Source organism: Pinus tabuliformis, chromosome 9 (genome assembly GCF_031772625.1).
Source record: "Pinus tabuliformis cultivar Carrire ecotype Pingquan chromosome 9, CPIR1, whole genome shotgun sequence".
In the NCBI taxonomy this organism is placed as follows: domain Eukaryota; kingdom Viridiplantae; phylum Streptophyta; class Pinopsida; order Pinales; family Pinaceae; genus Pinus; species Pinus tabuliformis.
Window position 1 is genome coordinate 2,014,145,331 of NC_142307.1, and position 72,089 is coordinate 2,014,217,419.

General features: G+C 39.3%; 1 long non-coding RNA gene across 1 annotated transcript; it reads left to right on the plus strand.

Moving 5' to 3' along the window:
* The first annotated feature begins 17,700 nt into the window (after window positions 1–17,700).
* On the plus strand, window positions 17,701–20,045 carry LOC149157145 (uncharacterized). Its single transcript, XR_016263625.1, has 2 exons — window positions 17,701–18,128; window positions 19,682–20,045. It is a non-coding gene; the product is annotated as an uncharacterized LOC149157145 (long non-coding RNA).
* Window positions 20,046–72,089: the final 52,044 nt, after the last annotated feature.

Genomic DNA, 72,089 nt, shown 5'->3' on the forward strand with positions numbered 1-72,089 from the left:
TGTGTCAGTACCAACTTTAGCATGAGGCTTTTGAATTCTTAGGCCTAGACGATTCTTCTATCCAGGGTAGGTGACATGTTCATGCTTCATTTGCTTCTGAGAAACAATGAGCAGGCTCCATGTTTAGTTTGAGGATTACGCTGCCCATAAATGGAGGCATGCATCCATGCTAGTTGACAGTCTTTGCTTAGCACCCACCACCTCAAATCTAAACAGAAGTAAGTCGCAGGTCCTTACAACAATCACCAACATAAAAAAAATGACTCAACCGTGTCCTTGATAATTCAAAATAGAGGCCTCGTGAACCTTGTGGGCAACAAATATTCTTGCATTGAAGTAGCTACTCCCCGGACCATATGAACAACTAACAGTCTCACTCCCAGACCATTCGAATCAGCAAATAAGTATGCTTAGACCCCCCAAAAAATGTAGCAAGGAATTTCAACTTGCCTCACTAGTTATTTCGTCCCTTCAGTGCAGAGATTTGACCCAGGTAACTGATTGTCCGCTCAACAACAAGTGTAAGGAGAAATCAGACCCAACTTCTCGAGGAAACTTGTGCTTGCTATGGCCACTGCTAGTATAATGCCTGGGGTTTAATCAATGCGAACAAATGGCTTAAGGAAGCATTATGCCAAAGTGGTTAGGCGGTTAGGCCAGCCATAATGGAAGATTTGATGAGTAGATGGACTAGGGATGTTTTCTAATCTAGTGAAAATAGATGCGAGAGACAGGGATAGAGAAAAACCACGTGAAACAGTTGGCACAAAGGAATGAATATTATGTCAGGCCATAATTATCTCTACTCGATTTTATACCAAACACAATTATGATATCTCAGAGAAAAAAATTGTAGACAGGTATGAGGAATGACAAACTTGAGGGCATGCAGGTTTGATGGGCTTAGCTTTGAGACACACAATAAAATAAATGGTCCTGTCATTTACTGACAACAACAAACAAATCAATTACCACATAACAAGGGTGAGTAGCATAAACGTTCATTTTGACAGGCAGAGCACGAGTAAAACAACGAATTGTAGTGAGGTCGTAGGTGTACCAAAACACTTTGGATTATTCATGAAAATCGCACAGCAAAGATGGAATCACAGCTTGTATGGAAATTGTTCAAAACACAGTGGCACATACCATTCAATATCATAGTCAGTGCTTCTCCAAATGCATGACAGGCTTTCGATCAGCACAACTTGATTTGAATAAGTGTTTCAATGCTGCAAGTAAGTCACAATTTCAACTAGCGAAAGTGAGGAATATGACCCCTTCATAAGCTCTATTTTAACAAACGTTCCAAATGGCATAAAATCCACAAGGAGGAGAGCATTGGCTTACAAAGGCCACACATCATAGCTCAGATACCATGTTATATTTAACAAAAACATCTTCCTGAGAAACATAATTGTTAAATAAATCACGGTATAATGAATAATGGGTACTACAAGATGAAATAAAATGAAATACATCTCGTGAATAATTAACCTTCAAATCTGATTTAAATTTTCCTTCTCTAATAGTTAGTTGATCAACATCCATTATATGCTCTTCTAATAAATTTGAACAAGAAGCGTTATTTAAAACATCATCATGTTCATTATAAAAAAATGAAAGAAAGTGCATATTATTAGATATATCAAGATGAGAAGATTCAATATCTTTTTCTAACGAAATATAATTGATGATAGAATTTTGTGGGAATCGATCATGAATCTAATAAGTTAAACTATGAGAGGGTTGTTCTATGTTATGAACATGGATTTATGAGTTAAATTCTTCCATGACTAAGCAAAACGTATTAATTTCAGGAATTAGACAACTTTCTTCATCACTATTCAAAACTTTTTGATTACTTGAAACCTTGGTTTTTTTTTATCGGTAAAACTAGCTACTTATATATTAATATGTACAGCAAAATAATTTACATCTTGATATGCTGGCTGCCCATGGCCACAGGCGTAACCATGGGTGACATTGACCGTTTCATGGAATTGCCGCGCAGGGCAATGTTGACAAAAGAAACAAAATACTTGACCCTGAGAGCTATTCTAAAAACACTTTGATGGCCTGCCCAGGGGCATCTAACACCATAATTATAGCCCGAGACACACTGTGACAGAAATTGACAAAGACTCGAAACATTACCACGCGCCTGCTGCGTTAGTGGAAACCGCCCGCAGGACTTGGCTCCTAGACACAAGATTAACATAACAGAAACATGAGATTGAAAATTAACCTGACACCCGAACCCAGCATGAAAGGACTCGACCTGAGCAAAGAAGACAAGAACAGGAGAGCGATGGTGTGATTTAATCCTCGGTCTCTTCCTCCATACTTCTGCTGCCTCCGTCTCCTTCAGCCTCGCTATCTCCCGTGGCTGGTGTGCTTTGCGAAGGGGATGACAGAATGTGATATGGAGATTGGGGGTGAGGCGGCAGATAAGCACCTCCAGAAGTGCCCACAGCAGTGGATGACTCCCCCAACACAGCTTTTCCTTTACCCTTCTCCGAGGGGGCTCCCATCGTTGACGACTCCCCCAGAGGGAGTTTCCCCTTCTCCTGCCCTGCGACTTCCCCCATAAGAACCAGCGAAGACCCATCATCATCCACCTCAGGAGAATTGGTGAAAAGCACAGAGATGTGTGCGTTGACCCCTGCAGAGCCCTCAGAGCTGCCCAGCGAAAACACAACCGAACCAAAAGCTGGAAGACTGGGTGCCATCTCAACAGAATTACCAACTTCCAGAATTTGCCTTGCAGGAATTGGGTTGGCACCCCCCCGGCGATGGCAATAAACACAACAGCAGTGATGGTGTAAGTTTGCTGCGGGTGGGCGGGGGAATTGGCCATTCCCACTTCCCCTCCTGCACGGCATTCTTTCCCGAACCATCGTGACTCCGGCTCCCCTAAACAGTAGGCGAACACCCTCCGTCTCTTGCCACTTCCTCGATACAGCCAGACAGAGCTCCGGAGAGCGTATACACAGGCAAAGGTGCTCAGGGGGGGACCTGTTTTCACCCCTGCACTTCGCCACTCTAATGAAACATGAACAATAGACACTCCCTGAACCACAATGCAATTCCTTTGCCGGCCAGCATTCATATTTATTCTCTTGCCCATCTCTTGATAAGATAACCACATTGAATGCCTTACGCAGGCCTGCCATCGTCCTCAGCTGCTCCATTAAGGATGCTCTGGGGCGGCTCGCTTGAACCAGAAATCCGCCGGCTTGAGTATTTAATACCCCCGTCCTCTTCACGTGGCATAGAGTGCTTGTCATGTGGCACCATGCCGTCAACCTTCAAGGCACCCGCATCCGGGAAAATTAACAATTTTTTTTTTTTAATACTATCTAAGCACCCACGAGGGATTTGAACCGGTGACCTATCGCAAGGAGCGCCTTAACAATACACCTATTCACCGTCAATCCAAAGCCCTGTGGGCTACTTGAAACCTTGTTGTCTGTACAATGTTGTTCATTTATAATTTCCATGTTTTTAGAATCTAAACCATTATATGGATGAGAATCAAAATATGATTTAAATTTATTATAAATTATTTTCTCATGATTATTGAGGAGATAAATAAGATGTTCAAAACATTCACTAATAGAAGGCATGTCATCGTAAGGAAATCTATATCAAAGATGAATTAATCTTGTGCAAAAAAATTCTAAATATTCATAAGGTTCTACCTTAATATTATTAATTTCTTCACATAATCTATCATAATCATAATAATATAAAAACAAACAAAAAATCATTTAGAAACTGTTCCAAAGAATGAATAGATTCGATCGACAACGTTTCACACCAAATCTTCATGCGACCTTCGAAAGTAAGGGTGAGAATCCTGCACATGGTACCTTGATGAATCATGTTATGAGAAACGCAATTTTGAAAGAATTGATTAAGCTGTTGATATGCAATTATTTTACCCTCACCATCAAATTTATTTTTTTGACAAGACTTTTACTATCTTTAATGGAGTGTTGCAAGATACTCGTCCAAAGACGTAACTCTAAATAGGGATCTGGGAAAGAGCCATTAAAAATAAAGAACAAAATGTGCAAAGTGTTATCATAATTTTAGTCAGTAAATTTTAAAGTGCTGACAACGGGAGTGTCAGTGCTAATTTGTAATAAACAACATTAAAGCGTTGACAACGAGAGTGTCATCGTTATTTTATGTTTGAAACTTTTAAAAATTGTTGATATATTTAAGGTATGGTCACTGAATATAACTAACTTCCTTAAATTATCAAAATGACTTTTTGACCCTGGTCCCTAAGTCAAAATTAGCCGTTGGAGGCTCTGCTTAGACTATATAACATGCAATTGTTGGATCTGTTTCTTCAACTTGTCCTGATGATGAACCACACTGGTTGGTTCGAAACGCGTCGACAAAGGTCTTTCTATATGTGATTTACGCCGAAGTTCTACTTATAACTTTTAAAAATGCTCTGACATTCAGGGTATCAGTGCCAAAAGGAGAAATTCAATTTTTTGTCTTATAATGTGCTGACATTATACGGGTTAGCAAATGAATAATCATTATCAAACAAGTGTTGATGAGTCGGATGGTGAGGTCACATGATCCATTGTTGAATTTTGCCGCTGAGAGGTAATGTGGGTTAAAAAATCATGATTGTGTGTTAAGATTTTTTAAATTAGTTGTCAGTTCATTATAATGATGTACTGCTTGACACATCCTGGAGTAATTTACCTCATATAGTAAGACCCATATAACCAATGATTGAGTTGTTGTATTTATTATGCTAAATGAGGACATGTTGTTAAGTTTCCCCGGAAACCTAGGATCGAATCACCATCCCACTTTCGGTGCTTTTGCTTGATGATGAGAAACATGGGAAGGAGTGACAAACTAAACAGAGGTGAGCCTAAGGCACCCGACCTGCTTGAAGTCTATATGGAGATTCAAAAACATTTTCGGGAAGCAAGTTGGGAACAATTTTTCTCTCGTTCTACAGGTTGTCACGATGGAGTTGCTAGATCATTTGCATAAAGCTTTGATGGTCAGCAGGTGACTGTTCGAGGGATTCCATTTAAGGTCACAGAGGAATTAATCATTGAGGTCACAGGTTTACTTGCAGATGGAGAGAGAGCTTTCACGAGCCATGTTTTGGCTGGCATTGATGTACATTTTTCTTAAAAGTTGAATTTAAGCAATTGAACTGGCATTCAGGAGTTTAGAGGTCCTAGTTAAAGGATGAGTGGCAATATCTCTTGTGGATCACTCAGTCATACTTCACCTACAAAGGACGCTACAATCGATTTAATCTTTATCATTTCCGCTTTTTAGCTCATATAGCAGGTTAGTTGAGAATCAATACTCCCAATTTTCTGTTGGAAATATTGAAACATATGTCTGCTAGAGTTAGAGCAAGACTAGATGCATCTTCACACTTCATATATGATAAGGGTCTGATAAATTTGTTAATTGAAATATAGTTGGGAAGGGATGGAAGGATATGGGAACTTTTTTTCATTTTGTGGTGGGTTTGAAATTCAAACTGCAAGACCTAAAAGGGGTAGGAAGAAGGGTAGGAAAAACAAAATCAAACAACCACAACATCCTAAACATGGGACCTCATCTGTACTAACTAGGAGCCAACAAAAGGTGGAACCAAATCCTCCTTTGGTTCCTAAATTACCAGGGTTTATACCAGGAGAATTGATAGGCTAAGAGAAACAAAGGATTGATCCAGGTGGATATTGGTGGCCACCTGCCTATTCCACTTGGACCCACACCATTGTTTCTTTGGGTTTTTTCAGTTTCCTTATTTATAGCACAATTTACTATTTTTGGGAGTTTTTCGGGTCCTGAACTTCCAGAGCCATTTTGAGGCCCTAAACGATGTTTTTTTGGGAAAACTGGGACCAACATGGAGTATGGATTGTTGTTGGTCATAGTCCTCGGATATATCTTTCTAACGAGGTATTGTGCTCGTAAAACGAAGATCGTATGCCAAACTTACGACCCCGGGAATTTGATGTATCAATTTACCCGAACGGGGCCCATAGTTTAGCACTTCATCTCCCAGGGTTAGGTTTTTGGATGTTTAGGGTTTTCCATTGTTTCTCAAATACTGAAATATGCTTACAAACAGAATGGAAATAAGACTAATTTTGACGATGGTAGCTTATCTCTGAGAAGAGATGAGGCAGTTTTTTGGGTCCTGAACTTCCAGAGCCATTTTGAGGCCCTAAACAACGTTTTTAGGGAAAACTGGGATCAACATTGGTTGGGTCGTAGACCAATGTTGGTCATTCAAAAATAGTAAATTGTGTTACAAATAAGGGAACTGAAAAAACTGAAAGAAACAATGGTGGGGGTCCAAGTGAAATAGACAGGTAGCCACCAATATCCACTTGGATCAAGGATGCCCCTCCTATCATTGTCCCCTACCTGCCGAAAAAGAAGTTAGCAAGCAAACACAGAAATCTAAGGGAAAAATGATTGAGCCCGACGCAGAGCACATACTAGTAGATAAGGAACCCACCTTGGCATAGATGTTTAAAGGTGGAAAAAGACCCTGAACCATGCCATGGAATAAGCTGAGACTGAATATCAAGTTTAAATAGAATCCTGGGTTAACAAAGGATGTTATAAATGTAGCTAAAACTCCTTAAAAGGACTTGATCATAAACCAAGAGAAAGCCACAATCTGAAAGAGATAAAAGAAAACCAAATATTCAAAGAAAGGGGTTACTATCGAGGTTCAGAGGAGTAAGAGATAGAGGAGGACAAATGCCGACATCTCAGTGGAGGCAACTAGCACAATTAGCTTGTTGATTGTTGACCACACAATTTTGGTTTCCCATTGTCAAGGTGGAATTTTGTCCGCAGGATGATAACCCGTTTATCAATGTTTCACACTGTTAAAAGTGAAAGAGTGGTGACATTTTCATTTTTAGTGCATTTTTGGCAATCAGTTCTATAAAAGTGCTAACAACCAGCCCGTCAGTGATATTGTTTATGTTCCAGCCTCAAAAGGATAACAATGAGATTGTCAACGCTATCAGATCAGGCTACTCAAAGGGAGGAGTTGCACAATAGAAGATATTTTTAGAAGTATGACGAGGCACGAGTTCTAGCAAATTAGGCAGAGGATCAGTGACTGCTTTTGACACAGTTTTATAGCCATTTTTATAGCACGATGTTATGTTTAGATACAGATAGGCTTGGAAAAATGTATTATGTGCATGTATTTGACATATACATTTTTATTTTTAGAATATTGTAGTTAAGTAGATACTAGAAACTTGTTGTAAGTTGTAATCTTTTCTATAAAGACAATCTCTGTAGAATGAAGAAGGGTTCAGAATTTTTTGAAAATTAGACCTGGTGTATATTATTTTTTATATTAATAGAACTCATTACAAGCAATACTACAGAATTTCAGATATTCATGTGTTGAAGGTTTCCAGTTAGTTTCCTATTGTGTTTGTCCTCTTTCTTAATAAAAACATGAATCCATTGATCTTCAGTAATTTGAATAAAGGTTATGAAACATAATTTTGTGTAAATGATCTATTTAAGGTTATTCAGATTTATTATGTGTTTTTTCAACTTAAATGTCAATTGTAGAATTCACATGGTTGCTTTGTTTTTTATGTTTACTTCTATTGTCTCCTACTATATCTCGTTAATGATTTATCTAAGAAATCTACAACTATATTGCCTCTGTTAGACTGATTTGTACGACCTATAGCTAGTATCTTTGTATCAGAATCCATGCCCAATGGTTTTACCTTTCCTTTCCAAACCAATTTTATATGATCCAATCAGATCTAGCCATTGTTCAAAGTACATGATGAGTCAGATTTGACTGAGTTATAGAAGGGACCCCCCTTCGGATTGAAACGGTTAACTTTCAATTCAAGAGATTGGTTAGAGGTTACCTTAGAGTTTTTCCATTACAACCATAGTTTTTTCTAAGTGATAACACAAAGCTCCATAGGCTAGCTTGTCATTTTTCCCTCCTTCTAGCGCCAAATTGTTAACAGACAGAAGAATTCCTCCTCGAACAAGTGAGTATTGGCTTGATCAAGGTCCTAATTAGATCCCTTTTCATTTGGTGTGGTTATATACTCTTTGGAACAAAGGTGTGGTTGCCTATATTAATCTAACTTCAAAATAGATACATAAAAACCAATTAAAAATAAAACTAATCCAATCTAATCATTCTAAATACTTACAAGTAAATCTAAACAAATATACAAATTGTTGTGTACGAGTGGATCTATTTGAATAATATTAACAACATGGGATGGGGAAACCACCCAAATGTAGCACTTAAAGAAAATACTAAATATGTTTCAATTAGTGAAACCCTCACTGGAATATGGGTATAATCAACCACTTAAATAGATTTATGAGCTCTTCTTTAAAGTGCTTATGAAAAACTGATTATATATATATATATATATATATATATATATAGATATAGATATATATGGGTATAATCAGCCACTTAAATAGATTTATGAGCTCTTCTTTAAAGTGCTTATGAAAAACTGATAATAATAATAATAATAATAATAATATTTATTTGCATATATTGAAATTAATCTAAATGACATAAAATAAATCTATCTTGACAACGAGGGAAAGATTAATAAACTATCTTTTTGAATATTGAAAATGAATGTCGATTAATTTAAAATAAACTGAGAAAAATCTGAGTTAATTAAAACAATTCGACAATACAATATACTTTACCATTTCAAAAGAAATGACAGATGAACATTCCAACATTCAACAAGTATCAATATAAAGAAAAACAATAGACGGAAATACTATCAATGTCTTTTAAATAATGAAAATATCATACAGTATTCAAATCAGATCATTAAATAAACATCAATGCTTGATTGGTCTTAAAAAATTGAATGTAAAATAATGATTATAAAACCAGAGTCTTAAAGTACAACAATTTCCAACTGTCTTGGTACTGTGATTTGAGAAGAAAGATCTCACAATAATATCAGTGCTTTCTGCTTTGGTTCAGCCTCATCCAACTCTTCTATAGATCCTCTATTTATAGCCAAAGAGTTCAATTTAAAAATAAAATAAAATAAAATAAAAGTTTGTTTCTTGATGGCTTCAGGAAAATTTGTTTGCTGATTTCTTGGGATTTGAATAATCCTTTCTTTCGTATCTGCAAGCTCAATCAAAGAATCTTGAAGTTCCATGTGGTAACAATCTTCTACAAATTCTGCAAAAAATATTCACAAAATTAACCATTACAAATATATTAGAACTATCCAAAACAATCAAAATTAAAAGAAAAAATGGACTCTTGTAAATTAGCAACAAATCCCAAAATCTAAGCCAAATCATTTTGTGTTGCTGCAATTTTGGTAGATAAATAATGAATCGAAATCAGAGCAACATAAAGTTTCACCATCCAGTTCTATTCTCAAAAAATAACCCATAAATTTAGATTTAATTAAAAAATGTAGCTCTTTTTTCTGCTGAATCTCTGGATAGTTTAAAATGTATATTTATTAAAATAAATGATTTCATATTGTTTTTCTCAATTTCCTCTTTCCAACGAGCTATCTTGGGCTTGATTCTGTGCCTTGTAGCTCAAGATAATACCTTTGGAAGTTGAAGTCTTGTAGCAATTCACACACAAATTGTAGAATCGTTTATGCGTTTTGTCAAACCATTAACAAAAATCCCACATGCATGGGAACAAATCAACTTTTTGTTTGTATAATGTTGAGTGGATTCAAGATTATTTGAATGGAATGAAAGGTATAGAGGTATGAGAGAAAGGTTTATCAATGTAAAATGGGAAAGATTAAAAACTCTTTTGTTTTTTCAAAATGTGAAAGAAAAAAACTAAAAATCAAAATCAAATAACATAAAATTAAAATCAAATAAAATATATAATTAAAAACAAATAAAATATATAATTAAAAACAAAGGTGGGTCCCTCATCTCCACCCCCTAAATTAATTAATAAAATAAAATTACATAAATTAATTAATAAAATAAAATTACATAAACCATCTCGATCCTTGATTAATATAAAAATTAAATTAAATAATAAAATAATTTGAAATTTTTTATATCATTGAAAACATCTCGACGAGATGAAGGTGATGGAAATCTCAAAAGTGAAAAAATAATAAATCTAAAAATCACTAAAAATAGGAATCCAAATGAAAAGCAAAGTAATACTTCCAAAATTTTACATGAGGGACCCTTCATTTTTCTAGAAAAATAAAGGGGGGTTGTTGGGGCTGATGAGCCCCAAAAATGGATAATTATTTGGGCTCATTCAACCTCCTAATTTGACTTAATCCACCATTCTCATTAGTTTATTGCATGTTTTTGATTATATTTATGCTAATAGAGTGAATTTGGTTAGTCATTATGCCAACAAGTCTAATGGGTGCTTTGTGTAGCCTTTTTGGTCAATTTGGAGACAAAATTGAAGGTTTTAATGAGCACTTGGTAGCCAAATTCGTGGGAGAACAAGGGAGAGGATTTGTAGGAAGGTGTCCCCTTCATTTATGGGCCCTTACCTCGAATTCTCCACTATCAGCTCGGAGTTCAAGGGCCACCAAATCAATTAGCACAAGGGCAGCCAAGCAAGTCAAGTAGGACTACTGTTAACTACAAGTTTTGGGCAGCCGAGTCCCTAAAGTTTAGGAGGACTGTTGGGGTCCTCAATTTGTATAAATAAGAAGGCTTAGGGCCTCATTTTGGTTAGCTAGTAGTTAGTCATTTTGGTTAGCCAATAGTTAGTCACTTTATAGTCATTTTGTAGTCATTTTGTAGTTCGATTTTTAGGCAGTAGATTAGCTTTGCTTTCTGCACATTTTCAAGTTCTCCTTGTGGACAGTTTTTGGAGTGTAACATTTATTGATTAATAAAGATGAATCCAGCTTTGTACCAGCTCTAAATATCTCTTAGGAGGCTGCAGCTCTTGGGGTTGGGCTCATCTCAAGCGCCCGCTACCTCCTTTGTTTACTTTCATGTGTCTTTGCTGCATTCTTAGAATAAAATCTGCTATTTCGATTTAAATCTTGTTTTGTTATTTAGGTTGTTTTAAATGAGTAAAATAGATTTTCATGCTCAGATTTCATTGATAGGTTGTTAACAGAAAAATCTTCAAGAAAAGGGCCATCAAACATCCGGGGTTTCACCTCTCCCTCAGTGGGATCAGGAGCTGTGACTATGATGACTTTACTGCCCACAAAAACACTGATTTTGCTTTGCCATGCAATCACTAGTGTTTGATTTTCATGTGTAGAAGTTGGTTACAAGTTCAGAATTTCATTTGCTTAGTTGCATGAGTTAAAATACATGGTTTCATTGCAGGTCACACTTCTGTTCATTCTCTTTACTAACAGCTAGCAAATTAGGTCAATGTAACTAGGTCTTTGAATTTACAAGTCTTTGTTGGTTCAGATTGGAAAAAAGACTTGCAGAGCACCTGTACCACTCCTTCATCTGCTTATTCTCCATCAGCACCATCTACTCCACCCTCTACTTAGAATCCTTGCCTCACGTTTTCCATTTGCTCCCAAAACCCTAGTTTTTATGCAACATTGCTTCAGTCTTCCTTGAACAAATCCCACCATCCTTGCCACTCCTCAACTCCATTCCCCAAGTCCTGGACCTCTTCACACCCCTATTTCACCTCCATACTCATTCCTCCATCTTTTTCCCTCCATCCATGCTCCAAAATCCCATTTCTGAACATCCTGTAGAAAAATTACAGAACATCCTGTAGAAATCCTAGAACATCCTGTAGAACCCCTGCAGACTTCCTGTAGAAGCTCACGAATGAGGTTTCTTGATAGCCAAACTCTGTGAAACTCTCTGGAAGGGTGTTAGGGACTCCTTAGACCCTCTCTGAACCTTCCCGACCTCTTCCAAGCATTTCTCCTCCTTGATCCACCTCTGCACATTCAAAAATAGTTAGAAGCACATGCATGATAATTCCAACAACTTAAACAAAAATACAAAAAGATGTTTCCTTTAGACAAAGGTAGTCTAGACACATGTATTTCACCTTCATAGAAGTAATGGCATCTCTCTCAGTAGTTTGCATGCTCCCCTTTGCATCAGTAGGACTAGCTGGTAGAATTAGGGTTTGCTAGGGTTTGCGTTTCTTTTTGGCTTTCAGTTTCTTTTCGCAATTAGATTAGCTTCCTTCGAGTTAGCTTTCATCCATCAATTAAAAAGCTTCTTCTAAGAGCTCATAGAAGTTGGCTTAAGCTCCTATCGGACTTGTGCCAGCTGACCAAGTGACAGCTGCGGCAAGAGCTAGTACTTGTGCATACAACACCGTCGCTTCCAAGTTTGTTACGAACTACCGGGTTGATAAAATTAAAGAAGGGAGTTCCAGGAGTTGTAGCATTATTGCTGCAATATTGGAGCCCACCAGGGGCCTCAATAATAAGATAAATTTTGTAAGAGTATTTGTCTCAAGATTTTCCCAAGTATTGAAACCACTTCAAGATCTTGTAAAGAAAATTGTTGTTTACAAATGGAATGAGCCAGAAAAACAAGCCTTCTGTACCATAAAGAAAACTATTTCTGAAGCCCCTATTGAGCCCTGTATTTTCCAAGGATTTTATATTGTATATTTTCCCTTCTGATTATGCCTATGTCTTTGTTCTTACACAAAAAATAAGAAAAAACCTTATGTTGAAATTCCCATTGCATTTATGAGTTTTGCCTTCAAGGGAGTTGAACTTAAATACCCAACGGTAAATAAATAAGCATTTGTAGTCTTTAAAGTTGTAAAACACTTTAGATCTTACTTGCTTAAATCTAAAACAAAAGTAATAGTTCCTTATGCAATAGTGAGAAATCTACTTGTGCAAAAAGTGTTGGAAGAGAAAAGAGCCCATTGGATGACAACGCTCCAAGAATATGACTTGGATATTAAGCCTGTGCAAATAGTGAGAATCCAAGGTCTTTGTAAGCTTGTTGTTGAGTCTATAAACCCTTCTAATCAAGATTCTTGTTCTGATGATGAAGTTTCTTTGCTGCAAAATGAAGCTTGTTGTATTTTTATAATCCTAATTCTTGGTATACTGACATCAATTTTTATTTGCAGAATGGTACAACACTGTCACATCTCCCGCCCAAGAAGAAAAGAGCATTAAGGTTGTAATTCACCCCTTACCAATTGATTAATAATGTTATGTTTCGTAAAAAATATGATGGTGTTTTACTTCGTTGCCATGAACAAGATCATGCCCAACGCGTCCTTCAAGAGTTACATTCATGTCTCATTGATGGTCATTTTGGTGGAGATACCACCACTCATGAAGTGCTAAGGCCTGGAAATTATTGGCCCACATCGTTTAAGGATGATCACACCCTAGTGTGAAAATGTGAAGCTTGCCAAAAGATCGTTGGGAGGGCTACGGAACCAAATTTTCCCCTTCAACCCATTATTGTTGAAGCTCTGTTTCAACAATGGTGTCTTGACACTATTAGTCCCATGAACCCTCTATCCTCCAAACAAGATAAATACATTTTAATAGCTACAAATTACTTTACCTGATGGGTGGATGCAATACCCTTGCGAGTAGTAAATACAAAACATGAAATAGATTTTCTTGATTCTCACATTGTTACTCGTTTTGGACTTTTGGAATCAATAATGTTTGACACTGCCTCTTACTTTACTTCTTAGGATTAGATTATTATGCTTTTGATAAAGGAATTAACATTAAATACTCAACAAACTATTACACCCAAGGGAATTGCATTGTTGAGTCATCTAATAAGGATTTAATCAAAATATTTAAAAGAACCATTTCTAAGCACCATAAGAATCGACATACTACCATTTTTAATGCAATTAGGGGTAATAGGTGTTGGAAATAATACTGAGAGGGGGGGTGAATCAGTATTATCAGATCAGATAAAACTTTTCAATTTCATACTCAGAAACATATACGCGACTTCAATTAAGTGAACCCGCGTGTACACGCGACTGTGTCTAAAGCAACTAGCGTATATGCAGAGATCTTATGATTCAGTTAATCTTATCTTCAGTAAATGCATCAAGATATTATTAAGCATATTAACAGTAAACAGATGCAGTATAACAGAATAGATCATCACACAAAAGCCACACACATGAACACCATGATATAAGGTGGAAACCCAATGTGGGTGAAAACCACCTGCTGCAATTTGTCTCTTTCTTCTTTAATGAGAAACTTCTTTTACAATGTACTGGTGCAGTCCTTTACCAGCACGCAGGCTACAACCTGCAGAGGGCTACAACCCTCTCTCGTTTTCCAACTACTTTTGGAAGGGAGCTACAACCCCCTCAGCTCTTGTACTAGCTGATCCATTTACTAGTACGTAGGTGCCAACCCTACGATCTTCCCGGGACCACGTTTCATACATTTTCATACTGGATCCATGAAACACTCATCATTGTAGAACAACCTGCATCATCAATCACTGAAACACCCAATTCTGAATCACTGTAACCCTGTCAACAACAACCAGACAACATAACAACAACCAGATCCAACTTCATCTTCAAATATCATACTTCACATTGTATACGCTACTTGGATGAACCCAACCTGCGTGTATACGCTCTTTTACCAAATCCAACCCGCGTACAGATCTGCAAATTCTAACTTATAACTCTGCAGCTATATCAGACATCAAAACATACCCAGATCATAATAATAAACATGCGTCAGTAGATCTGATCTATCCACAGGCAAACCATATGAAGATAATCATTCCAAGCCTTGAGATCTCGTTCCATCATTCATCATCCTCCACATGAGTGAAACCTTGGTTCAGATCACCAACCCATAACCAGCACTTGGATCACACACTTTCTCAGATCTTCATCACTCACACTTACACTCTTTGGCCTAGTGATCTTCTCCTTATATAGCCTTAGGCCTTGCTCAATACCAAGAGCCAAAACCATAGTAACACAATACCATCAACCTCGAAACTAGGGATCGACACGTCCGTCGAGACACCATGGTCCAAAACCATAGGCACAACTTCCAAGGACTAACTGCCACTGACCAAAGGTACGTTTTCACATGTACGCGCTTTTACTGAAGCCAACCTGCGTGTACACGCTGATTCTCCTTGCTGAACCTGCGTACATCTCTTTCTTGTCCTGCTGTACTGAGATCTGTCCACTAGTTAAGTTGCCATCACCTGTACCAGTCTCTGAGCACCTGTACCAACCTCTGAGTGAGTTGCCATCAAGGACAACACTTGAATCAGACAACACTTGAATCATAATGCCAACAATAGGGTCACCCCTATTGCTGACATTGATAACTCCCCTTTCTTCCTTGTTTATGGAAGAGAAACCATCCTACCTCCTAATATTTTCCTTCCTTCTCTACAACTATCTCAGAAAGTCTAAGAAGTCAAGTCTTCTGCCATGCAGAATAGAATATATGCTTTACTAAAATTAGAAGAAGTAAGAGAACAATCTAGACATAAAATACACCAACACCAACCACTTGAGAAACATTGGTTCAATAATAAATCTTTTTCTAATAGAAACATAGAAGTAGGAGACTTGGTTTTGAAGTGGGATAAAGCCCATGAGGACAAAGGAGAACATTTTGAATTTCAAAGGTTATGGATCAGACCATTCACTGTTACAGAGAAGATTGGTCCTAGCACATTCTGTCTACGAAAGTTGGAAGGTTGAATAGAACCTCTTTTGGTCAATGGCCAACTTTTAAAGAAGTACTTTTCATCAGTCCCTTTTGGGATTTTATATCTTTGTAAATACATGCCTAGAACTTATTGCAAGAAAATATTGGAACACGTGATTTTATTTATGCCCTTATTATCTAGTTTGTTTGTTGTGCCAATACCTGAAATTATTGTTCAAATATTTATGTTCAATTTAGCGCTACATAAATTGGTTTTACCATTAATTTTATGATGTTAAAAGAATCCATGACATTGCCAACAAATTTATTCAGTGTAATCATTCTAAAATTGGTGATTTTGAAAACTTTTCACACCATTAATTCTCTTAAGGATAATTTTACGCATGCTACCCTATTGGGTAGAAAATTATAGTTGGAATTGATATATTAATGCTATTGGTTTTAACTTCTCGTTGTTTGATGTGTTGGGATAAAAGAACTTAGGTAAACTGGTTAAAGGGCGACCCTGTCAAGGCTATGAACGCTTGCTAGCCGCAATGGCTACACCTGTGGCATCCGCGACTCCAAATCAACATTTTAATAAAATCATAAAAAAATATATATTTTAGAATCTACATGTCGTCCATGCCTGTAAGAGGCTTCTAGGTGTTCTTCCCCAACAGTTAATAACCAGAATGTCAAATCATGAAACTATAACTGGTCAAATGGGATACTAGCGTCTAAATACATATTAAAGGGTAACCTTGTCGAGACTATAGATACTTGCACGTAGAAGAGGTCATACCCATGCTATTAAAGTAAAAAAAAATCACAACGCCTACTGAAAATCCACTCAATCTTCTTTCTTTGTTGGTTAATGGATCTTTTATAAATTTTACTTTGGTTTTTTATTCAGTTTCTATGTGTTGTTTGTATAGAGATATATGAGCAATGAGTTTATATTTGAGGAAAGCTACAACAAACATTTCTAGATTATTTTGGTTGATTTATAATTCAATATTTGATATATTTTTTCTCTAATTTGTTTCAATATAGAGATAACTGGTTCCCGAGTCAGTTGAACATTGTTGGCAACCCAACCGACTGCCCTCTCATTTTGAAGATATGATATGGGCCCCTCCTCAATTTTACCTTTGACTTCTTATTTTTTAATTCTTGGCTTTGATTTTGTATGATAATAATGGTTTATATTACACAGTTATTCTTTTCTGAATGATTATATGACATGACCTTGATTGCTTTTACAAGTGTGCCCATTTTTGAATTGTTTTCGATGTTTTCTCGATGGATCCATCTTTTGTTTGGTGCTAGCATAAAAGGGAAAACCTTTTCTTTTATCTCATCTCCAATGAGTTATTCAAGGCCTATGACTCTACATTGCATATAATTGTTAGAGTGAATAAGGTTGCTACAAAATTTACATTTTGTAACAACATTATCTTATTTTAAAATTGCGTGTTTTTATGCCTCTCTAAAATTACACTTCCTATGTTTAACATAAAACATGCATTGACCATAATATCTACAATTAGATATGGTTTATCTATGGTTACCATTTTATGGAATGTTAAACCTTGTATTAAATATATATGTTCGATTGATTTTTCATTGGTTTATGTTCCATGTCTTACACCTACTATACTTCGGCCTATTATATTAGACTTGGTTTGATATATTAATCTGATAGTCGACTATGGGTTATGACTTTGTATTCCTATATTTGGAGATATTTTGGTTGAAACTTCTTGAGCTGCAATCATGAATTATGATGTTTTCAGATTTCAAGTTATGGTTTTGGTATTGGTATTAGAGTATGTGGGTTATTTTTCATGCCTATCAGGTATGATTACCCTGATCGACACCAACTGTAATGAATCTACCACCTATGATTGTTTGTATCTTTCACCCATTATTCCTCTTGTACCATTATCCTCGACTACCAATCTTTGAATTAATCTCTAGTGTTTTGAGCAAACTACCTCTCAGTTTTCTCATTCTCTTCTTTGCCTTTGTCACGAGCTAGGGTTTTTCGGACTTTGTTGGTCGCTGATTTACCATTTCTGTTTTGCCTTCGATTCTGGCTAAAATTTCCCCATAGTTTAGCTATGACTTGTGTTATTCCATTAGAAGCTATTGGGACTGAAATGGTTGAAGCTTATGATGAGCACACAAACCTATTTTTCCGTATTGGTTGGTGGGATTTTCTTCAGCCCTTTCAAGGGTACAGTCAAGTTGTTGTAGAAGCCTTTGTATCTTCATTTGATGGAGAGAAAGCTTAGGTTGGAGATAGGGATATTCCTGTGTATGTATATTTTAATGTCGAAGCCACACATCTTCCTATTGAATGAGAAAAGTGGTAAAATAATTGTGAAGTTCGTGATTTTCCCTAGAACAAGCTTTTGGCCAACAAGGACTGTGTGTATCATGTAAAAGGTATGCCCATAACTTTTCTGAAACCCAAATGGAAAAATCTGGTGTTGTTACTGCATCATTATGTAACATGTGAAGGATGTTATAGTTTGGTCTTTATTTACTATATAAGGCTATTAATGGTGTTCAGAATTTGTTAATTTTATATGACTGATACTATGCATCACATGTTTTTATATTTTAGCACATTTACATATTTATGGTCACTTTTTGCATGAACTATGAACTGATATATTTGATAGATGGCTTGGTCCGTCTCTAAAACACACATAACACTTTATGCAACTGATACAACATGTAATTTTGAATATTTTGATAATGGAAATGATGATTTTTTCCCTGCAAAAAAAGGCTATTAATGGTGTTTCTTGGCTATAAGCTCAATTTTCCCTTCTATTTATATTAGAGTCTAACTAAGATGTCTTGCACTTATCAATTACACCGTAAAAATTTTCAGTGCTCACTCTTCCACCACAGTCTTATTTGTATACTGGTGAAACACCAGCTGGCCAAACTTGGCGAACAATGTGATTCTTTTCTAAGCCGAAACTAGTTCAACAAACCCCAACTTCCTAGAGAAATTGAACCATCAGCTCCCTTTGTGTTTGACCCTTCTCTCATTGATTATGCCTGGTTTCCTTCTCATCATTCGTCACAAGATTAATTTAAAGAATCGTTTCAAGAGGTGAACCCTTGTATCTTAGAGGATAACAAAGTTGAAAACCCTAAATCTACTCCAGTTCATTTGGCCAGGAGTATTATCAAAGACAATGTTGAAAAACAAGGTAAGATAAGCCAAGAATTTTAAAAGAAAATTAAACTTTCAAGGGATAATCCTCCGCATGAGCCTATGTCTATAGAACTTGTATTCAAATAAAATATCATTGAAGCAAATAATGACTCTCAATCCCAAATTAAAATCAAGCAAATACAAAGAAAAATTGCTTGAGCTAGCAAGAACAAGCATTAAAACCCTCCAACAAAAGAGGCGTTTGTAGATTTGAAGCCTCCGCTTGAGCCTTTTGCTAAGAAGACTAAATGTCAGGTTGAATCGTTTATTGCTCATGGTAGTTTTGAATTCGAAAATTGTGATAGTGTCAAAAAAACTCCACACAATTTTTTTTTACAATGATCCTACTCTGTTAGATCAATTATGGCATCAAAAGTTCTTGTTTACCATTCCACACTTGAATGGTTGAATTAACGAGTTAATGAGGGAAAACGAATAGCTCAGGGCTTCCTATTGCCCTAGGGAAACACACTGAGAACAACAGTCTACTAGCTTAGACAACCAATCTCAAAATTTGGATACACACAAAATTGTGAAATCATCTCGAGTCAAAGTAATTATTGCTTCAGATCTTGAAAATCAACTTGATTCTAAATAAAGGTTCTATTTGATATGTGTGTCACAACCTTGGAGATCTCGAGGTATGATGTTTTTATGATTTTATTACTAAAATTAAAAAAGGTGTTACAGAATCACAAATTTTGTAACAACCCTCTCCTTCACAATTGAGTCAAATGGTAATATTGTTTTCCTTAAATTGCAACAGGTCCCCATGATTGTCGGAACATTTCCTTCTTGGAAAGGATCACTTTGGATACCCTCCAACTATTGCAAATGCTTCCAAAGGAATTATGTTAGTTCCTGTTTATTTCTTTGTTTGTCAAGATATGGTCGAAATACCAAACAAACAATTATTATTATTATTTTTGCAAAAATATAGTTTCAACTTTGAGTTTATTTTTGGTCATAGTTAGTGGAACAATGGATACATAAACCCCCTATTTTAAAATTAGAGGCGGGAATCCTTATGATTGTAGGGGAGACTCTAGAGAAGAAATGTTTTTTAGAACTTATATGTGACTGTGGATATTTTTGAATTGCAGTGTGAGTATAAAACTTGGCTTTATCTATTGATGACTTATTGTGTTTTGAATTGTTCCATGGTTATTATTATTTATGGTCTACTGTCATTCTGTGTGATTTGATTCCTCGGGATTCAACAGACAATAATTATTGTTTGTATGGTTTTATTCTGCAAGCAGTTAACATTAATTGCATTTATTTTCCGTCTTAAATATTATTTCAATCTTATCTATTTTTATTTGATGAATACAGTCTCTAGTGACTTGTGCCTTGAGGCTAGTTATTAATCCAAACATATATTTAATCTAAGTTTTTGTGGTTTTATCCCAGTGATTTAAAAATTAGATTATGCCATTTTCAACATATGAACTGAATTAATTTGCTGTAGTAATTTCTGTGTTTAAGAAATTCATTTCAAATTTCTGTTTATTGGTTTTATTCATAAACAATTGATTGAATGAATTTCCATTTTATGAGATTAATACAATAGTCCTTTTCATCTTGGCCGAGAAATAGAACAGGTTGCATCAGTTAGTTTACTTTGCATCATTCTTAATGTTAATCATTAGAATTGATATAGTTTGATCTGCATACGTTCAAAAGCTAAGAGGTTTGCATTGTAGCGACTATCTATCTTTTCTTTTACATTAAGGATTATTTTACTCAACTTTAATCTTAATTTATAATTATATATATATATAAATTAGGAATTTGATTTTATTCTTCTTGTAGAGAATTTATTTTCGGTTCTCTTGCACCAATTACATTTAGTTATGGTCTGTACTGATATATATGATAGTCGTTTGTATAGGTTTTGATATCATTAACATTTATTTAATTTATGTATTTAATTTTTGTTTAACTGATATTTTGATTGTGCAATTATTGACTTAATTTTATTTATCAATCATTAATTTGTAGATTGTTTTTATTTCATTAACCTGTAGATTAGATATCTTGAATAATAGTTTATATATATATATATATATATATCTGAAGGCTAATGGAGCCTTAAAACCATTCGAGGATGACTACACCAAACAACTAGGGCTATTAAAGAGCTCCGACCTAGGTTGTTTATCTCTTGTTAACTAGGGTGCATAAAATCCGCACCAATAGGTTATTGAGGAGGAAATGTATATTGAGAAACTAGAAGGGTTTGAGACCTACAACAGGAAGATTCACGTATGCATACTCAAGTGGGCCTTGTATGGGCTCAAACAGGCTCCACAAGCATGCTATGCTCGGATTGACAGTTACCTTCGGGGATTGGGCATCACCAAGAGTGAATTAGACCCCAACCTCTATTACATTATTGTTGGAGGTGAACCACTTATTCTAGTGTTATATGTGGACGATCTTATTTTAACATGCACATATAAGCTCATCCAGGAGTGCAAGGGAGATCTTTCATGAGAGCTTGAGATGAAGGATATGAGGCTAATGCACTATTTTCTTGGGTTGGAGAAATGGTAGGGAGATGGGGAGATCTTCTTGGGACGTGACAAGTGTGCCCTAGATATTCTGAGGAGATTCCACATGCATGACTGTAAAACCATGACCATGCCTTTAGTCACAAATTGGAGGAAGGTGGACACATCCAGATTAGTGCAAGTAGACCCCTCATTTTACAACTAGTTGATAGGTTCACTTATGTGTTTGGTGAACACAGAAACAAATATATGTTTTGTAGTCAATTATTTGAGCTAGTTTATGGTCGAGGCTATCAAAGTTCCTTGGGTTGTTGCCAAGCATGTATTGAGGTATCTTAGGGGGATGGTAGAGTATGAATTGTTTTATAGATAGGTTGAATGGATGAGGCTTGAAGGCTTCATTGATGCATATTGGGTATGGAAATCCACAGATAGGAAGAGCACATCGGGTTTCACATTTAGTGTTGGATCAACATATGTTTCTTGATTTAGTCGGAAGCAGAGATCAATTGCATTGAGCTTAGCATAGGTCGAGTACATGGTTTCCAGTTTGGAAACACGTGAATCCATTTGGTTAAAGAAGCTACTCATGGACTTGTTTGGGAAAGAACTGGAGCCCGTCGTGATCTACCGAGACAATCAAAGTTGCATCAAACTCTCTGCAAATCCAGTGTTTCATGATCACTCAAAGTACATCGAGATTCGCCACGATCACATCTAGGACATTGTTCAGAGAGGAACAATTAGGGAACTCCACATATAGGAAGAGCACATCGGGTTTCACATTTAGTGTTAGATCAACATATGTTTCTTGGTTTAGTTGGAAGCAGAGATTAGTTGCATTGAGCTTAGCATAGGTCGAGTACATGGTTTCTAGTTTGGAAACAAGCAAATCCATTTTGTTGAAGAAGCTACTCATGGACTTGTTTGGGAAAGAACTGGAGCCCGTTGTGATCCACTGTGACAATCAAAGTTGCATCAAACTCTCTGAGAATCAAGTGTTTCATGATTACTCAAAGTACATCGAGATTTTCCACGATCACATCTAGGACAGTGTTTAGAGAGGAACAATTAGACCGTATTACATATCGACAGAGGAGCAAATAGAAAACATTTTGACCAAGGCATTTCCAAAGAGCATATTTGTTTACCTCAGAGAGAAGTTGGGTGTAGTGCATAACACCTTCTTCTCTAAGAGGGAGTGTTGATTGGAGTAGAGCAGTAAGGTTTCTGCTTTCCTAGGTGCCAAGGCTAGTAGAGGGACCCATGCAACAACCACTTAACAAAATATTATTTTGTTTAACTATTTCCTAAAGTTGGACTTAGGAAAAATTAAAACTCCCAAAGTCAACCTATGATTTAATCTCAACCCTTCATCAAGATTTAATCTCATCCATTGAGAGTGTTGGTCGGGCCTAAGGCAAATTATAAGAGGGAATAGGGCGTAAATGTGGCCAATTCGATTTGGCATAGGCAATGTGTGTTATCTTAGCAAAGAAGAGTTAGGGTTTTCAACAATCAATAAGGAGGATCAACAACCGAGAGGGAGAAAAGAGAGGGTGTATTAACTCGTTCTCATCCTAGCTATAGCGTGATCGTAAAGTGCATAGAGGAAGAGTGAACTGCATGTCTGTACAGTTCTTATAGTGCATGGAAGTTGTACTATGTGGTCGTACAATAACAAAAGTGTGCAAGGGTTGTCACGATTTTGTAGTTTTTACTTCATTTCTATTGTGCATGCCATAATTAGAAAACTCAGTGTATTTCTTATTTAAGTCTCCAAAAGAGAAGTTATTTATATTTTTGGTTGCACACTTAGAAATTTACAATTCAGTTGCTAGGTTTTAAGGAAATATAACACTGAATCCATGTGCCACTGCACTACATGTATGCCTGAACAAATTCTTAAGGCCTTACAACTGTTGGATTTTTGGGGCCTAACCCAGGTTTAGAGATGATTTAGCCAAACAAATCCTGGTACTACTGGCCCTTTCGGCAACAGGCCACGGAGCGCGGACTGAGGTCTCACCCGAAGAAGTACGGGAGGGTGCTAGAACCAGGTTTTCGCACCCTAGATATGTCTAATGATTTCAAGTGGTCCGTGGTTCGATCCTGCGCGCACGTCGCTACACATGCTTACCCGTACCTCGCAGCTCGAAATGTTGTCTTTGTGTAGCCCTACCTGGGGCTCGAACAATGTTATTGCCCAAGTCCCTCCTCACAGCCGATATTAGGTGATTAACTGAAATTATTTATACCCTTTTAATTATTCTTAACAATATTCATAATTCATGTAAGTGCGCACAATAAATAAACAATATGATTGCAAGTAATATCAAACATGTAATAACTCTGAACAGATACACGGGATTCAGATGAAACTTCTCTTTATTATTTTCTTCCTTCTATTACAGACTCGACACTATCCTACACACTCAGCTGCAGGGGTCCGCGCACTCAGCTGCGGACTCTACTAGACCTCTGCGCACTCAGCTGCAGAGCCTCTTCCTACTAATACGACCCAAGACACCTAGACTCTTGCTCTATGCTTCGTTATCGTCTAGACTCCATCCATTCATTTTCTTCGTTTGCTACTTTACAACTTAGAGACTCGCCATGTTTGTACAATCCCATGGTCCGCGGACCATGGGAAGGGTGACACTACATTCAAAACTTAGGGCAGACAACTCTATGGCTCTAACATATAATACGCGCTCTGCGCCTGCAATTCACGGAGTTTTTACAATAAGAACAACTCAAAAATTGGGCTCTAAGCCCCAAAACATGTTGTGGGGGGATTCCATGCCCAACAGGCCCCCAACACAAACATCATGACTCGCCCTCGAGTCACTCTGTCGGCGTGGCGATGTTGGCGCGGAGTCCCTCCAGCTGGTCCCGAACGGTCTAGATGTATGCAGCGCATTAAGCTGCTACTTGCTGAACTTGCTGCATTCTCTCCTCTGAGACCTCTGTAACTGAACTGTTCCCATACAGCCGTACCGATATGTATTTATAGTCCTGCATCCTTGTCCGGCTCTCTGAAGCGCGAAGACTGTACTATTATCGGCTAGTCAGATGGCCGACCCACTTGTGTAAGGCTTCAAGCGGCTGCAGTTCACTTTGCCTAGGACGGGTTCTCCATTTAATTTGACGAGCTGGGCCGCACCTCCATCTGTGACTTCCTTACGTATGGTCCTAGTCAATGCATTTTGAATTTGCCCAAAAAATTTTCAAACTTACTATCGTATAGCAGTACTAAGTCATTTAATTTGAATGTGCGCAACTTAATATGGCGATCATGCCAAGCTTTTTCACGCTGTTTCTGAACCTACCAAGAACCATTCCTCCTCAAGTTCTTCTAATTGCGCGAGTCTTTCCTCCAGAGATTCATGGTTCGACATCCCTGTGAGTGTTGCTATTCACAAACTAGGTACGATATATTCCATTGGCATGACAGCTTCCACACCATAGACTAACCGGAAAGGGGTTTGTCCCATCAATTTTTTGCACGTTGTTCTGTAAGCCCATAGTACTACAGGGACGTGCAGGTCCCGATCACTTCGCTGCGTGTTGCACACTTTTGTCAGTGCGGTTTCTAGTATTTTGTTGAATGCCTCTACTGTCCCATTTGCTTGTGGGTGATACGGTGTACTTTTCTGATGATACACCTGGAATTCTTCTGTGAGCGCGCTGATGTTTTCATTCAGGAAATGCGTTCCGCAATCACTCCTTAAGATTTCCGGACAGCCAAATCGGGTTAACACGTTTTCAAACAAAAAATTCGCAGCCATAGCGGTCGTGTAGTCTTTGATCGGCTACGCTTCCGCCCATCGTGTCAGGTACTTTGTCACGGTGATGATGTAGTGCACGCCCGTCTTTCCCTGGGGTTTATCGGTCCCATAAAGTCAATTGCCCATTTTTCGAATGGTTGCAGTGTCATTTGCAGATTTAATGACATTTTGTCCCTTCGCGATGGTTTTCCCATCCTTTGAAATATCTCGCAGGCCTTACAGTGCGCTTTCGAATCTTGGTGGAGGGTTGGCCACCATAACCCTGTGTGAAGAATCTTCTGTGCGGTCGCGCATCCTTCATAGTGACCTCCTGCAGCGCCCCCATGTGCTTCTGCAAGGATCTGACTCCGTTCAAATTCAGGTATGTATCTTTGCAATATCTCATCATTTCCCATTTTGTATAGGTGCCTCGTGATGACAAAAAAATACACTGCGCGCACCACCAATTCCTTCTTCTGTTGGACAGAGTATTCCTTCGGCACAGTCCCTGTTGTCAGAAAATGGATTATATCTTCGAAGTGCCCATCCGCGATGCGCACCGCAAAGAGTTGTGCATCAGGTAGTCCCTCCTCCAAATTAGTGGGTTCCTCACCCATCTCAATGCGCGATAAATGATCCGGTCCTGCGTTCAGGCATCCCGGCTTGACTATGACCTCAAAATCATATTCCTGGAACAATAACAGCCACCTGCATATGCGCCCCCCAACACAGGCTTATTGACTAGGTATTTCAGCGCGGAATGGTCGGTATACATCTTGAAATGTCCTCCTAACAAATAATGTTGGTATTTTTGGAGCGCATACACCATTGCCAACCCCTCGTGCTTAGTGGTGGAATAGTTCTTCTCGGCTTTAGATAATCTTCGACTTGCAAATGCGATAGGGTGATCCACACCCTCCACGCCCTCTTGTGTGAGTACTGCTCCTAGCACAATACACGACGCATCAACATGTACATGAAACTCCACATCCCATTTTGGGAAGACCAAGATTGGAGCGGAGGCCAATTTCCCCTTCAGGACATCCAAACTCTTCATGCAATCGTCATTCCAGCAAAATGTAACATCCTTTTTCAATAGCTTTTCCATCGGCGCTATTATTTGGGCATAGATTTTGATGAACTTCCTATAGTACCCTGTATGTCCCAAGGTAGCGTGTAGCTATTTAACACTTTGCGGTGCTTCCAAATTTAGAATAACGACAATCTTCGCAGGGTCGACCATTAGCCCTTGTTTGCAGACCACATGTCCCAACAGGTTCCCAAAGGGAACCAGAAATGTGCACTTCTTAAGGTTCAGCGCAATTTGGTGTCATCGGCAAGTATCCAACATCAAGCGTAAGCTTGCTACGTGGTGCTTAACCAATCCAAAGACCATCCAGTCATCCAGATAGACCTCTCGGAACTTGTGGATGTAGTCTTTGAATGCGGTGAAAACGATGCGCGAAAAAATTGTTGGCACGTTCTTCAGTCCAAATGACATGACGGTGTATTGAAAGCATCTCCATTTTGTTGCGAAGGTTGTTTTTCTCCTATATTCCGGCACGATCTTGATCTGGTGATACCCAAAGAACCCATCCGTGAACGAGTACGCTTCTTGTCTGTCAACATTTTCCAATACCTCATCTGTGAACGGTGTCGGGAATGGATCATGCACACAGGAATCATTCAACTTTCTGAGGTCAACACATATTCTTATTGCGCCCTTCTACTTTTTCTCCTGTACTACCATAGGACTCACTCAGTCGGATTCTTCCACTGGTTCAATAATTCCGGCTGCGAACATATTGTCTAGTTCTACGAAGACCTTTTCCTTGTACTTAGGATTCAAGCGGTAAGGCCTCTGCTTGACCAGCTTCACGTCAAGTTTTAGGGTGATCCTCATCATTCCTAAGTCGCCAACGATCCCTTTTAAGTCTGTAATTTTGGTCAGGAATAAGTCTTGATATTCGCGAAGTAACTTCGTGACCTTATCTACCATGGAATCATCCCAATAGTCTCCAAGCGTTGCATACTTTGGTTTCGCCTCCGTTCCAATGTTTACCTGTTTTTTTTTTAGCGGCGCGGTGATGTCGGGGTCCTCAATCAAGGGTCCTTGAACCTCACGACAACCTTATGTTTCTGGAATGTTAATATTTCGTGGGTCCTCATCATCCTCCTCAACATTTACATTGTAACACTCCAGTGTGAAACCCAGCTGTGTCGCCCATTCTGGTTGAAGCACGTTTATTGGCTCCTGGGGTATTTTGAAGATAACTGCTTTTACTACTTGTAGCGCATCATCAACAGTATCCCACCAACGATCTTCAAATGTGAAAGTTAATAGAAATCCCTCGCGCAAAATATCCCATTCGCTCGTACCATGGCGGAGCTCTATCTCAGTATACCAATTCATGGGTATGACATCCAGGGTATGACAAAAAAAATGCACCCATTTAGGTTGTGGCTCATCTCCATAGGCCTTGGTCCATTTCGCGAGGTGTGTACGTGGATCATCTCGTCCGTCATACTTGTCTGCTAGCTGCATCTGTGGTTTCCCAAATCGTATTCACATCATCCTTCTACATCCGCACCAATCCTCAAAGCTTTTCTAATGCGTACCTCACCACCTTGCGGGCGTAGCACGCAGTGCCCATTTCAGAGCATTAAAATGCTGTTGTTCTGGTACTTCGCTCTCAAATTTGTTCAGAAATTCATCCATCGTTGTTAACCCGTCGTACCTAGGCAAATCCCTTGTCTCTGTTGTCACGCAGCGCACTGATCTGACCATCATGTTGCAATTGAGCGTGGTTACTTTGTGTCGCTGATTCTGCCATCATTCTATTTCTTCATCCGAATCCGAAGTGCAGGAGCTTTCGCACTCCCACGAAATCCTACCATCTGCTATTGGATTCACCCAATCCTGCGTGATACCATCTGCTATTGGATTCACCCAATCCTGCTCTCGTGCGGTTATCTTATAAATACAATCAAGATCATCATCACTATCATCATCGCACACCAGTTCAGTGTATCTCACTCCTCCGACAGGATCTAGCGGTACTACTATGCGTAGTGACTTTTTCTCAAAAATCATTTTGTGCTTCTTCATGTTTATGACTCCGTTCATATCAGTGGCCCAGTCTATGCCTAGTAGCATGGGATAGGGATTTCTATCGTCGACAATCTTTATCACTTCGAAATCCACCAGCACAATCGCACCTTCAATATCCACCGTTACTCCTTGCAATCTTCCCATGGGTAAGATCTTCTGCTGGTTCGCAATTCGCAATTGAATAGGAGATCATTGTAGCGTGGGTCTGCCCATGCGTTCCCATGTTTGTTTGGGCAGTACATTCGCGTCCGATTCGAGATCCAGAATTACTTGATCCATTTCGTACTCTCTGATTTGAAAAGTCAATCTCATTTCCCTTCCTGTTTGCAATGCATGCTTTCCAAGTTTCCGGACTACGCGCAGTTCTCCTGACCCTGCGCACCTGGTGATAAGTTCCTGCATCCCTTTTACAGCCTTGCTGTCACGCAGCAGTTTCATGCATGTCTCTAGAAAGGTAGTGAGCATTGAAGGATCCATCCCTAGTTCTAGTTGATCCTTACTACCTGAAGTGGAGGCCTCTGTGAAGCTCTTCTTAGCTTCCATGAATGTCTCCTTTGTGCACTCCAAATCAAATTCAAGTTCCTTTGTAGGAGCTTTGCGAACCCATGCACTTTCTTCTGGCTAATTACCTTTGTCATCTCTGGTTGTGATACCAATTTTAAAGCACTATGTTTACATTTGGGTCCTCTTCGCGCGGCTCAAACCTCATCATTTGTAGGTTTTGAGTCGGGGAAGGCTGGAGCACTCCTTATCGCGCAACCTTGATATCGGTGTAGGGAAGTCCTCCGTCTCATGATCAAATTGGGTACAATATAAACATGATGCTCTCGTCGGATTCCTACAATCGCGGGCATAGTGCCTTGGCCCTCCACAATTGTAACATATTAGTTGTCTGCGACCCCTTCCTGGTCCTATTCCACCTCGACCTTGCCCGCGCCCTTGAAATCTAGCACGCGCTATCCCTGCATTTGGATCAAAGGCTCGTGTTTCGGTCTGCACTCTATAGGCAGGGGTCCGATCCATCATCAGCTCATAACTTTTGCAGGTGCGCTCATCATGGCCTACCGACCTGTAGAAATTACAGAACAATTGTTGGGACGTCTGCGTATACTTCTGCAATAGGTGACAGTTATCTGTAGTGTGTTTTCCTCCTATCTGACAAACTGCACACTATAATGCAGGCATCACGCTCGGTCCTGCTTGTGCCTTTGGTCTTAATGGCATTGGCCCTCCTCCCGCCAAATAATTCGCGAAAACTAGACAGTGGTCCTTGTTTTGCCCCTAGCCTTTGCATTTTATACACCATACCTCCTCGCGCACCTCTGGCTGAGTTGTCCTGTCCTCTTTCAAACTCTGCATTTCCAGACATAAATTTTGCTGTTGTGCGTGGATTTTTTGGATTCCCAGACCAGGATCTTGTATAGGGGTCTCGTGTAATCTCATTGCGATCTCCAAAGCTTCGGCTTGGGTGGATAGCTTTTGTTGTGACAGCGTCGTCCTTAAATGTGGTGTTAGTGACACTACAAACCATGGGCGGTGTTGTCCATCCGTCAAGGTCATGTTGGCTTCACAAATCATACTCTTCAGTCTCTGGTCCAGATCCCATGGGGTCTCGCACGGTAGCATCACGATTTCCTTAAACCCGATAATCGATTGTGTCTCTGATTTTGGCCTGCTAAATTCCCTGTTCAATGCGGCCTGGATATATGTGATCCGTGCGTTTGGATGGTCATTAGAATGCTTAATGTACCGCGTTAGTGCGTGATCCTGCAACGCGCTCACTAGCATAGCCTTGTTTGTATTATCATCCACGACTCCTTGTGCTTTCCATACAACCTTTACTACGAACCAGAATTGGTCCAGGTCTTCGTTCCCTACTCCTCTGAATATCGACAGTTTGATCGTGCTCGCCATATTGAACTGTGGTGGTGGCAGAGGTGGTGTGGGTGGGGATGGGGGTGACGATGGTGAAACTGGAGGTGGAATAGGTGGGAGTGGAATGCGTGGAATTCGCTGTCTTATCAAACTGATGGCACTTCTCGGAGAAACTTTCGCGAGCTCCTCCTCACTCTCCCGCAAGGGTGCAATCAAGGGACTAGTTTCTAATTCTTTACTACTTCCATTTTTGTAAATCTTCCCACTTCATGTAGTCCCAAACATTAATTTATTCACATAACCCACTCTTCACACAATATCATTTTAATCCAGGTATTTAAAGATTTAATGTACTTACCATGCGGTCCCTTAAGGAAGTGACATTCTGCCTCGCTGTAGCTGACGGTCGTATCTACTGCGAACTAGGTGATAAACCCACCTATAATTCGATCGAGCCAATGGTCCACAGTGTGCACGATCTTATCTTCTAATGCTTCTGTAGAATTTCTCACTGTAGATCAACAGATTATGCAATATACTAAAGCAAAATACAAGATATACTTCTACAACAAACTTGCAGAAGCTTAATCGAATATGAGCAAGATCAAATAGAACACATATAACTGAGAATGAGAAATCAATCAAACATGAACACAGAAGAATACTCTGGGGAAAGCCTCAGCTAAAAACCTTGATCTTTGTATTATCATACAAGTGGAAATATGTTCAGATTACACAAAGCTTTAGCTCACAAGCTATCCAGCTCTCAGTACAATCCCTTTGTTGCTCATAGATAGTTAAAGGCTTCTCACAAACCTTCTCCTCTACCCTCCACACCTCCTATTTCCTTGCGCAGTTTCTCCTGGGGTCCAATGCTGCCACCTGTGTGAATTCACCTCTCACACTGCTCACTAAACTCAGAAGTAACTGTACAATCCTGAAGGAGATTATTCCTTCTGCATGGATGAGTTTCCTATATAGGAAAAATCCTCTAACTAATAGTACACTGTCCCTTCCTCTGATACCAACTGGGTCTCTGACTGAACTGACATGCATGAGTTATTTATGAGAGAATATTCAGTTATCTGAAGTGCAGCAGTTACATGTATGCATGCATTAACTAACTGAACTCACAATTAGCTCAACAAACTATTTGAACTAATCTAACTGGACTTAACTCAGTTAACTGAGCTAACTAATTACAACTCAAAGTACAACTCATCCTGATCTCCTTTAATCAAGGGATAACTTCCTTGATCAAAGGAGAAACTGTTGCATGTCTTCACATAGACTTCATGTTTGATTTCCTACAACTAATTAACTCAAGAGAAATTAATTAATTATTTTACAAATAGCTGCTAAGATCAAATTCGAATTTTACTTCTGAATTTTAGTTCAGGGACTAACTAAAATTGGAATCTATCTCGAAATGATATTTATAGAAATGTTATTTTTAGCACTTCCATTTTTCATTCCTTGTTGCTATGTTCGACATTGGTACCTGAAATTCTATTTATAGCATTTATATTTTAGCATTTCTTGTTTCCATTTTCAACACTCCCTCTCAACAAGAAAGGCATTCAACTCAAATCCGATCCTAAACCTTTGGAATGTTCTACATGCAACACTTCTCCCAAGTGTTGTTGCTCCAGCAACTCTAGAAACAAAAAAATCTCCCAACTGACCTCCCTGTTGGGCTAGAAACTGTTGGGTCCCTATAATACTAGTGATTACCCCATTACTATTATAGTTATATCCCTTATTTATATTGTTGTGCCCCTATTAACCCCCATATTGTTATTTCTGTGCCCCATAGAATCCCTCTATTGTTATTTTTGTGGCTTTATATTATTATTGTTAGGTCGGCTGGATTATATTGTGACTCCTTAGACTCCTATATATAGAAAGGAGGTTTTGTCATTTGAATCATCCAAGAATTGTTCATTTATGTAATGTAAAGGAGGTTTCCCCCTCGAAGAGGCTGAATTCTAAGGCGTTGATCTATCTTTTCTATCTTTTCTTGAGCTGGTTTCATAACATTTGGTATCAGAGCTTTGGATTCTAGGGTTTCGCTGCTCCAAACAGGTCATCGTGGCATTTTCGCTATAACTTTTTTTTTGTGACGTTTCAGAAGTCACAAAAAAACCCCATTTGAGAAGCAATCGTGCTGAACCTTGGGTCCGAATTTCAGAGCTTTTCGCACGATATTTTAGGAGATATGATCTGAGGAAGTTGGTCTTTTTGCAGACTCCTGAATTACATTCAAAACAGGTGACCTGGGGAAAATTGTCATAACTTTCTCTCTGGGAATCAGATTGAAATTTTGTAAGAAGGTACAGAAAGAGGATGGACTGTAGTTTCTTGTATATCTTTTTCAGAACCAAATATCGAAAATTGTACATGTGGAACTTCATACAAGTTCGCTCTACTGAAAGGTCTATAATCAGTCATCTTGGGAGATTGTGCACAACTCTTTCTTGGAGAATCCAATTTGGATCAGACTGGTGGCATTGGAAAGAGGACACAGAGAGCTACTACAGGTCACAAATTTAGAACTAGATGATCGGAAAGTACAGAGATACATCAGAGGCAATATCGAGCTCCTACAAAGTGAAAAAAGGTGTGTAGATTTTTTTTAAATTTTTGCTTAAGCTTGGTTTGAAAATTTATTTTGAAGGAATTCAAAGGGCATAGTAGAGCATTATTATCGGTAACTGATGCCCCGAGGAAAGAAAATGCAAACACCTAGTAAGGAACCTGAAAGCTCTAGCATGACTCATGAAGAAGAGGAAGAAATGCTACATGATATATCAAAATTACAAGAACAAGTGCAACAAATGTCACGCTCACAAAAGTTAACAGATGCTAAGATAAATGGCGTGGAAGATAAGATAAATGGTGTGGAAGCTAAGATCAATGGCATGGAAGCTAAGATGGACAATTTGAAGATAGATTTGAACACAAATTTGAAGACAGGCATGGCAGATTTGAAGACAGATTTGACAAATTTTCTACAAGAAATACTTACTAATGGTGAAAAGGTAGTAAAGGAAACTCATGATGAGAACAAAAGAAATGTTAATCATGATTCCATAGACGCTAATGTTGGATCGAAGAATCACCATATTCCAAAAATCGATATGAGGAAGTTTGATGGCAAGGATCCCGCCACATGGATATTACAGATGGAGCAATTCTTCGATCTCAATAATGTGCAAAACACACAAAAGGTACGTATGGCAACTGTATATTTGGAACCAAATCAGTTTGTATGGTATCAATGGCTTTGTTCTCGTAAACAATTTATCACTTGGGCAATTTTTACGGAAGAATTGATAGCACATTATGAGGATACAAAAAGCAACACTTTTTTTAGCCAATTGATAAGTCTCAAACAAAAGGGTTCAATAATGGAGCACATTGAGGAGTTCCAAAAATTGAACATAAGGGTAAAAGATATTCCAGAGGAGCATAGGATTGATGTGTTCATAGGGTCTTTAAAGGATAATATCCAACATGATGTTCGCCTTTGGGAACCTGATTCATTAGAGAAGGCATTCAGGTTAGCAAGAAAAATGGAAAGCAAAATTATGGCAACTAGGAAGCATACCACTCACAACTATAAAGACGGAAGTGTTGTTGCCCCTAGTCTTCCACAACCTACAAGGTTGACACCACAACAATTGGAAGAAAAAAGAGCAAAAGGGCTTTGTTACAATTGTGATAGCAAATACACAAAAGGTCATAAGTGTGCTGAGAAGAAATTATTCTACATAGATTGTGAAGAGGAAGAAGAAAAGGAGCAAGAAAGGTCAAAAGAAGAGGATATATTCCAGGAACAAAGCCTAGATGAAGAACAAATAAATCCGACCATATCTTGTAATGCATTGGCGGGAATTACCACTCCTCAAACCATCAAGATAGAAGGACAAATCAAGAAGAAAAAGGTAATAGTGTTGATTGATTCAGGAAGCACCCACAATTTTATTCATTGTAGGGTAGCAAAAGAATTGAATTGCTTCCTATATCCAGCACCAGAGTGTCAAGTGATGATTGCAAATGGAGGAACAATAAATTGCTCTGGAAAGTGCCATAATATCAAGCTATCCATGGGAGAATATGTATTGACTAGCCCAATGCTTTCCATTCCAATGGGAGGTGCTGATGTTGTACTAGGAGTCCAATGGCTACAATCCTTGGGTACAATAGCTTTTAATTTTCAAGAACTTTTCATCAAATTTTCTATGGAAGGAAAGGAAGTTGAATTAAGGGGTATTGCAGGGAAACCAGGAAAGATAATCAGCTCTAATGGCATGACAAAGCTTCTAAAAAAGGAGCAAAGAGGTGTAATTGCACAATTATGTTCGCTAGATGTTTCCACATTGGAATCATCTATTTCTCCAGATCTCCAAAAAGTCCTGGACAATCATTCCAAGGTATTTGAGACTCCCAAAGGTCTCCCACCTATGCGTGATCATGATCATGCTATTCATCTGATTCCAGGAAGTGTTCCTCCAAACATCAGGCCGTACAGATATCCCTATGTCCAAAAAAGTGAAATTGAACGTATGGTTGCAGAAATGCTAGAGGCTGGTATAATTCAACCGAGTCAAAGTTCTTTCTCAGCTCCAGTAGTATTGGTGCACAAGAAGGATGGATCATGGCGCATGTGTCCGGATTATAGGGAGCTCAACAAGCTCACTATTAAAGATAAGTTCCCCATTCCTGTCATTGATGAATTACTGGATGAATTGCATGGATCAATTTACTTCACCAAGTTGGATCTTCGTTCGGGATATCATCAAATCAGAATGAAGATTGAAGACATTCCAAAAACGGCATTTAGAACTCATGAGGGTCATTATGAATTTTTGGTCATGCCTTTTGGCCTTACCAATGCACCTTCAACATTTCAAGGTTTGATGAATTCAATTTTCAAACCATTCCTTAGAAAATTTGTGTTAGTATTTTTTGATGATATACTAATCTACAGCAAGTCTTGGAAGGATCATGTTGAACATGTTGACAGGGTGCTACAACTATTGGAGGAGAAACAATTATATGCAAAAAGATCCAAATGTTTCTTTGGAGTCCAGGAGGTGGAATATTTGGGTCATATTGTATCTCATGAAGGAGTTAAGGTAGACCCTAGCAAAATTAAAGCCATTAAGGAATGGAAAATCCCCACATCCATAAAGCATCTGCGAGGATTTCTTGGGTTGACAGGGTATTATCGCAAGTTTGTTAAGAATTATGGGAGAATAGCAGCACCTCTAACAACATTATTGAAGAAAGATTCATTTTCATGGACTCCGGAAGCAACAAAGGCCTTTGAACATCTTAAAGAGGCAATGTGCCAAGCACCGGTCTTAGCTACACCGGACTTCACAAAAACCTTTATTGTGGAATGTGATGCTTCAGGAAATGGAATTGGTGCTGTTCTAATGCAAGATGAAAGACCCATTGCTTTTGAAAGTCGTCCAATCAAGGGAAAGTTTTTAAGCAAAGCTATTTATGAGAAGGAAATGTTGGCAATACTCCATGCACTTAAGAAATGGCGACCCTACCTAATGGGAAGACACTTCAAGGTAAAAACGGATCATGATAGCCTTAAATACTTTTTAGAACAAAGATTATCCTCTGAAGAGCAACAAAAGTGGGTCACAAAGATGTTGGGTTATGACTTTGAAATCATCTACAAAAAAGGGAAGCAAAATGTGGTGGCAGATGCACTCTCAAGAAAGGATGAGGATGTGGAAGCATTGTTGTGTGCCATTTCTATTATCCAACCAGATTGGATAAACGAAGCAAGGGAGGAATGGAAGAATGACGAAGAAGTGTGGGCACTTATTCGAAAGCTACAACAAGATTCCAGTACTTCTGATACATTTAGCTGGCAAAATGATTCGTTATGGTACAAAGATCGCTTATACCTCTGTAAGAATTCCCAGCTAAAACAAAAGATTCTTATGGAATTGCACACTTCTCCCTTAGGAGGGCACTCAGGATTTTTAAAAACTTACCACAGGGTTAAGAAGGAATTTTTTTGGGATGGCCTTAAATCAGATATTCAAAAGTTTGTGGCGGAATGTTTGGTTTGCCAACAAAATAAAGTTGAAACAATTAAGACACCGGGTCTATTACAACCTTTATCCATTCCAAGCCAACGTTGGGAGGAGGTTTCAATGGATTTTATCACAGGTTTACCCAAGTCTGAGGGAAAGAGTGTCATCATGGTGGTAGTTGACAGACTTACCAAGTATGCACACTTTTGTGCATTATCACATCCATTTAAAGCCAGTACAGTTTCTACTGCATTTATGGAAACAGTTCAAAAGCTACATGGAAACCCAAAGATTATTGTAAGTGACAGAGATCCCATTTTCACTGGAAATTTTTGGACAGAATTATTTTCTTGTCTTGGTACTCAGTTAGCTCATAGCTCATCTTATCATCCTCAATCTGATGGGCAAACTGAGATAGTAAACAAATGTTTGGAAGGATATCTTCGTTGCTTTGTATCTGATAAACAGACACAATGGGTCAAATGGTTGCCTCTGGCTGAATGGTGGTATAACACTTCCTTCCATACAGCAACAAAAATGACCCCATTTATGGCACTTTATGGGTATCAACCACCATCCATCACATCATATTTAAGAGAAAATTCTAAGGTTCAGGCAGTGGAACATCACATCGAACATCAACAACAAGTCCTCCAACTCTTAAAGGATAACCTCGTGTTGGCACAAAATAGAATGAAACAACAGGCAGATCAACATCGCAGTGAAAGAAGTTTTGATGTAGGTGATTGGGTATTCCTACGGCTACAACCATATAAGCAAATGTCCCTAAAGCAAGCTAAGAAGGATAATAAATTATCACCAAAGTATTATGGTCCGTACAAGGTGTTGCAAAAGATTGGTACTATGGCATACAAATTGGAGCTTCCTGCAGCTTCTCGATTGCACCCAGTTTTCCATGTTTCATGTTTAAAGAAGGTTATAGGCGACAAGCTCCCAATTCAAACAATATTGCCAGAACTTGACGAGGAAGGAAAAATTATATTGGAACCGGAAGCAGTCACAGAAACAAGAACTCGACAGCTACGAAATCGATCAATTTCAGAGTATCTTATCAAGTGGAAGAACTTATCCGCTGAAGATTCCACATGGGAGGATGAGAATTTTATGCAGAAGTATCCAGAACTACTCAAGCGTTGAGGACAACACTTTTTTGAAGGAGAGGGGCATGTTGGGTCCCTATAATACTAGTGATTACCCCATTACTATTGTAGTTATACCCCTTATTTATATTGTTGTGCCCCTATTACCCCCATATTGTTATTTATGTGCCCCATAGAATCCCTCTATTGTTATTTTTGTGGCTTTATATTATTATTGTTAGGTCGGCTGGATTATATTGTGACTCCTTAGACTCCTATATATAGAAAGGAGGTTTTGTCATTTGAATCATCCAAGAATTGTTCATTTATGTAATGTAAAGGAGGTTGCCCCCTCGAAGAGGCTGAATTCTAAGGCGTTGATCTATCTTTTCTTGAGCTGGTTTCATAACAGAAACACCCTCTAATGTTGAATCTCCCTCTACCGCTGACAAGTGCTCCCTCTGTGACCTCTGAGCTGCTGCAACACTCCATGCATCTCGCACCGTTGCACACCTCTCTGTTCCATCCTGCACTGGTGCAACACTCTTGTGACTCTCGCATTGCTGCAGCCTGCTAGCTTTGCACTGTCTTGGGATTCTTGCACTGTAGCTCTCTCTGTCACTCCATCCGCATCTGCCTCTACCCACTCAGCCTGTCCTACTACTCCTTGTCGGGGCTCCCATAGAAAGGTCTAATCAAAGAGGTTGGGTACCTTAATGATCTTGCCCCTATTCCAGCCTTCTTGGGATTGTCACTCCACATCGCCCCACCTCCGACCTGGAGGTATGGATGCATGTGATCCCTCTACCCACTTGGCTCGAAATTTCCCCCTATTGGAGGTCTCTGCATGAGTGGATGCCTCCACTCGGTCTCCTCTCGACTTCTCTAGTTGTGGCTGCTCCACAACCTCCTGAAGCTGCTTCACCAATTGTGGCTCCTCCACAATTGTTTGAGACTTCTTTTGGCGTTGCATGTTGAGAGGTAATGTACTCTCCCTCTCAACCACCAAGTCTCCAACAGTTGCCTTGCTCCTCAAGGCTTTGCATGCATCTTGAACCTCAAAAGCATACAAGTTCTTGACTTATGAATCGATCTGCTTCACCTGTCTCGTGGTGACGTGTCTAAGGAAAACCTTTCCCTTACTGAAGACTACATCATAGCCTTTGTCTTCCAGCATTGCGATCGATACCAAGTTTTTCTTCAGTCCTGGCACATACTTCACATCTGTCAAGGTAATGCGAGCTCCATGCTCCCTCTGAAAAACAATTGTGCCTACTCCCGAGACACTATACTTTTCATCATTACCCATCGCTATGAGTATCTGGAGATCTTTCTCCTCCAAGGTACTGAACAAACTCTTATCGCCGGTCATGTGGAATGAAGCTCCACTGTCAAGAAACCAACCACATCCCACCATGGATGAAACCATGCATGCGAAGAGGGTGAAATCCAACTCGAACTGTGAGGCCAATGCCTCACCTTCAGATCCTTCCTTGGATCCCATCTTGGATTTCTTCAGTGGACAATTTGTAGAAAAATGGCCCACCTCATGACAATGAAAGCATCGCACTTTTGATTTGTCAAAATTCTTCCCACCATAGGAAGAACTCGATTTGGGATGAGAGTCCTTCTCCTTCCTTTTCTTTGCCTTACTCGCTAAGGCACAATTTTCTTCATCCTCCTTGGATGAAGAACCATCTCTGGTGCTTCTTCTTATCTCCACCCGCATCAGATCCGACCAAAGTCGTTCCCAATTTGACAGTTTCTCTCTTCCATTAACCGAGTCTTGGTAGCTATGCTAGCTCTTAGGAAGACCGAGGAGAGCAAGACTCACCATGTCATCATCGGCTGTCGTGATCCCTACACTTTCAAGCTCATCCCTACAGGTGGTGAGCTTGTTCAGATATGTAGAGATCGTGTCGCCCTTTTCACACTTGATCTTCCGAAGCTTTTGTTTCACCGCCAGCTTCCTCTGATCGCTACTGTTTTGATATAGATCTTTCAATGTTTTCCACATCGAAAATGGTGTCTCCTTCCCATGGAGGCTGGAGACAATGTGGTCTCGAATTCCCTCTAGGAGGATTCTCCTCGCTCTAGCCACACATTTCTTCCATTCCGCTAATTCTGTAGCATTAGCTGTTGTTGGCTTGGGGACTTCTTGATCAATGAAGTCCTTTAGACCGTTGTCCTCTAATACTACTTCCATGCGATCCTTCAAGGCTATATAATTTGAGCTGCCATTAAGGGCATACTCGAGTCTTAAACCGCTGAATGCCATTGGCGAAATTGTGATGTGATAATAATTTGAATTCTATAATCAGGAACTTGAAACTTGAAACTTCTCCCTTCTTTGTATATTGTTCTTCGCTTTGATCACCTTTGCTCTGATACCATGTAGAATTTCTCACTGTAGATCAACAGATTATGCAATATACTAAAGCAAAATACAAGATCTACTTCTACAACAAACTTGCGGAAGCTTAATCGAATATGAGCAAGATCAAATAGAACACATATAACTGAGAATGAGAAATCAATCACACATGAACACAGAAGAATAATATGGGGAAAGCCTCAGCTAAAAACCTCGATCTCTGTATTATCATACAAGTGGAAATATGTTCAGATTACACAAAGCTTTAGCTCACAAGCTATCCAGATCTCAGTACAATCCCTCTGCTGCTCATAGATAGTCAAAGGATTCTCACAAACCTTCTCCTCTGCCCTCCAAGCCTCCTATTTCCTTGCATAGTTTCTCCTGGGGTCCAATGCTACCACCTGTGTGAATTCACCTCTCACACTGCTCACTAAACTCAGAAGTAACTGCATAATCCTGAAGGAGATGATTCCTTCTGCATGGATGAGTTTCCTATATAGGAAAAATCCTCCAACTGATAGTACACTGTCCCTTCCTCTAATCTCAACTGGGTCTCTGACTGAACTTACATGCATGAGTTATTTATGAGAGAATATTCAGTTATCTGAAGTGCATCAGTTACATGCATGCATGCATTAACTAAGTGATCTCACAATTAGTTCAACAAACTATTTGAACTAATCTAACTGAACTTAACTCAGCTAACTAATTACAACTCATCTTGATCTCCTTTAATCAAGGGATAACTTCCTCAATCAAAGGAGAAACTATTGCATGTCTTCACATAGATTTCATGTTTGATTTCCTACAACTAATTAACTCAAGATGAATTAATTAATTATTTTACAAATAGCTACTAAGATCAAATTCGAATTTTACTTCTCAATTTTAGTTCAGGGACTAACTAAAATTGGAATTTATCCCCAATACTATTTATAGCAATGTTATTTTTAGCACTTCCATTTTTCATTCCTTGTTGCTATGTCCAACACTGGTACTTGAAATGATATTTATAGCATTTCTTGTTGCCATTTTCAACAGCTTCTATTCTGCGCACCAATTCCAGAGTCCACACAATCGGTTTATCGAGCCTACACCTCCCTTGACTGTCTGCTAGCTTCGCGATCCACTCATATATCTCAGATGGGAAGGACGCAAAGAAAATTTCGTGGATTTTGGTATATAAGTAGCGCTCCAACCACTGTTCCTTTGATACTCACGGATTCCTGTTTTCCCGCGTTGCGAACTAGTGAATTTTCTTTCCAACCACCCTTCAATTTCTTTCTTTATTGGATTCAAATGACACGACATTAGACATCCCTTATGCAGATCTCGGTCCTGGCAACGGAACCATTTGTTGGCTTGTTGGGGCCTGACCCAGGTTCAGAGATGATTTAGCCAAACAAATCCCAGTACTACTAGCCCTTTCGACAACAGTCCACAGAGCGCAGACTGAGGTCTCACTTGAAGTAGTATGGGAGGGTGCTAGAACCAAGTTTCTGCACCCTACAGATGTCTGATGATTTCAAGTGGTCCGCAGTTCGATCCTGCGCGCACGTCGCTACGCGTGCTTACGTGTACCTTACAGCCCGAGATGTTGTCTTCGTGCAGCCCTACCTGGGGCTCGAACAGTGTTATTGCCCAAGTCCCTCCTCACAGCCGATATTAGGTGATTAACTGAACCTATTTATACCCTTTTAGTTATTCTTAAGAATATTCATAATTCATGTAAGTGTGCGTAGTAAATAAACAATATGATTGCAAGTAATATCAAACATGCAATAACTCAGAACAGATACACAGGATTCAGATGAAACTTCTCTTTATTATTTTCTTCCTTCTGTTACAAACTCAACACTACCCTGCGCACTCAACTGCAGGGGTCTGCGAACTCAGCTGTGGACTCTACTAGGCCTCTGCGCACTCAGCTGCAGAGCCTCTTCTTACTACTACGACCCAAGGCACTTAGACTCTTTCTCTACGCTTCGCTATCGTCTAGACTCCATCCGTTCATTTTCTTCATTTGTTACTTTACAACTTAGAGCCTCGCTCTATTTATACAATCCCATGGTCCGTGGACCATGGGTAGGCTGACACTACATTCAAAACTTAGGGCAGACAACCCTATGACTCTAACATACAATTCGCGCTGCACACTCATAATTCGTAGAGTTTTTACATAAGAACAACTCAAAACTTGGGCTCTAAGCCCCAAAACTTGTTGTGGGGGGATTCCATGCCCAACAACAACAATTTGTGCTCCTGTGCAACATGTATGCCTGAACAATAGGTCTTACAACTTCCTGGGGAAATACACTTGTCTTGGACCAAAACACTTAGGGTGCTATCACACCACCGCATCTTTCATCGTACGCTAGCTCCTTTACTATCCTTAAAAACCATTGAATCCATCTCCATTTTCTCACCCATATGACCACTCTCATGCTACATCTTTGGCTTTGGCGATCCATACCTTGAACTAGCCTTTATAACACCATTTTCACTCACTAGATCAACACAATCTCTCACAACTTCTATCCCTTTAGTGGGAATCATTCTCCTTTGTTACAAGCAACATATCCTTTCACTACACATGCACAATCTTTTCCTGACAATTTCTCCATGACCTCCAAAATCTAATTTATCAATTGTGACACATGCTCCACTCTGACGACTTATAAATTCAAGCACTCTCAAAATTTATCAACCATGCTCCATGAAGGCTCTAATATTGACTTGGATTTTACCACAACTCTGATATTTACCTGGAGCAGGAATAGTCATTCATGTAAATGCAAATCAGTCATTCAAAGCTTCAGTTGGACTAGGGACAGGATCAAATAACTATGCAGAGATGTCAGCTTTGAAACTCCTTCTCTGTTGGCTCATCCAAAGGAACATCTTCACAATTCAGATCTTTGGAGATTCACTTAATGTTATCAACTGGGTTAATGGGCAAAGTACTTGCAAAAATCAAATTCTGAAACCTTTGCTGGAAGAAATTCAGGTACTAAAAATTTCCTTTAACAGTTTTTCTTTGTGTCATATTTACAGGGATCGTAACGATTCAGCCGACAAACTTTCTAAGGAAGGTTTGCAGCAAAATCTGGGCAGCTGGAAAATCGTAGAAGAAAACTATGGATAGATCCTTATATCGGATCAACCGCCTCATTCCTAGATACTTGGTTGCAGTCACAGCTTTACTTCATATATATTTTTGTTATACTTATTTCCTAGACTCTTATTATGAACTTTTGGAATGAAAACTGCAAAATGGATAAACTCAGAATTTAAATATCCTTTATGTAAGGGTTGTTTTCCTCTCCTGAGGAGACCCGTTTATTTTGATGGATTAGCTGCCCTTTTTTTGAAAGGGATCTTATGGTTTACGGCTGGACAGCTTTATGCAGTAGGCTAGAACTGTTTTCAACAGCCTTTTCTTAAGAACAGATGGTCTTTCCTGAAGGAAGGACAGTTTTGATTGCAACAGCAGTCTTATATCAGCAACAAAAATGCTTAAGCATATGCAATGTAACTTTTTATCACTTCAATAAAAAGTTCGCTTTTTCTTCGGAAAAAAAAAAACTCTGATATTTACCTGGCTGTAATATCAATTGTTAGGATCCTAAAACACCCAGCGAAATGGTGGTGTCTAAAGACACCGTTGTTGGGATCCCACTGGTCACCAAGAAAAATTAACATGGAGTATTTCGACCTTTAATTAGACTACATTAGAGATGAATACCATGGGAAAAACAATGGGTTATAATCAACCTTGAGCTCAAAAACTGATGGTAACTTGACCGAGTCAAGTTTACCTGAACCTCCCTAACATTGTAAAATAAGGATTTGGATTTGGTTATCTTTCCCTATTTAAATAAAATATTATATTTAGTAAATAAGTATATAATTTTTATGAGTTTAATGATAAAAAATAATTTAGTAGTATTAATTTTTTTTAATCTAAAAAGTTTATATTATAATAATATCAGTGATTTTATTTATTAAAAATAATTCAGAGATTTTTATATTAACAAGATTACATTAATGTTAGCAACAAAATTATATCAAGTTTGATTTCATATTTTAAAGCGAAATAAAAGGACCATGCCAATTATAAGCCTATTTAGATCTTTAGGTAAAACTTCCTAACATTTATCAATTCTATAGATTCTACATTTTAAACCCAAGATCTTAATAGCTTAAAAAAACACATACAACTAATAGAAGCATAACAACTAGTCTCTTCTTCCATGCTTTCATTTATTTCATATGAGTCCTATTTGATGATATCCATGTCTTTCTCCACCTTGTATACCATTTCTCCATCCTTAATCTTGTCATAGTTGGAGTGACTAATTGCCCTTGGTCTCCCTTAAATTGATCACAATATTTGTAATCATGATGCAATTTGATCCAAAAACAATTATTTAGTGCTTAAGTTTCACAAGAGTGCCCATAATTATTGTTATCTATGCAATGACTTGGTGTTCAGTCTCATGCATTTTTATTTTAGCTAAGAAAATTGATGTCTTGTTCCATGTATAGTCTCCTCGTGAAGCCTTAGAATTCACATGATTTCCTACATTTGTTGTGACCAATATTCCAAGGACCAAGTTGCTTACATATTCTTAATTTTGCCCCATTGTCCAATTTCCTTGGCTAAAATTTTGTCTATAAGAGACCCAATATTGTTTTCTAAGCTCTTTGATGTCTACATTTCCTCCCAATAGTATGGTTCTTCTTGAATTGAAAGAAACAACAAATAGTAAACATATAAATTCCCTTGGATAATAAATGAAAACTAAAACAAAACATCCACAACCAATACTTAAAACATTCCACACTTATGTGAGCCCCTTTGTTCTAAAAAATGGGCAAGACTCACTTGTAAACCTAGCTAAAACAGATAATATCCAAGGAAACTCTACCCCGATTAACCTTATATAAATTACGAGAGCACTACACAAACTTGAATGCCAAATGCCCCATTACCAAATACTAGAGTGTTATGTCATAATCTCACATCAATTGATGAATTACTTATGGGTTGGATTCAAATTCTTGTGAGACCATGAGCTTGGGCATAAGATGGGGTATCATAGGTCTAATCTCACAACTCTCCTTGCAATATGATTGTGATTCAACATTGTGTGTTGTATGACACCATAACTGCTTGAAATTTGTCTTCATTCTCAAGTTAAATGAATTATGGGATTGGTTGGTTGGTAACCATTCCTTTGATGTTGATGATCCTCTCTTTTTGCAATGTTGTTACATTAGTGAATGCATCCACTAGATGGATGTTCTCTTGTAGCACATGATAATATGTTATGTTGATGAATTTAATTTCCTTTTGTTTGGCTTGAGCTAGCACTAATGCCAATGAATTGTTGACAGTGGTGGTGTTTAATACCATCTGGCTTATGATAATATTTAACACTATCAAAGACTAGATTCCATAGTCATTAGTTAATCTCAAGCCTTGCACCAAGGCGTAATTTTCTTGGTTATTAGATAAAATTCCAAGGGCCCATGTATAATGAGTTTTTATTGTTCATGATGACCCATCAAAGCATGCCACTCCAAAAATATTAATTACAATTTAAAAATAATGGGTTATTTATTTATTTATTTTATAATTAAGGCATGTATAATATATAGCAGTCTTATTATGAAGTAGAATAGAAAATATAAGTCGCAGGATGATTGTGATGGGGGCAGATCTAAAGGATGGCGAAGGAGAGCTTAAAACCTCTTATAGATTATTTTGAGGACTCCTTGTTGGAGTAGGATATTCTCGTTCAATACTCTTAGTCAAATAAAGTGGACTTAGTGTTGGTTTTAACCTTGTACAATGAATTTCTACAAATAATTTCGTAACAAAATAAAAAAGATGCAATGACACATACACACATTAGCACAAACATTTTACCGTGTAAACCCAAACTAGAAAAACTAGAAATATTTTTTAGTATATTCTCTCTTTTTAATGTGATAATACAATATGTATATCTTGTGACATTCATAAATAACCAATATTTTTTACCCTAAAGTAGAATACAACCATAGTTCCTTAATCAAAACTGCAAAACCATGGGATCAACCACCATGCACCACAAAACTACTAAAAGTGAAAACCATGTGTCAAAAAATACCAAAAATGAATGTAAAAACCACCCCAAAAAAATTTCTATGCACTTGAAGCCCTACACAGAGGGGCTCCCTCCCACAACAACCTTCTTGTTGTGCCTACCGCAACAAACTATGTGTGGGGATAGTCATGCATAGTATATAACACATACCCAACATTCTCCCACTTGTTATTTTTTTTGCTTTCAGGGGCTCATAGGAGTACATGATCAACAAATTGCGGAAATAATGCCAATTATTTCTCTACACCAAGAGAAATTCTTAGTGCTCACACATTTTTCTAACGAACTCTTCAAAGTGTCAACATTTACTAGTAACACCTTCTCATATTCAATCATATCTATCACAAAGTGATATTGAACATCAATATGCTTTACCTTAGAATGATAACTTGGGTTCTCACCAGGAAAATTACACTTTAATTGTCACAATCTATCCTTACAATTTACTTTACCAACCTAATACCTGAACACAATATCTATAACCATACTACTTCCTTACTTGCATGAGTGGCTTCAATGTATTCAATTTCTATAGTTGAGAGTTCCACTACAAACTCTCTCTTTCTCATCCATCTAATTGCTCCTCCAAATACGTTAAAATTATACTTACTTGTAGATATTTTGTGATCTAGATCTTTAACTCAAACTACATCAACAAATACATGTATGTCCAACACTTTGTATAATCTTTATCTTCCTCCATAGCACAATCCATAACTAATAGTATCATGCAAATACCTAAAAACCCTCTTTGTTGTTGTTTAATGCCCCTTCCATGGTTTTGACATATACATGTTCAATACTCCCACAGCACGTGCAATGTTTATTCTAGTACAAACCATTGCATACATCAAACTATCAACCACACTAACATATGGAACATGATACATGTCCTCTTCCTCTTCCCGCGTCTCGGGGAACTAATCTACAAATTAATTTCCACCTACAAGAATAGGGACCTGTTGTAGCCGTTGCAACAACACTCCAAAATTCCTGACTTTTCAAAATTTTGGAGCCCCTGTATTATGTCCATGTCTATTTCTTGCTTTTGAGACCTCATCGGTCGACCAAAACCCATGTAATCCCATTACAAGCCTAACTATCGGAGACTCAAAGGCTTATTCTTCTTCTCAAGTCGCAGGTTGCACCAAGTTAACTCTCATAAGCCTAAAAGTTGCGACCATGTGACCTACTTCAGTTTTTGGCTAAGTTAAGTCGCTAAGTCACTAAGTCATAAGGAAACCTCAAACAGACACCTTGCGACCCTTGTGAACTTGTGACTTACTGACCTCCCGAGTTGTTAGGTCACATGGATTGCGAGGTCGCAAAAGCATGAAACATACCCTCATGTGACCTGGTGACCTCTGCAACCCCGCATGTGTGATCATTTTTATAAATAATTTGACCTCACTGGTCATTTGAACAACTCATTTCGGTCGCTCGCGGGACGAAGAGGCTACGGGACTTGGAGGAAGCATGAGACCCAGCCAAGTAAGTAACCCTTCCGCTTCCTCGTTATCATTACTTTTTTCCATTTGGCTCATTCTTCTGCCCTGACCCTGCGTATTCCTTATCTGGGGGTTTTTATCCAAGCTTAATGGCTCATTTTGCCCAAAAACACTTCACCATTTTAGTTTTCCTCCCAAATGCATTTATGCCATGTCAGCCAACCCCATATCCTTCCCAAGCAAGCTTGCCTCCCTCATAGATCGGGTTATCTAGTCCAGGGGGTCTCGAGGGACTCATTTTGAGCCTCATTCCCTTCGTTGGTCTGCCTTGAGGAATAGGTCGCATGACTAAAAGCCACGATAGGAAAAAAAGATGTGACCTCATGACTATGCGACCTACCTTCAATGTGACCTTCCGACTTTGCAACCCTTGTGACCTATCCTTGGTTGCAAATTATGCGACCCTGCCTATATTGCGACCTACGATCTTTGCGACCTAACTTGACTTGCAACCTAGCCTACCAATCGCCAAGTCGCATAGTTTACCTTCACGACCCCCCGATCCCTGCAACCTTGTGACTGTTGGGAAAATTTATTTCTTGGGGATTTGCTAAGAACTCTGAGACTATGATTTTTGTTTTCTCCTAGGTTTAATTATTCATGTCATTTCTCTCATCGTGGGACTGATTGTTTGACATGCCAGGTGACATTGATCTTCAGTGCATCTCAATCCCCTCCTTCTCGGACAAGATGGCACCTCCGGTAGTAAAGTCTTCTTGCAAAAGCTCTGATAGTAGTGTATAGGAATTTTATTAGGCCCCATCACCTCCCATCTATAGGGACACTACGTGCAACCTCAACAAAGAGCACCAAGCTATCATGGTTTGATATTTATGTAGAGTTTTAGAAACAAGACATCCCTGAAGACTAGGAGAATTTGTAGGTGTATATTAGTGTTAAGAGGTCTAGGCTCCACAAGGTGGCCTCACATCCTCTTGTCTTTCCATGCGCTGAAACCATCAACTTGATTATAAAGAATACAGATAAAAATCGGTGGGTAGTGAGGGATCACATAGGCGCAATGTTCGCGACTATCTCTTAAGCGGACATCGTTGCTTACTACAGATTTACGAAAAGGAGGTGTTGTTTAACACCTGATAGCTCTCAGGTATTGTAGTCCCAACCAAGTACATTCTGAGGGATTCGTGGCAAGATTCGTCCAAGTTTCGACTAAGGAGTGACCAAATATACATGACAGAGGGTCTAAAAAATGTTTATCATCTTATTTCTACCATGATGAACCAACTGTATGGCAGGGGCGACATTGACACTTTCCACGGGACATGGGTCCCTATTGTAGGTTTTAACTTTATACAAAAATTATCTGCATACGAATTCTAAAAAATAGAAAATAAACAATGGTGAGAGCATAAAACACAAAATAGATATACACAGAGATTTTCCCCTGGATCCCAAAAGCGGGACTACCAGATTAATTTTTCATTATATTCCTTTCAATGTTACAATACATAAATATACATGTCGAAGCATCCATAAACTCCAATCCATTAATCTGGATTAGAACATAACCGTAGTTCCCTTGGCCAAATCTACAAGATACAATGGGCATAAAACCATCATGCCTAAAACCGTGTGCAAAACCCATGCACAAAACCATAGGTAGATCCGCCCACCTAATATAGGGGCTAGTCATGGAAAGAATAGAACACACACCCAACATTATCCCACTTGTTGTTTTCTTTTCCACATAGGGGGTCATAGGAGAGCTTAGTCATTGGTCCAACCTTGCAACACTCATTGTTTCTCTACACCAAGAAAACTTCTCAATACTCATAGGCTTCGTCAATGCATCTGCAGTATTCTTCGAAGTGTCCACCTTTTACCAGTAACAAATTTTTGTCCTCAAACATATCCCTCACAAAGTGATATTGAACATCAATGTGCTTTGCCTTTGAAAGATAAGCAAGGTTCTTTGACAAGAAAATTGAACTTTGGCTCTCACAGTTTATCCTTATAGCTCATTGTACTAACCCTATACTTGAACACAATCTCTGCAACCAAACTACTTCCTTGATTGCATGAGTGGTTTCCATGTATTCTTCCTCTGTAGTTGAAAGTGCCACTACAGTCTGTCTCTTACTCATCTAATTGAATACACCTCCAAATAGGTTAAACACATACCCACTTGTAGATCTTCTCTCATCTAGATCTCCAGCCCAGTCTACATCAACAAAGCCACTAATTTCCAAAACTTTGTCCAATACTAGTCTTCCTTGGTAGCATAATCCATAATCACTAGTGCCACAATAATACCTAAAAACCCACTTCACTGTTGTCCAATGCTCCTTCCCTGGTTTTGACATAAACCTACTCAATACTCCCATGGCATGTGCAATGTTTGTTCTAGTACAGACCATTTCATACATCAAGCGGTTGACTGCACTTACGTATGGAACATGAAACATGTCCTCTTCCTCTGCTTGTGTCTTGGGACATTGTTCAACATATAACTTTACACCTACAAGAACAGGAACCTTCACTGGTTTACTATCATGCATATTAAACCTCTACAGTATTGTGTCGACATACTTCCTCTGGTTTAACCAGAGCTTCCTCTTTCCCCGATCTCATTCAATTTCCAGGCCCAAGATATAGTTTGCAAAAACGAGATCCTTCATGTCGAATTTGGAGGACAAAATTGGGTCTTCAAATCCTAGATAATTTCTTTGTCATTCCAATCAACAACATATCATGCACATACAAGACCAGATAAATAATATGGTCACCAATTAATTTAAAATACACATAGTGATCCTCTTTGCTTCTAGTGAAGCCAAGTCCCCGTATAAATGTATCAAATTTCTGATACCACATCCTTGATCAATGTTTTAACCCCATACAAAGACTTTTTTAACCCGCATACCAGTTTTTCCTTACTCTTCACCGCAAATCCTTCAGGTTACTTCATGTAGATCTATTATTCCAGATCCCTGTGAATAAGTTATGTGTTCACATCTATCTATTCTACCTCAAAGTCAAAAGCAACAACAACAGATAAAAGTAATCTAATAGAAGATACCTTGGAAAGTGGAAAAAAATATGTATAACCAAAATCGATTCCTGACACCTGGGAATAACCTTTTGATACCAACCGAGCTTTGTATTTCTCCACCTTACCTTTTGCATTCATCTTCTTCTTAAACTCCCATTTTCTGCCAATGGGTTTCCTTCCAGTCGACAACTCCACTAGATCCCAAGCCTCATTTTTGTGAAAATATGCCATTTCATCAACCATGACCTCTTTCCAGAGTTTTCTATCCTCTGAATCTACTGCTTCCTCGAAAGTTCTGGGATCATAATTAGTAATAGAAAAAGAAAAATTTGAACAGAAAGTAGATGGACTATACCTTTTTGGATTCCTTCTTTCTCGAACTGATCTTCTCACAGCTGGAGTTTGTGGCTCTTCATCTTCTGATTCCTCTTCTATTGTAGAGTCTGATTCTTCCTCCTTTAGCTCAAATTCTATCTTCTCAGGGTCCTTTGGTAGGAATTCATGTTTAATAACATCTTTCACCTCTCTAGAAACCACATCTCGACTTTACACAACCTTCCTTATTTCTGGGTTCCAAATCTTATAACCTTTTAAACCATCCTTATACCCAACAAAGATGCAACTTCAAATTTACTATCCAACTTGGATATTTTCCTTTGGAACATGTACATATGCATCACAACCAAATACCCTCAGATGTGAAAGAGAGGGTTTCTTACGAGTCCATACCTCTTGTGGAGACTTATCCTCCAACACAGATGAAGGCGATCCATTAACTAGGTAACATGCAGTCTGCACTGCCTCTGCCCATAATTCCTATCCTAACCCGACACCACTGAGCATGCTTCTTTCCTTTTCCATCAACATTATGTTCATTCTTTCTGCAACTCCATTTTGTTGAGGTGTGTATGGATTATTATTCTTCTGTGCTATACCACACTTCTTACAAAACTCTTCAAATTCCTTCTTGCAGAACTCTCCACCATTATATGTCCTCAACACCTTTATCTTCTTCTTTGTCTGGTTTTCCACCAGAGCCTTAAATTCTTTAAACCTGTCAAAGACTTCAGATTTCTTCCTGAGGAAATATATCCATGTATTACTTGAGAAGTCATATATAAATGATACATAGTACACAGACTTACCCAATGATGGAACCGACACAGGTTCAAACACATCGATGTGCACAAGCTCTAATATCCCTTTCTCCCTCTTAGCACTAGAGGAGAAGCTCACCTAATTTTTCTTCCCATATACACAATGTTCACAGAAATCGAAATCCAGAGAGAAATTAGAATTACCTTCTACCATACCATTACCATGAAGTATTTGAAGGTCCTTCTCTCCAATATGTCTAAGCCTTTGATGCCATAGTGTGGTCTTTTCTCCAGAGACCACAATATTTTCTGCTCCACTTTCAGAAACCACTGAACTGTTGCACCCATCAATAATAGTGCTACCCACAAGATTATACAAAGTTCCAATCCAAACTCCCCACATCAATACGAGTGCTCCACGAACCATCTTGCAGGTATCTTTCTCGAACACTATTTTTCCACCTACATAATCGAGCTTGCTAACAGAAATAAGATTTTTGGCCAATGCAGGAATATACAGAACACCCATAAGTGTTCTAATCATTCCATCTTGCAACTTCAGCTTGACGTTTCCACGTCTAACAATTTTAGCCTTCCTGTCATCCCCTAAGAAGACATCACCACCATCATATTTCTCATAGTCGCATAACCAATCCCTATGGGGAGTGAAGTGAAAGGATGCACCCGAGTCAATCAACCATGCCTCATGATCTACATGTGTACTTGAAGAAGAAGACAAGTACACATCCCCAACTTCATATGAGGTGGTTTTCGCCTCTATAGAAGGAGCATCACCAATTCCCTTTTCTTTCTCAGGAGATTTAGATCTACAGTCCTTTTTGAAGTGCCCTTCCTTTACGCATTTCCAGCACACCTTTACATGTTTTCCTGGAGATTTAGATCTCCCTCTAGATTTAGATCTCCCACTTGAGGACTTAATTTTGTTTCTGTTATGGGATCATCCTCGTACAGACAAGGCATCTCCATTCTAGCTCTCCATACTTTTCCGTATCATCTCCTCCGACAACAAGGATGAGACTATTTCATCAAACTTCAATGTAGTTGTTTGCTACCTATTGCAACAAATAGACTATCCCACGAATCTGGTAAAGAACACAACAAACTGATGCACTTATCTTTAACTAAAATTTTAATATCAACAGATAAAAATTGGCTTACCACAATATTGATGGTGTTCAGATGCTCTGTCACCAAGTCTCCATCCTACATCCTCAACTTATACAACTTTTTCTGTAGGAACAATTTATTCAGAGACTTAGATTGGTACAAAGTCCCTAACTTGTCCCACAAAGCCTTCATTGTAGCTTCCCCCGATACATTCAACAATACTGAATCTGAGATACACAATTGTATTGTGCTCTATGCTTTCCAATCCAACTTCCCCCAGTCTTCATCTTACATTGTCTTTGGTTTAGTAGCTGGATATACCGCAATCCATTGATCTTTATCCATCAGCAGATCCTCCATCTTGAGTTTCCGCAACTCAAAACTCTGACTATTAAATTTCTCGATCTCTATATTTCCACTCCTCACCATCTTCTTTCACCGTAAAAATCGATCCTTCATATCTCCTATTGAACAAGGTTTACCACAAGCTCGAGAAAAACCCCCTAGCAGTAAAGGCGTCCCCTTGAAGCCGAAACAACTCTGATACCAAATGTAGGTTTTAACCCTATACATAAATTACCTGCATAGGAATTCTAAAAAACAGAAAATAAATAATGGAAAGAGCATAAAACATAAAATAGATATACACAGAGATTTTCCCCTGGATCCAAAAACCGGGACTACCAGATTGATTTTTCATTATATTCCTTTCAATGTTACAATACATATATATACATGCCGAAGCATCCATAAACCCCAATCCATTAACCCTAGATTAGAACATAACCGTAGTTACCCTGATTGGATCTACAAGATACCATGGGTAGAAAACCATCATGCCCAAAACCATGTGAAAAACCCATGCACAAAACCATAGGTAGGTTCGCCCACCTAATATAGGGGCTAGTCGTGGAAAGAATATAACACACACCCAACATTAATGTCGAGGATTTACAGGTGTATATTAATGTCAAGAGGTTTAGGCTGCACAAGGTGGCCTTACATCCTCTTGTCTTTCCATGTGCCAAAACCATCGACTAGATTATAAATAATACAAATACAAATCGGTGGGTAGTGAGAGATCACACAGGTGTATGGTTCACAACTATCTCTTTAGTGGACGTCGCTGCTTACTACAAATTTCTGGAAAAGGAGGAGTCGTTTAACACCCGATGGCTCTCGGGTTTTGTAGTCCCAACCAAGTACATTCTGAAGGATTGGTGGCAAGACCTGTCCAAGTTCTGAGTAAGGAGTGACCAAATATATAGGAAAAAGGGTCTAAAATTTTTTTATCAGCTTGTTTCTGCCATGATGAACCGGCTGTACGATAGGGCCGACGTTGACACTTTCCACAAGACATGGGTCCCTATCATGTACGTCATCACCACTAGAGGCACAATTTTCAACTGGTCCAGTATCTTAGTTTCTGCATTAAGGTCGAATATAGCTACAACTAATCATCTTGAGGTGGACTAGCCATCAAAGTTTTACATGGCCTCATACCTATTGGATGTGATATGCGCGAGAAATTTCGATCACTGGACCTCAGCTACGGCCAAGCTTGTACACCAGCACTACAAGATTTTATGGAACCCAAGCTACAAGAGTATACTTAACTCTGCCTCTGAAACATTCATTGCCCCATTATATTGGTTGTTTTTCAGGGAAGAGCCCCCTTATATGTCAAAAAAGGCCATGGAGACTCTCACTAAAGTGGCACATTGGTTCCCCATTCAGGAGGGCACATTTATCAGGGTCTTTGGCTCATATAAGACCCCTCACACGCTTCCTCATTTCACCACAGATAAAGTGCTAATGCAGGAATATGTTATCAAATGACCCAACGCTGCTCAAAGACGTTGAGCAAAGGAAAGAAGAAACCTTGGCTCACCCTCCCTCTTACTATCGAGGCTTACACAGTTGAAAATTTCAAAGAATTGGAGGTGGAAGCCGAGGAGATAAAGGGATACCATTTTGTGACTCTCAACCACCACCCCTATGACCCCGAAAGAGTAGTGGAAACTCACTACAAGAAAGCCAATTTCAACTCGTCATACCCACACACCAGGCACATTCATGAAGATAGAATTAGAAACTGGTACAATGCAACCAGAGATTTTGGCCCCAGTGAACAACAAGAAAGGGATGACGAGTAGGCTAGACATTCCCAAGAAAATGTGAGCTTATAAGAGAGGTCAAATTATCTGGGTCAGCTTATTTATGGCAGCTGATATTTTTATTGGATCTCTCTCATCGAGTGGTGTAGGATTGATCTAAAGATCATCCGATTCCGATAAGTATTTATGGAGATATGAATTTGTTTTGATTATGGAATTATTATCAAGCCGACCAGCAATTTGAGTAGACTCAGAAGCCCAATAAACATGCCTATTCATCATCTACGTTTTAGTATAAATTGGCAAGGACTTGAAGTCATTTTAAGACACACTCTTTAGGTGATCTCCTCTCCACATCTTGGGTTTTGGAAAAGGAGAGATACTAAAGAGTATGATGCCCTAATCTCTTAGCAATGGGAAGCAACTATACACACAACAATGTGATGCCCTAAATGTAGTTATACGAAGTCATGAAAAGGAACCGTTGTTAAGGCATGGAGCCATAGTTAGAGGAGATCTGGCCGCAGTAATGGAGCAGCCCTCAAACACAGTCAAGGGAGACATTGATACGCTGTCCTAGAAGCCTTCATATGCTGCCTGTAGCAGCCTAAACACAGACCTATTCACACAGCAAATGGAGGAAGAAGAATCCGCAGTCATTTCAAGGAGATCTGGCCACAGTTAAAAGGAGACCTATAGCTGCCAAGCCAATACGTAGTGTGAAGGTTTACGCATACCTATATGCTGTCATAAATAGGTTCTAATCACTGTACAAAACAACCCTAATCTAAGGCTGTCATGAAACAAGGGTTTGAATATTGTGCAGCCTAACATTGTCATGATGAGGACCTATTGAACTGCTATACATGAGAATATATACGCACCAACAAGGATAGGTCTAAGGATCAAGTTGTTGTCATAATATTGGATTACTGTAGATGACACCATGAAAATAAAAGGATAGTTTAAGATGGGTCTGTTGGAAGGTATCTGGAACTATAGCCTAGCTGCTTTGCTAGGCTGCAAGCCATAGCAAGTAGCTAAGGCTGATCTATTTATTGCTGCATAAATAAGGCTGCATGATAGAAGATGCAGCATAATGGGCAGCATGATAGATGAGATCATGGGCAAAATTATTAGGTGTCCTTTTAATGGGCTCAGTACCCGCGGGATCATTGACGGTGCCTTTTCTAGAGAATGTGAATCAATTTCAAAATCCATTTCGTCGTCCAGTAGCTACAACAGTATCCTTGATCGGTACTGCAGTAGCCCTTTGGTTAGGTATTGGGGCAGCGTTGCCTATTGATGAATCTTTAACTTTAGGTCTTTTCCAATCCAATTTGATCCAACTGTCCCTAATCCTTTTCAGAATTGGGGCCTCACAATCATTAGCCAATATGCCTTTCTCACATTTATGCCCTTCCCGGTTCATGGTTTATGCAAGAGATCATGGACAGCATGATGCAAGAGATCACGGGCAGCATGATAGATGAGATCATGGGCAGCATGATAGATGAGATCATGGGCAGCATGATGTATGGGCAGCATAGTAATCATGAGCAGCATGATGGTGCTACACGGTAAGCAAATGGACAAGATGCAGCACTATGATAGGTGAAGAAGTCACCTTAGAGAATCAGTTGAAGCAATATGTCTTCAACTAATCTCTGTCGATATCAAAAGTCAAAGTGTTGACTTCTATTGTAAATTTACTATCTCTCTCACTTTCTCTGCTGAACTTTGAAGAAAATAAAAGAAGAATTGATCAAGGGTTTCCCCACATTGTGGGGTTTGTCCCTAGCTAGCGCCACATCTTGTGTCCTCTTGTCTTGGCTTTTCTTCTGCGATTTATATTTATGTTCTATCTGTAGTTTACTTTAATGCTGATGTGATTGCTAACTATGAAAATTTAAATAAATTGCTCTAGCATAGAACATACCTAAAATTAACATGGAATTGGAGTTGAGGTGAAGACAATTCCCAAGTAAGAGTGAAAGAGCAATCACAGAAGACAGTTGGGACAGAACAAAAGGATCAATGGGTTCCTCATAATTCACCCAGGGTGAAGTTGAAGTAGAGAATATTATCAGAATGACGCAATGGAAGTTTCTAATGGCCCATCTAAAGATCGCTTCATTGGGAAGTTCGGATCTAAGGGTGGAAGGAAAGGCGGATGCCTTGGTTGCAATAAGTTCGGCCATTATGCGAAGGAGTGTCTGAATGGCAGAAACACTTCTCTTGATAAAGATAAACAAATCATTCCAGGGTCAAGGGAATGACAGGTAATATAGTTCATCAAGGAGAAATGATCGACTCTTCAAAGAAAGTAAGGAACCCCCGGCACTTCATCGGATAGACAATCGTGGGATTGTACTTGGAGCCGATACCACCTATCCTGGAAAGGGTGTAGGGAATGCTACCCCTAAATTAAATAAGGGTAACTCAATTCATTTACAAAATCTCTTTCATGTACCTGATCGCAAGAAGAACTTGGTGTCCATCTCGAAATGGAAGTCAAAGGTTTCTGGGTAGCACTCATCGATGGAAGGTATGTAGATTTTTCAAAGATATTTTTGAGTTCAGGGTTGTATCAAGTTGTAGGAAGTCCATTGGGGAGATGGTGACAGGGATGCCTGAATTCAAAAAGAGCATGAAGGTACATGTTTGAAATGTACCGAAGGAAAATGTTACAAGGGGACCATTCCCCTCATATAGCAAGTCCACAGGTTTGGAACAACCCGAGGAGTTTGAGATTCATGATTGAGAATCTCATGTATACAGGTGGAAGAAAGCCCTCTATGGCTTGAAGCAAAACACCTCGGGTGTAGTATGAGAGGATTGATAGCTATTTGATGAAGTTGAGATTCACTAGGAGTGAAACTGATCCAAACCATTTCTCGAAGGTTGTGGATGATAGACCTCTCATACCGGCGCCTATGTCCGACAGGTGCAGACCCTCTCATTTGTAGGAGATAGAGGGAGTTGGATTCCAAGTGTGGAAAGATAAACTGCAAGACTGTGACTATCTCGAGGATCTTAACTTTCAGAAGCTATATGGTAGTGATGTCAGACCAGATTTGGGAAATGCCTCTGAGTTTCATAAACTCATTCACATATGATGTTCTTGGTGAACCTCCGTCTGGACATATGTTTTGCAATTAGTATGGTGAGCTCATATTTGGTTGAGCTTCACTGGATTGGTGCCTAGAATCTTCTGAGATATCTTTAGGGCACAATTTCTCATGGATTGAGATACACTGCCTGAAATATTTCAAATGCTGAGTGGGCAGGAAGTGTGAAGGATCACTAGAGCCCTTCTCAGTGCTGGTTCTCCTTGGGATCTGCTTCAATATCCTGGTTGAGTAGGAAGCAGAAGTCGGTGGCTTTGAGCATCGTTGAGGCAGAGTATATTGTTGTTAGCATGGCTACCTGAGAGGCAGTCTGGTTATGGAAGCTCTTCAGTGAGCTGTTTGTACACATGATGAATACCACTGTGATTCTCTGTGACAACTAGAGGTGGGATTCGATTATAGAGGAATCTTGTATTCGATGATTGCTCTAGCAGATAAACATCAGATGTTGCCTTATCTGGGATATGGTAAGTCGATGAGCAAGGAGGCTCCATCACATTGAGACTGATGTACAGGTCGCTGACATTTTGACAAAGCCTCGAGGAAAGATCAAATCTATGATTTTCCCATAGGACTTGGAGTCATCGAGCGACCCTTATAAAAGGGTCTTGCATGTTGCATACATTGAGCTCTGGGAGCTCTAGGGGCTTGCGGTTCTTACTGGAGCAACATATGACCACAGGGTGACTCACCCTCCCCTTGTGGTGCGCATTGTGAACAAGATGATTCGCTCTCTTGTGGAACAAGATGGTTTGCTCTCTTGTGGGACAGGATGATTCGCTCTCCTGTGTAGCAGGATGATTAGTTTTCCTGTGAGGTATGGATGATGTGTTCTCCATGATGACTATGTAGCAGGATGATTAGTTCTCCTGTGAGGTTTGGATGATGTGTTCTCCATGACGATTATGTAGCAGGATGATTAGCTCTCCTGTGAGGCCTGGATTATGTGTTCTCCATGGTGATTGTGTAGCAGGATGATTAGTTCTCCTGTGAGGACATGATTGATTAAGTTCTCCTGTTGAGGCATCCTACCCATGCAGTTTGGGACTCATGGGAAGTACCTCTCATCTGATCAATGAGCAGGGAAATGAGGATAGGGACCATAGTAGTACCGATGGACGCATCAATGTATCTATCGTACTCCCTATGCTAGGATGACCTTCATTGATCTGGGATCAATGGTACTGGTCTAGGACCAGTGGTAGGAGTTGTACCTACTATGACGCTAACTTCGGGTTGGTTGAGACTGGTCTGGGACCAGTGGTACATACTCTGAGACTAACTTAAGTTCAGTGGAGGACTGGTCTGGGACCAATGGTAGGAGTTGTACCTACTATGATGCTGACTTCGGGTCGGTTGAGACTAGTCTGGGACCAGTGGTACATACTCTGAGATTGACTTCGGGTCAGTGTAGGACTGGTATGGGACCAGTGAGAGTGGTACATACTATGATGCTAACTTTGGGTCGGTTGAGATTGGTCTGGGACCAGTAGTACACACTGAGACTGATGATACTAGTTTGGGACCAGTGGTAGGAGTGGTACCCCCTATGATGCTGACTTTGGGTCGGTTGAGACTGGTCTGGGACCAGTGGTACGCACTCTGAGACTGACTTCGGGTTAGTGGAGAATGGTATGAGACATTCTCGATCAATTCTTATTCTTCATAGTTCAGCAGAGCTAAGTTGAGTAGAGCAGAGACAACAGAGCTGAGCAGAGCAGAGGAGAGCTAGCAGAGTTGATCAGAGCAAAGCAGAGCCAGTAGAGTTGAGCATAGCCAATAGAGCTGAGCAGAGCTAGCAGAGTTGAGTAGAGTAGAGCAAAGCCAGTAGAGCAGAGCAGAGCCAGTAGAGCCAGCAAAGCTGAGCAGAGCATAGCAAAACCAACAAAGTTGAGTAGAACCAAGCAGTGCAGGGAACTGATGGCAGAGATAGTATTGTTGGTCATTTGGATCGGCAGATGGAGTTCTCCCTAGTTGAGAGGGAGTGTTAAAATTGGCAACTAGGGCCAAACTCCATGTGGGTCAACTTATTTATGGCAGCTGATATTTTTATTGGATCCCTCTCGTCGAGAGGTGTAGGATTGATCTAAAGATCATCCAATTCCGATAAGTATTTATGGAGATATGAATTTGTTTTGATTATGGAATTATTATCAAGCCGACCAGCAATTTGAGTAGGCTCAGAAGCCCAATAGACATGCCTATTCATCATCTACATTTTAGTATAAATTGGCAAGGACTTGAAGTCATTTTAAGACACACTCTTTAGGTGATCTCCTCTCCACGTCTTGGGTTTTTGGAAAAGGAGAGATACTAAAGAGTATGATGCCCTAGCTACCATACGATGCCCTAATCCATTAGCAATGGGAAGCAACTATACACACATCAATGTGATGCCCTAGATGCAGTTATATGCAGTCATGAAAAGGAACTGCTATCAAGGCATGGAGCGATAGTTAGAGGAGATCTGGCCGCAGTAATGGAGCAGCCCTCAAACGCAGTCAAGGGAGACATTGATACGTTGTCCTAGAAGCCTTCATATGCTGCCTGTAGCACCGTAAATGTAGACGTGTTCATGCAGTCAATGGAGGAAGAAGAAGTCACAATCATGTCAAGGAGATCTGGCCACAGTTAAAAGGAGACCTGTAGCTGCCAAGCCAATACACGGTGTGAAGGTTTACACAGACCTATATGCTGTCATAAATAGGTTCTAATCATTGTACAAAATAGCCCTAATCTAAGGCTGTCATGAAACAAGGGTTTGAATATTGTGCAGCCTAACATTGTCATGATGAGGACCTATGGAACTGCTATACATGAGAATATATATGCAACAACAAGGATAGGTCTGAGGATCAAGCTGCTGTCATAATATTGGATTACTGTAGGTGACACCATGAAAATAGAAGGATAGTTTAAGATGGGTTTTTTGGAAGGTATTTGGAACTATAGCCTAGCTGCTTTGCTAGGCTGCAAGCCATAGCAAGCATCTAAGGCTGATCTACTTATCGCTGCATAAATAAGGCTGCATAATAGAAGATGCAGCATAATGGGCAACATGATAGATGAGATCATGGGTAGCCTGATGAATGGGAAGCATGATGCAAGAGATCATGAATAGCATGATGAATGGATAGCATGATGAATGGGTAGCATGATAGATGAGATCATGGGCAGCATGATGCATGGACATCATGATGTATGGGCAACATAGTAATCATGAGCAGCATGATGCAACATGATGGTGCTACACAGTAAGGTGCAACAAATGGACGAGATGCAGCACTATGATAGGTCAAGAAGTCACCTTAGAGAATCAGTTGAAGCAATATGTCTTCAACTAATCTCTGTAGATATCAAAAATCAAAGTGTTGACTTCTATTGTAAATGTACTATCTCTCTCACTTTCTCTGGTGAACTTTGAAGAACATAAAAGAAGAATTGATCAAGGGTTTCCCCACATTGTGGGGTTTGTCCCTGGCTAGCGCCACATCTTGTGTCCTCTTGTCTTGGCTTGTCTTCTGTGATTTATATTTATGTTCTATCTGCAGTTTACTTTAATGCTAATGTGATTGCTAATTATGAAAATTTAATAAATTTCTCTTGCATAGAACATACCTAAAATTAACAACTTTTAGCTTAGGACTTATTTTGGTACATATTGTTTTGAGAACTTGTGATCTTCTAATAAATGCAATGAGTAATAGTTGATTTCCACTACTGGATTGGATGAATACTTTGTATTGTGATGTCATGGATATTATTAGCTTGATGGATTGGAGGTTCTTATGAGATTTTGTGTATGGTCTCCTCGTGTGTTTTCCTATGCTATGAGTTTCCTTTGCAACACATGGATGGTATATGATATGTTGACCTTGTGCTTATGTTGATTAATTGCTTTATTGATATTGGCATGATATTATTATAGACTATGCACTCACTTGTGTTTGTAAATTCTTAACCATATTGAACTCATTCTTGGTTGTAAGTTTATCCTTTATATATGTGTGGTTTTATTTGAAGTTTTGGTAATGATTCTTTACTCAATATTCACACTTTGAAGTTCTAATATTTCTATTTATGGTATCTGTTTTATGAAGCATCCATCAGTTACTCACTTGTGTTTGTTAAAGTTTATATGTTCTGTTTAGTCAGTATTCCCTTTCTTGCCTGAAGAAAACTTCAACCAACTATATGGCAATCGGGCCTACATACCGGATGGGATCCCTAAACCAAACAGTGTAGAGTCTAATTGGGATTTTTCATCGGGGAGATCCCCTAGATTTTGGCAGTAAATTATAGCCCATCAATATATTCGATGCTAGAAGGAGGGCCTGATGGCCGACAAAAACACGCCCTCGCATAGGAACTTCCCATTAAGCTAGTAATCAACCCCATCCTACTTCCCCTGAAACACCTCTCCATCTGACCTTTGGCCTACCTATCGTATATCTCCATCTCGGGGACTCCCAACCCCCCCCCCCCCCCCCCCCCCCACTCGAGGACACCTCAATAGGAGAGGAAGCTCCTCTCTATGAAGTCACATATGATCAGCTGAGATCTTTACACCCTATTACTCATTAGTTCACTAGATTTATGAAGTGAATCCCCGCCACTATCTCCTTCCAGAATCTACACACATCCAAGCCTCACCATACCCATCAAGACGTCTTGGTTAATTCAATACAACATCTGATTGGGATGATTTTGGATTATTATGCGGATGTCATAGAAAGAATCTTGATTGAAGGATTGGAGATGCCCCCAGCATTCAAAAGAGAATGCCCAAGAAGCACAGTCACAAGAGGTAATAATCAACCGCAACAGGAGGATACATGGGAAAATAATTAACCACCACTGAAGAATACTCAAGTTAACAATAAGTTGCTGAGGGGAAATGTTGAGGTGCCCCTGGGGCAAGGAAATGATGAGAATGTCATAAACCACATTAAACTTTACAATGTAGATCCTCCCTGTAACGAGTAGCCTTTCAGGTTCCCCAATAACCTGGGAAATTTTAGAAATGTTAGGAAATTTCTTGACTTAATACATCTGAGAGTTCCTCATGGTAATGGAAAACAACCACCCCACACTAGTGAAGGGTCTAGGTCGGGCATTGAAAGTGATTCTGAGGGAAATTCCAACCACGTCATAATTCCTCTGCCACCAAGAGCCAACCATCAACAACCTTTAGCTTGGATGGCTCAGTCCCCTTTAGGCATATGAGGCCCTCTTTACGATATCCCCTGTAACCCCGAAAACACTTTCTGAATTTTGACCCCTAAAAGGGAACCACGACTGAGGACGATATCAACAATTTTTACCTAGCCCTGCAAATGATGAGAGTGCAATATGACGATGTGGCTTGCATTCTTTTTCCTCATACCTTCAAAAATAAGGTCGCGACATGGTATCGCTTCCTGCTTGTGGCATCAATACAAACTTGGGAGGAGTTCCAGAAAAAATTTCGTGAGAAGTTCTCGGATGACAAGACACAATCCATGCTCCTAACTGAATTGAACAAATTGAAGTCCCATAAGAAGGAAAAGGTCAAATATTTTAACCAGCAATTTACCATCTTGAATAAGTGTTAAACACACATGGGAGCAAGAACAATATGAATGATAAATCATGCAAGTACAATTTTTATTAACAAGAGATATACATTTATAGTACATTGTTGTGACCGTTGGGTTTCACATCCCAAGGTCTCTTGGACTACTTAGTCTATTCATCTTCCACACTAACCCATTTAGGATTAGGTGTCCAACATTCCCCCCCTTAATCCGAAGGGTTATGTATGAGTCCAAGAAGAGAGCTGTAATACAAAATGTGCAAAAAATGCATGGCAGCACTAGGCTGAATGTGCTCTATGAAATGTTGGTATAAAGAGCGGTGGTTTAAGGATGACCACCAACATTGGAACGCTTAGTGCAGTTCCCGGAACTCTTCCAAAAGTGGCAAGAAGTTGAAGTCTTCTACTAGAGGAAGTGCTCCTATTGTTTTGAAGAGGGAAACCTTCAACCAATAAAGGGAGGTCTCACCCCACATAAAAGGTAAAACTTCAACCTGAAAAGGGAAGTCTCAACCTGTGATGGTTTAAGGATAACCAACAACTCTGGAATGCTTAATGCAATTCCTGGAACTCTTCCAAAACTAGCAAGAAGCTGGAGTCTTCTGCTAGAGGAAGTGTTCTCAATTTTGTTCCTGGAATTCTTCCAAAACTGGCAAGAAGCTGAAGTCTTCTGCTAGAGGAAGTGTCCCAGATTGCCAACTGAAGGCATGTTCACGGGCATCTTTGTCACTGGCTACAACTCTAAAACTGGTGTGGCAGGTTGTGGCTCAGGCTCGCTTGATGTGACTTTGAAGCTTGTAGATGACCATCATTTCCCCCCCCTGTCAGATACAAGGTGAGATGATGGAGGAAACTCGACTGCAAGACTGTTCAATATTCTGGAACAAGTTCTGACATGTGTTTGGAATATCTTCTTGGCTGTTGATGCCTATTGCCAAGAAGCGATCCATCCAAGATGAATCTTTGTTCTTGCAGGACGTTTGTTTTTGAAGCATCTGTGTGAAGAATGGCTGGTTTTATGACAGTGCTTACATGGATGAAGATCAAAATAATGATCTTTCAAATGGCCAACTCGGTCACAGTGTTGGCATTTTACAATCTGTGGTTGTTGTTGTTGCTATGGAAGAGGAGTAGAATCTGGAACAGTTGAAGCTGAACTGTCATGAGGAGCAGGTGAACTATCATGAATGAATCCGGCACTTTGAAATTGAATGGGCTTGGCGTAGTCTGGAATATGAAAGGACAAGTCCTTGTCATATCCAAGACCAGTTTTGTGCTTGTTGTGGACAAGCTGTTCCCAAGGTCTGATGATGGGCTTGGGAAGTGCAGACTGAGTTTCTGCATCTGCATTTACAACTGCTGCTTTATGGGGTACTAAATCTGAATGAACTGTAACATTATTGTCTTGCTGTTGATGGGTTGCAGTCTCAACATTTTGAACAGAAACTGGTTCAGAATGATGTCTATTTTGATGTAGCTCTTCTTGCTGTAGCTGTGATTCAAGCTGCAAAAAATCGATCTTTTCCTGTGCATTATATAAGCATGTCTTAATTTCTGAGAGAGATCCTTTGCTGATTTGTAATGTGTCATCAACAGTAGATTGTATAAGAGTTTTCATGAACTCTAATACTTCACTGATTCTGGCCATTTATGTGTTAAAAACTGATCAAAACTACTACTTAATGCAGAAAAGTAATACCCACTCACATTACACAGCAATATCCTTATAAGTGTGCAGCAAATGATCAGTGTGCAACAAGAAGCAACAGGTACAATTCGAAGATGCTGAAACCGGATCAACTTGAATTGCTTTACAGTAGGCCAAGAAAGTCTTGAAGTATACCAGAAAGCAACTTAAGTATTCATTCAACACTATAATTCTTTCTTTCTCAAAATTTGCAAGGAGTCAACAAACTAGATAATGCAGATTCGTTCTTATTGAAAACTTTTATATCTCAACACTTGATATAGACATATAATCTTAGTAATAGCATCTACAATAGACCAAGTTCTGACACCCAATTTCGTTAGCTCATCAACATTGTCTCTTGAATATAAGTTTTATAGAGTATCAAAAAACTGCAGCAATGTCTCTCAAGCAGTTCCTTCTAAAGCTGAAGTAGGTCTTCCACCTCCAGCTATTGCAAGTACAGTTAAAAAACCACTGGTAGCAAAGAGAATTGTTGGAAAAAAAACTGGTGAGCTTGATGTCAAAAAAAGCTTACAACTAAGTCAAAAGGAGGATCTTTATGATCAACAAACCAGAAGAACTTTCATCTACTACAGCAGTACAGGATGCCTCTTGCCCTTCTCGGTTCACATACATGGAGAATAATTCCAATTCAAACTCAGATTGTGGAGCACATATCTCTGGTCATGTTCCTTCATCATCTTATACATTAAAGAAACTGATCACGACTATCAACCAGCAACAATCACTCACAATTCAATGTCATTGCAATATCCTTTATAAATGTGAGCAAATGAGGAGCATGCAACATAAAAGATTACAATCAGCTCACCAAACTCTTTATGCAGCAGTGGAATCAAGGAATGTCAAGCTCTGTGACATAACACTTAGCCCGTCAATTCAACATCATCATCAGAGTCTATCCATCAGTGTATTCAGTCAATAATACTTGGTAATGCAAGACTTATCTCTGAAACCCTAGAATGTGAAATCATACTCCACTTCATCAATACATGTCTATAGATCAACAATGTCAGCAGTACCAACTCAATAGTTGCTTTATCATAGGCATTTACAAAGAATAATGTGTCAATACTGTCATATCAAATCTCTAAATCTAATCTCTGTTTAATGCAAACAGTCAACAACACTCCTTGCATCAAACAATACAATCGGCATACTCCTCCAAGGATATTATAGATCCACGCATCCAAAAAACTCTGTGGGTCCTCAAAAACCTACCTGTGTGCCGCACTGCATATTATTCATTTCAAATGCCATTTATCAGTAAAGTAGTCTCTCCAGAATCCTTGTGGAAGGCATGGGTAGATATCGCTTTTCCTCCTCTACTAACGCTGACAATGATATGTATAGTCTATACACACCCAAGTGCTTGGCAAATGTGCAAAAGTCAAGAAGAAAAACTAATGGCAGGATCATATGATAGTTTCAAATACCACTGGACAACGCGCATTCAATATTTAAAACAGCACATTCAATATTATTGAATCGTTTCATATATCACTGTATATAACCATGCTACCAATATATATCACCGTATATATATATATATCACTTCAAAAGCAGTTTAAATGCAGTTTGATACCACGAACGCAAATCCAAAAAAACAGATGTTTAAGAGCAGCGTTTTAAAAAAAGGAGTGTATCATTTAAGAACTTCGTGTAGCCCTTCTAAGGCGTCTGGAAGATACCTCACGCAGAAGTATCAAAAAGACAATAACATAACCAGAAATTGGGCCATAGATGAAGCTACATTGAAGTCAGGCTTCCAGAGGTTGAAAGATTTTCCACGACCTTTTTGGTTGGGTCTCTTTGTAGAGGGGACACGATTTACGACAGCAAAGTTACTTGCAGCTCAAGAGTATGCTAGATCTACAGGCCTTCCAGTGCCACGCAATCTGCTCCTTCCGCGTACCAAGGGCTTTGTTTCAGCTGTCAGCAACCTTCGGTCATTTGTTCCGGCGATCTATGATATAACTGTTGCTATTCCAAAGGAAGAGCCATCTCCCACAATGTCGCTTAATATGCACATGAAGCACTGAAGGCTGACCCTTACATCAGAGCACCTACGAGGATGCTTCCAGCGAATGTGTTTCCAAAAACAAGCTCGGGGAAGATGGTACGATGTCACAAGAAGATGAGGTTGAACAATTTACAAATAGGTCGATGGCATCCACAGAATTTGAAACGATAAATTCTGAAAGGAACAGCATTAATATATGAAACTCTAGGCGTTCTCCATTCAATACAGTGTTATACATTCAACGCAGTTAATACAGCGTTAATACATTCAACTCAGCACTTCAACTACCATTTAAAACAACGTTCAATACACCATACGAGCACATACCAGCGTTCAATACACCATACGAGCACATTCAACGCAGTTCCAAATATCATATAAACAGTTTAATACCAGCGATCAATACAGTTTAATACACCAGCATATGCATTCAGCGCAGTTTCAACCCATATAAACATACCAGCGTTAATACATTCAACAATTCAAATGCTTTGATACCTGAAAGTTTTACTGTCTTTTTTTTCAGAAAAATGAAATGGCTCCTTCCACCATTCACGCAGCCTCAGTTTGAAGAATCTCAAATGTTCACCATGTCAGGCGTTAACCAACAGATGCACAATAGCAGATAGATGCATTATGGCAGAGTATGGGACAGAGGAGTTACAAGTCACGCCGAAAAAGGAACCTGGGACGTGTGTTCCGATACAGCGTGCCACATCGTTCAAATTTAATGGCTATTCAAGCACATTCAGTAACGCAGGTGAGAATAATCAGGGGAATTGTCAGGCAGTAGAGGCACAGGTGTAATGACGCTCCTTTTTTTAAATGTTTATGACAGTCAGAGAGCGATTATTGTATTCAGAAAAACAAGCAGGCGCAGGCTTGGGTTGAGACTCACAATGCATAGCAAAATGGAACTCACACACAACGAAATTATTAAACAATCACTGAGATTTCGCAGGGACAAACATGTCAGCCTGCAGAACATGGGAAGAATAGGAGCAGACAGGGCACAGGTCTGTATAGAGGAATATGGCAGAAATAAACTGCATAGAAAGGCCATACAACAAATGGCTCAAATTAATTATGCAGGGCAGGAATACGCCTGCTCTGATACCATGTTAAACACACATGGGAGCAAGAACAATATGAATGATAAATCGTGCAAGTACAATTTTTATTAACAAGAGATATACATTTATAGTACATTGTTGTGACCGTTGGGTTTCACATCCCAAGGTCTCTTGGACTACTTAGTCTATTCAGCTTCCACACTAACCCATTTAGGATTAGGTGTCCAACAATAAGTTTCCAACGAATGTGGCTCTTGATGATTCTATCACTATCAACTATTATACTAGGGCCCTCCCACACGATATCGTTGTGTTCGTCAAGCGTCCAAAGCCACCTTAGTGGAGAACTTTGCGGAAGCTCTTGCTACAGAGAAAGATTTGTTGTCTATAGGAGCCCTTAAGCACGACACTCGGGAAGATTCTAAGACAACAAAAAGGAAGGTCCAATCCTCAACTATAAAATATAGTGATAAGGACAAGGATTCCTTCAATTTCGAGGGGTTAGCCAAATCCTTGAATAAATTAACGAATGAAGTCTCTGAATTGAAAAGGAAGACTAGTGATACCTCTTCGGGCAGTAAACCGACAAAATATTTCTTCCGAAAGAACAATAATCCCCCTGCGAAGTCATATTAGAGCTCTAATACAAATTTAAATGTGGAAGAGCTGGGTAAGGAGATTTTTTTCACTTTTCACCAAGCCTCTAATTCCGAGAAAATTTGTCCAAAATAAATACACAGTATGACTGCGGTAGTGACCTAGCTCTTAGAGGAAACACCTATGGGAGAGGATGAGGATGAATCTAACGATCCTGAGGAAGAAACTGCACCTCCAGATGAAAATTTCAGTTCTGCTATCATGGATTTCAAAGTCATCCATGGGGGAGAGGTCCAATCCCTCCAAGAAGTTAACATAGGCGACACTCCACACCACCCCCCCCCCCCCCCCCACCCCTAGGGCTCTAAAGACTTATAATCTTAGGAGCAAGGGGCCAATACTAGATTCTACTCTGGAAGAGAAAAATAAGGCATTACTGAGGAGGATTATTCCTCCTAAAAACTCATGTCAGCTACTAACCTCTTCTCTTAATAGTTCATCTAGCCAAATCCGAAAGGATGCCTCAATAAGTGGAAAGGGAAACTGTAACAAACCTGGTGAAAATTCCATGTAATAAAAATAATAAATGCAAAATAATAACCACGATTGATGGGACACTTATTCCAAGATGAATGTTGTTCAAGACATCCTAGTGTGGGTGTTCATTTGGTTCTTAATGGCTAAGGAAATTGGAAAAGGCAATGGTTGAGGCTTTGGAAAGGAAAAATGGCATTTTTGGCACATTTATTTATGAAAATAATGGGAATTAAGAGAAAAGGGAGGTGAAAGGTCACAGGTTGCATGTGAGGAGGAAATTGAAGGAAAATAATGGAAAATGAAGAAAATAGAGGCCTCATTCATAAAAAGGATTCTTAGAATCAGTTGGTAACCTTTTGTCTGTTCATTTTTGGATCTCTCTCATTATTCTCTCTTTCTCTCATACCCTTGGATACTTAGAGTTTTATTGGAGCACTCTTGGAGGGTGTGGCACACTTGGATTTTTGGAGCAAGAAGGAAAAGGAAGGGCAGGAAAGTGCAAGAGGACATCAGTATCAACAACTACAATAGATTTTTCTTGCAGGTACCAAGTTGCATGTATGTTTTCCTCACTAGTCTTGGCATGCATGGCATATGCATGTGGTTTTTTGGTTATGATCTGTCATTGACATGGAGGATGGCCAGGATTGACAATGGATTTTCCTAGCCTTGTCATTTCCTAGATAGCCATGGTGATTGTGGATTTATTTCCTTGTTTTGTTTTGGTTGGTTCTCATGTTTCCTTAGCTTGGGTTGAGTTAGTAGTTCTTAGAGCCTTGGTTGGACAAACACTCTGGAGCCCTGTAACAACTTGGTTTGAGTTACTAGTCCTGGAGCCTTGGTTGGAAAAACGCTCTGGAGCTTGATATAAGTTGTGGGTTGAGTTACTAGTCCTGGAGCCTTGGTTGGACAAACGCTCTGGAGCCCAGTATAAGCTGTGGGTTGAGTTACTAGTCTCGGAGCCTTGGTTGTAACAAACGCTATAAAGCCCTGGAAGGCTTGGATAAGGACCAATATGATGATGGTTTGTGATGTCCGATTGTGAGGTAGAATCACTATTTGATGGGTTGAGGTGGAGGGCCTCAAGAATCCTTGGATGGTTTTTGGTTGATGTGTTCTATGAGATCCCACATTCATGCTTGGAATATGGCACGGGGGTGAATGGATGAAGGCAGATTTGGCTCAGCCATTCTACGGTCGGGTGGAACATGGAAGTCCCATAGCGGGTTTGGATTTTGCATGATTAATATGAGATTATTTCTCCTTTTATTTCTATGAGTATTATACTGGTTCACATGTAAATGAATGAACAATGTATCTATGACCTAATCGATGAAATGGTAGTTAATGCATTGAGGCATCAATGCCTCTTAGCTATTCTTAGATAAGTATGAGACCCTTATGCTCAGATATGTTATTTACACATGTAGATTACATATTCGTGATATGTTTGACAAAATGCCCATCATGGCTGGTAGGGGTCCAGTCAGGGCCTTATTCAAGTAATTTCATTTGTACTATCATTTCCTTATTATCTAACTGTTCTGAAGATGTCATTCAATTTTGGGTAGTGACCTAGGCTTTAGGCCTGAATAAGTGGCTCAAATCCTAGGGAAATTGGCACAACATTGAGAGAAATAGTCCCCGGATGTTGACATGCCTATAACATGGGAGCGTCCAGAGCCTCCTATACGCTGGCAGGAATATAGCATGGGAGCGTCCAAGGGTCAAGTGGTCTGAAATGTTAGTGGGACCTAGAGGCTGGTTGGTAGAAAGGTTGGGTTGGTTCCTGAGGGTCCTAATGTTGATGTTGAAGGTTTTCATGGTGTGTTTCAGTTGGTTCCACTTCCTTAATGTAACTTAGGAGGTTGAAGCATATCATAATGGCCTCTCATCACATGTTTACCCCAGTTGGCCATTTACTTGGGTAGATGTGGGAGGAGGGTATTACCGAGTGGTATCAAAGCATGGTTCACCCTTGGACTAGATGGGTTGTGTGTGTTGTTCATGCATTCATGTCGGTTGCATGTGTGTCGCTTATGCTTGTATTCCATGTGGTTGTTGCATTTGCATGGTGTTAATCATGGATGTAGTGATGTCACCATGTAGAAGTTGATGGTATTGTTGTAGGACGCATCGTCGCGAGTGTATGTCTGGTTACATGTCGTTATATGTCATTTACATGCATCATTCTTGTAGGCTTGGTTACAAGTATTGCTCGATTATGCTTGATTATATGTGATTATGTGTGTGTATGGTTGATTATGAATTTCTTGTGCATGTTAATGTTTGCATGTGGTCAAGCGTATAGTGATGTAATGGTTGTTATCATGCATGAGGTCGTGGTATGCGTTGTTGATAAGGTCATGCATTGATGGCGGGACCCTAGCTATAATGATGGTTGCATGATTATATGCTTATGTGTTATGTTTATATTTTCTTTCATGATTATGTTATTCATGTATTACACTGATTTTTCGATCTTGCAGACAAGGTATCCTCCTCGAGCTATACTAAGGTACATTGGTTTATTGTGATTTGGTTTAGCTGACATGATATACCTTGCAGGAAGAAATATCAAATGGCTAGAAAGATGGTAGACTACAAAGACTCTCCCTATGAATCAAATGAGCAATATGGTGTTGGGAATTCTTCCAATTTGGCAGATACACTGAGAAGCTTAAAGGAAGAGAT